General features: G+C 46.8%; 10 protein-coding genes across 10 annotated transcripts; 6 read left to right on the forward strand and 4 right to left on the reverse strand.

The window, feature by feature from the left end:
* Nucleotides 1–7,672: 7,672 nt before the first annotated feature.
* On the reverse strand, nt 7,673–8,462 carry PtA15_1A176 (uncharacterized protein; the record flags this gene model as incomplete). The annotated part of the gene is made up of 3 exons (XM_053165175.1): nt 7,673–7,817; nt 7,877–8,102; nt 8,168–8,462. 3 exons carry the CDS (start codon nt 8,460–8,462, stop codon nt 7,673–7,675), a joined length of 666 nt encoding a protein of 221 aa, XP_053016393.1.
* A 118-nt stretch (nt 8,463–8,580) lies between these two features.
* Nucleotides 8,581–10,093, forward strand: PtA15_1A177 (uncharacterized protein; the record flags this gene model as incomplete). The annotated part of the gene is made up of 5 exons (XM_053165176.1): nt 8,581–8,943; nt 9,011–9,392; nt 9,462–9,778; nt 9,849–9,922; nt 10,009–10,093. 5 exons carry the CDS (start codon nt 8,581–8,583, stop codon nt 10,091–10,093), a joined length of 1,221 nt encoding a protein of 406 aa, XP_053016394.1.
* Nucleotides 10,094–10,600: 507 nt separating this feature from the next.
* Nucleotides 10,601–11,104, reverse strand: PtA15_1A178 (uncharacterized protein; the record flags this gene model as incomplete). The annotated part of the gene is made up of 2 exons (XM_053165177.1): nt 10,601–10,835; nt 10,920–11,104. 2 exons carry the CDS (start codon nt 11,102–11,104, stop codon nt 10,601–10,603), a joined length of 420 nt encoding a protein of 139 aa, XP_053016395.1.
* Nucleotides 11,105–11,220: 116 nt separating this feature from the next.
* Nucleotides 11,221–11,623, reverse strand: PtA15_1A179 (uncharacterized protein; the record flags this gene model as incomplete). Its single annotated transcript, XM_053165178.1, has 3 exons — nt 11,221–11,271; nt 11,376–11,470; nt 11,569–11,623. The coding sequence occupies 3 exons, from the start codon at nt 11,621–11,623 to the stop codon at nt 11,221–11,223; spliced, it is 201 nt and encodes a 66-aa protein (XP_053016396.1).
* A 335-nt stretch (nt 11,624–11,958) lies between these two features.
* PtA15_1A180 (uncharacterized protein) lies at nt 11,959–14,230 on the forward strand (the record flags this gene model as incomplete). Its single annotated transcript, XM_053165180.1, has 4 exons — nt 11,959–12,425; nt 12,515–13,702; nt 13,784–13,921; nt 13,996–14,230. The coding sequence occupies 4 exons, from the start codon at nt 11,959–11,961 to the stop codon at nt 14,228–14,230; spliced, it is 2,028 nt and encodes a 675-aa protein (XP_053016397.1).
* A 160-nt stretch (nt 14,231–14,390) lies between these two features.
* PtA15_1A181 (uncharacterized protein) lies at nt 14,391–15,724 on the forward strand (the record flags this gene model as incomplete). The annotated part of the gene is made up of 2 exons (XM_053165181.1): nt 14,391–14,614; nt 14,689–15,724. 2 exons carry the CDS (start codon nt 14,391–14,393, stop codon nt 15,722–15,724), a joined length of 1,260 nt encoding a protein of 419 aa, XP_053016398.1.
* Nucleotides 15,725–17,838: 2,114 nt separating this feature from the next.
* PtA15_1A182 (uncharacterized protein) lies at nt 17,839–43,504 on the forward strand (the record flags this gene model as incomplete). The annotated part of the gene is made up of 4 exons (XM_053165182.1): nt 17,839–17,853; nt 17,917–18,206; nt 43,137–43,386; nt 43,469–43,504. The coding sequence occupies 4 exons, from the start codon at nt 17,839–17,841 to the stop codon at nt 43,502–43,504; spliced, it is 591 nt and encodes a 196-aa protein (XP_053016399.1).
* Nucleotides 43,505–43,674: 170 nt separating this feature from the next.
* Nucleotides 43,675–44,884, forward strand: PtA15_1A183 (uncharacterized protein; the record flags this gene model as incomplete). The annotated part of the gene is made up of 3 exons (XM_053165183.1): nt 43,675–44,344; nt 44,412–44,650; nt 44,759–44,884. 3 exons carry the CDS (start codon nt 43,675–43,677, stop codon nt 44,882–44,884), a joined length of 1,035 nt encoding a protein of 344 aa, XP_053016400.1.
* A 946-nt stretch (nt 44,885–45,830) lies between these two features.
* PtA15_1A184 (uncharacterized protein) lies at nt 45,831–49,456 on the reverse strand (the record flags this gene model as incomplete). Its single annotated transcript, XM_053165184.1, has 4 exons — nt 45,831–46,382; nt 46,447–48,402; nt 48,471–48,968; nt 49,136–49,456. The coding sequence occupies 4 exons, from the start codon at nt 49,454–49,456 to the stop codon at nt 45,831–45,833; spliced, it is 3,327 nt and encodes a 1,108-aa protein (XP_053016401.1).
* Nucleotides 49,457–50,129: 673 nt separating this feature from the next.
* On the forward strand, nt 50,130–51,703 carry PtA15_1A185 (uncharacterized protein; the record flags this gene model as incomplete). Its single annotated transcript, XM_053165185.1, has 7 exons — nt 50,130–50,209; nt 50,280–50,356; nt 50,448–50,570; nt 50,692–51,024; nt 51,122–51,336; nt 51,438–51,506; nt 51,593–51,703. 7 exons carry the CDS (start codon nt 50,130–50,132, stop codon nt 51,701–51,703), a joined length of 1,008 nt encoding a protein of 335 aa, XP_053016402.1.
* Between the last annotated feature and the right edge of the window lie 19,226 nt (nt 51,704–70,929).

Genomic DNA, 70,929 nt, shown 5'->3' on the forward strand with positions numbered 1-70,929 from the left:
AAATCAACATGTCATCGAACAACGTTACGACGGGTGCTGCAAGTATTGAGGATGAGTGCAGTCAGTCTTTCGCGTTTCTTCCTCTCTGTTACTTTGCTTTCAAGGCTCAGAGTCTTCCCTGCTGATTTCTCCCTCTTGGATTCTCCATTCCGATACTGTGATCGCTCAAACAGGCAACATTGCACCTGTAAGTAAAATTATCATTGAATATCTCATTAACAGCATCCGATTTTTCTGACAAATCTTTCAACCCTGTCTTGATTTTCAAACTGTAGCTCAATGACCGACTCGCATTACGCATTGCAGCCATTTTTATTATCCTTGTCACTTCAATGCTAGGAACATTGTTTCCAGTCCTCACCCGACAATCCAACCGTTTTTCTGTTTCCCCCTGGATATACGAAGCGGTCAAATATTTCGGAAGCGGGGTCATACTGGCAACCGCACTCATTCATGTAAGATCATCTTTCTTTGGCTTTTAATATATCTTACCTTGACACAAAGAAACTTATAATTTTCCAATTCATGAAGCTCCTAGCCCCTGCGAATGAAGCGCTATCATCTCCATGTCTGCCTGTCGGATGGTCACTATATCCTTTTTCACAGGGTATAACACTAGCATCCATCTTTGTAATTTTTATAATCGAGATCATTGTAAGTGAAGCGTATCCTGAGTAAGGGGCCGACTCAAGCTTACACCCTCTTCCAGGCTATTCGAGTAGGAACTTCACGCCTTGCAGCTTTAGGACTCAAGTACTGCGCTCATGGCATTGGTGCCGATCAATCACCAGCACACGGATCCAATATGCCTTCAGCTTCTGGCGCACCACATGATACAAATCATCGACTGGAATCAAATTTAGATAAACTGAGTGACGAAACTGCCGCCACTCCCACTTGCTTGCCCACCGCCGAAGTTGGCTCCCAACTCATAGGGGCCGCTATTTTGGAGTTGGGTGTTATTTTTCATAGGTATATTCGAATTCAATTGGTGTCAAAAAGGCCTTCACAATTGCTGACAAGTCTATTATTTATACAGCATTGTGATTGGCCTAACCCTTGCAGTGAATGCGCAATTCACCACTTTTTTTTTAGTTATCATTTTTCATCGTAAGTCTTTTTGAGACAGTGCATCATTTATATAGTTACAACTTAATGACAAGCCATCAATACCTTTCTCAGAAATGTTTGAGGGTCTGGGCTTAGGCGCAAGGCTGTCTCAACTCACACTCCCGTCACGATTCAGACGACTACCCCTCTGGGGTAGCTTGCTCTACTCCTTTGTCACTCCACTTGGCTTGTCAATAGGCTTAGGACTACGGAATACGTGGGTAGATACCAAAATCAGATTTCTGACGAGATGCTCACCAAAGATCTCTATTTCTTACCTTTCTTCCAGCTACAACCCAAATTCCGCGACCGCTTTGATTGTATCAGGATGTCTAGATTCTTTCTCCGCTGGAATACTACTTTACACGGGACTCGTAGAGCTTTTGGCTCATGATTTCATTTTCAATCAAACTTTGCTATTAGAGCACAGTAATAGCAGGTTAACTTTTGACATCACATGCGTGATTTCTGGCGCAGGGTGAGCACGACTTCTGACAATACAGGCGCTGCTTGCAAACTATTCGGCTTGGTCTCATGAGTTGGATTTCTTCTGTCACTTTTTTTAGATTAATGGCCCTGCTAGGTCGATGGGCTTGAAAACTAATCAGGCAATCTTTCCAAATTTCGCGTCCGGAGCACTACCCAAAATCATCTATCCCGTTTGGAACCTTCTCCATTGGGCTACCCATACTCCGTTAATACCCCTACCCCTTGTTTTTTATATCACGTTTGGAGTAACCACTCAACTCGTCGGATTGACTGACTTGATACAGCCTTCGCATCTCAATTTTTTATTTCATCAACTGGCTCGATGTACAAGATTTTATCCATGAATTTCCCTCCTCCAAAAAAGACCAGCCTAATCGCAAAATTCAGTGCTTTTGTTTTTCGTCAATGTTCTGATCATTGCACGCTATCTGTTGGGAAGATGCAGATCGGAACAATTATATTATTCATTCTTATAAAAATATAAAAATGTAGATTACTATTACTCCCTTCATCAGATAAAGAGCAAATGTAAATGACCATCACGTCCACAAGATTATTTTCACTTCATATCAGTACAATCAAACAATGATTTGATTGATCTATGCCACCTCTCCTACTCTGCAGTTGCCACATAGCTTACATATGATCAAATCTCATGCCTTGAATCCCTTCCCATCATTCTGCAACACAAGTTTCAGCATCAACCAGTATGCCTAACCACAAATGTTGCCCATTGGCGCGCAAGGCTTGCTAGGAGAGCTAGATGATGCCCCTCCTCACCTGGGGCCCTCCTCCACATTTGCATTTGGTGCACTGTAAAAAAACTCAAGAAACTGCTGCCAGTTGACATGCAATATCATCAAGGCGCCTTGGTAATATTGCATGTCAACTGGCAGCAGTTTCTTGATTTTATTTTTTGGTGTTGGCTAAAATTGTGGGTCAAGTGAGCCTGAGGTTCTGGCTGGGCGAGTTTAGCTAGGCTAGCTCAACTGGGCAAACACTAACTTCACACAAGTCCTGTTGTTTCAGAGGGAAAGCAGCTAGGCCTAAAGCACCCGGGCAGTCTCCTACAGAGAGCGTCCCACAGGGAAGCAGGGTCCCTTTGGGACCCTCTGTTCAAGAGGCTTAGTTAAGCTAGGGGCAAACACATCCGTTGGGTCACTTTCAGGTTAACAAATCTGAAAATTACCCAGTAACTGCAACCACATTGCAAGGCATTAACAATTAGAAAAACAAACCCAAATTCCAGCTTGCCATGTAAATCTGCCCACCCTGGAACAATGTGGTGAGCTCAATCAAAAACCTCATCAAGTACACAGATGGCTATCATGGAGGAATCTGCACAAGCCAAGTGAATATCACCTTCCAGTCTATCAGTTTTACCTCCAACCACCCACAGACATTGGATCAGACTCTATCATCATCTCTACAAGGTGCCTCAAACTCTTCAGTATTCACTGTCATGGATGTCCCTCCACAATGAGTAATAAAATATGTACAAAATCTGGTTCAAAGTGGGAGAAAGTCCACCATCAAACAGAGCCAGACTATTAGGAAGGACCCTGAGTATCCACTACATTTTATTCCCCTACAGTTGCGCAAGGCATCCTACTGTACAAGAAACACCCCCGGGGGACCCCCGTCCGGAATTTTAGGGCCGGGTTTTTTGTTTTTTCCCAATTTCTTATGGCCAAAATCAGTTGGAAAGGGGGTTGGGACGGGTTGGGATCACGGTGAACATGTGTATTACACTCCATGTTTGCCATGAGGGCCCCCAATTGCCCAGGTGGGTCACCTCAGGGCCATTGGAGGTGCTCTGATGTTGCTTGGGGGGCCTCCAATGTTGATTGGAGGTGCAATATCTATGGACTTACAGGTGCAATATTCATGGACTTATAGGTGCAATACACCCATACATATGGGTTTAGCATATGTAAGTTGATATGTATGGATTTACAGTATGTAGTTAGGCCAATGTTCGTAATTTCAGACCCAAAAAAAATGAAACTTTTTTTTGGCTGGTCAGAAACCTTAGCCCACTTGGAACTGGAATCTATGTGATCCAAACAGCTCAAAAATGTCATCTTCATGACATACTACTCAAATGACGGGCCGTACATTTGGCCTGCGTCTCAAATATCTTTTTGCGGGTGAGGCTGTACAGTAGGATGCCTTGCGCAACTGTATATTCCATCAAGGCATAACTCCTGCCCAGATGCATGGCGGCTGATCTGCTATGGTTATTGTTTCCTATTATGTCATCCCAAGCCATGTAGTAGATGCCCTGTTGGGTTGTTGGCTTGTCCCCTTGTTGGAGGCTTTTTTGACCCTGTTTCTCATTTTTGTCTTTGTCTCAGAACCACCTGTTGTCCCCTTATAAATGTAGAACCTTTTGGCCCATTTTGTTTGTCCTCCATCAGATCCTGATTGTCTCTGGTCACAGCTTAACATTAGATATCCTTAGAAATATACTTACCTTGAAAGAATTACCCGTATAATAGAATACCAGTAACCAGTCTTGCTCTACTCCTTTTCCCACCATTTTGTCTAGAAATCACTATTCTCAATACTTCATCAGCCACACTTTTCTTCAAGAGTCCATACCCTTGTTCTTGTTCCATATTACTCTCCCAACCTGCGAGGTAGCTCTTCACGCACTCATCCCTCTCTAAGCTCTATTACCCCAAAGAGTGGTTCCACACTGATACAACATGTTGTTGAATTTGTCCTATGGGAATGATACAAAATAAATGCCAGTGTAGTTTTTCACACTAGGTATTGCATGTTCAAAATGCCCTACCTAGCCTGATGCTAGGTCTTCAGGACCTGACCCTACTCACATTGATATTAGGGGGTCTCAAAGTTGGCCAAGTGCGACTTGCATGACATTTTGCAAGTGGTGGTAGCTGTGCAGGGCAGATCCATATTTTGTAAAAAGCTATCACTTGGATCTGATCAACTGATACAGGTATATAAGAGCAAATTCACCGCGGGAGCTTTCCACGGTGCTAAACGTTTGTCATGTTTAGCTCCCAAGCTTCTGCGGCCTACTGCAGCATCCACTGCGTGAGAGATATCCTGAGAGCTAAACTTGGCTTTCACCAAGCCTCAAGTCCGGTAGTGGGTGGGGGTTTGGGGGTGTGTGCGTGTGGGGTGGTGAGATGTCAACAAAAGTTGAGGTGTCACGGCAGCTATTTGGGAGCTCAGGTGTTCCTATGTTTGACACCACCTGAGCTCCCAAAGCTCCTAACACCCCGGGTGGCCCTCAAATTTGTCATTCTTGGAGCTAAATGTCAGATAGCACTGCGGGATAGCACCCGCAGTGGAGTTTCTCTAAGTCTTAGCCTGTATGAATACATCAATATTTCTTAGTTGCCACATACAGCCACTTTGATTGAACAATCTGTTAGGGTTCAGAATTTGTGACAGGCAATAGTAGCAGACCTTCCCTCTCTTTTTTTATGTCTACTTTCTCTACTCCCTTGTCTACCACATGGTGATGCTCTTCTCAAGCTGTCAGGCCACTACTGCCCTATAAAAACCAGCAGATGAGATATCAATGTGGCAGCTAGGTGGTGGCCCCACAAAAGGCCTCCTGCCACTTAATACTGATGTTTCGGACAACTGAAACATGGATTCATCAGAAGGTGGTTTCAAAAGGCACCATGAACAGTTTGAATTGGTAAAAGATCCTCATAATCTACTGGAAAGTCATGAGTGAAGATAGAGGTAAGTCAATGGATGTTGAGATACACATATGCTTATATATCACAGGTTGTATGATTCAATTAAAACACCAGTAATCTTGTATTTAGTCCACACTAGATTCCTGAAGTAGTTTTCCTCTCAGTGAATTCAAACCATCTTTTTCTCACTCACAAAGTGTCACTGGCCTGTCAGCCGTGAACTTTGGCTTTTCATCTTGTGTCCCCCGCAACAGGTTATGAGGCCCATCTGCTCACCCTGCTCAAGACAAATTTTTTTGCTTACACTTGGAATAATTCTTCCTTGCAAACTATCATCAACCACTCAATCTCATCTTGTTTTTGCTAACCCAATGCCAGCCCGCACAACTCAAAACCCTTTAGCACTTATTGGGAACATCCCGGTCCTGGAAGGCAACTTGGTTGGTTTCCTGGCCTGGCAAACAAGACTCAAAGAGCTCTTTGCTATTCAGGGTGTGCACAACATTGTGACTGGCAGGCTTCTTGATCCCAAAACTGACTACAAGGATAAGAATTAAAAACCAGTAACCCAAGGATCCCATTGTCTTTACTTCGCTGAAGAATCCGGCTCCGACTGGGATGCTCTTATAGCCAGGGCAACTCTAAAAATGACACTGTTGGTTGATCTAGCAATTTGGTACACAAAGACAAAGCTTGTCAGTGTTTTTGTGAAAACAATCTGCAATGCCTACAAGAAGAATACTCAAGCACTTTGCATGATGCTCCAGGATGCTTTCTGGACGGCTCTTCATGACCCAAACAAGCCAATTGCCACTTGGATTGCTTGAATCCAAAACTTGGCATCCAATCTCAAGTCTGTTAAGCTATCTCCTGAGGACCAGCAAATATGCAACTGTTTGCTTTGTGGTTTAGACAAATCTTGGAAGCCCATTTGCAATCGTCCCATGTAATCCTCAAAAGAGATATCACTCAATGATGCAATTGGAGTGCTGTGGCGATTTATATGGGGCTAGCGGTGTAGAATGTCCATTCACCGCAGCACATGCGGGAATGCAGTGGGGTGGCTGAGCAAATTCTCAGTCTCCACATGCATCTCCGTTCCCACCCAATCTCACAGATTCAACACTTTCCCACACTAGTTTGTCAGCTCCGCCCAACTCCCCGCACGTCATTGTCCCAGACTCCGCTCCTCTCTGAAACCCTCTGTCTAGCCCCTGTCAGCAGTCTCTCACCAACGCCTCCACCTGCTGGTGGAACCCGCTTTGGCTGCCTTGGCTCACCTGCTGATGTGCCGCTGCTATCAGTCCACAAGTGTAGTCCACCACAGTCCAGCCCTGTCTTTCCGCTCCGGTCCAAATATCTGATCTGAGATCCGCAATACACAATCCACCTGATCCGTGCATTCTGTCCACATGCGACTTTCTGTAAGCTTTCTGACATCATCCTTGATCCTTATGTCACCGGAATGCACTCTGCGCTCAGCTGCTCTGTGCATTCCTGCCCGCGTTACCTCCGAGTGGACATTCTACCACGCCTGCCCATATAAATCACCGCGCCATGCACATGCATGTGAGCTGTTTTTTGCTTTGCCAATGTCACCTTTGTGTATGCACATACATTTGGGTGCAAGATCACTGGGGAGGCCTTTCACAGCTCCATGACAAGTACAAACTGGTTAGAAAGCCATTAAATCCCCCTCAAGTCACATTCACATTGTGTGAAACCCCTTGCACATAGAGAAATTGATCAACAGAAATTCACCATTAATGATTGATCACTGGGAATTGAGTGTCTATCATTTCATTATGGGTTGTAATTAAGTTATCCTTAGAAAATTAAATGGTTCTATTCAACATTGCACAAGGCCGTCCTGTGTCAATTCTGCATCACTTCTGACACACTTCCCATTGACTTCTGAAGAATTTATCCATCATTTCCTAATCCACATCTGACTCACATTGGACCCAGAACAACATAAAATTAGACTCTGGCACTCTCTGGAGAGTGCATCAAAGTCTCCCCTGGTGATAGGTATTAGGAGGGCTTACTCAAGGGCCACATGCAGTTTCTGGTTGCATCAATCAGGTTTTGTGAATGTGAACCAGGCAACACAAGCACTGGGGGACCAGACCATTTGCTCAGCTGATCAGAGGCCTGTTCAAAAAATGAGCCAATTTACTTGGCTGGATGAAGCCAGGCTGCCTGACTGGCATCCCTTCCTCCACATGCTTATATGATACCCTTACTGCGCATTGAAGCTTGGTTGAAATAACCTTTGAGAAATCACCCCAAGCTGTGGACAATGTTTGTTAAGGGTAGCAGAGGTGAGACAATAACAAAGTGGGAGAGATGTGCAAGGCCACCTGGAGATTATATTATAACAGTTTTCATTCATTGTTGAATCCCATCTGCTGGTCCAGCAGGTTTTTGAATTTGGTTGGCCCAGGAACAGGGTCGAGATCTAGTTCTGAGGAGTTGCTGCTGGATTGATGATGTGGGTTGAGTGCTTCCTTGATGGTCGCCAAGAGTTGGCTGTTTGATGATGGATGTATAAGTATGTTGTGGTTATGGTAAGAAGGAGAGAAACTGACTCGGTTGAGCATGTGTAGGCTAGTCCTAAGCTGGAGATCTGGTGGGCCAGGTCGAGCTGATGGTTGTCCATTAGGCCTGGGTTGGGTACGATGATGACGATTGGTTTGTCGTTCTTGATGCTGGTGGGGCTGATGTCCAGAGAGAGGTCTGGGGTGACTTGGAGCTTGGCCTGCAGTTCCGGCGCAGGTGTGATGGGTCTGATGGCTGAGAGGATCGATCCTGCGCCTGTTTGCGAACATGTTTTACTGGTCAGCGAGGATGCTTCAAGAGAGAGGTTGGGTGAGTCTGACCGGCATGGGTGATGATGAGCCTGGCGCGTGAGAGCAGGCTGTCGATGGCGTCGGAGTATCGGAAGATGGTCAGCTGGATGTGCTGGCTGGGCGGCAGGCTGAGATGGCTGGCGATGGGGATGGCCTGGCCCTCGAGGGTGAGTTCCTGCTGGCTGCCGATCTGGACGAGCACCCTGGTGAGCGTCGGCGTGCGCCCGAGCAGGCCCGCCAGCTCCGCGTGGCTGGGCGCGAGGAGGGTGTTGATGAGCTGGTCGAAGCGGGTCGAGCCAACGGTGACCACCACGATGTCCTCCATCTTCCTCGGCGTCCGGGGCTGTCGGCTGCTGCTCACTGCCGCCGCCAGACGACCGCGGCCCTGCTCGACGAAGGCGGGCGAGACCCGGATCGGCACGCGAGGCTTCCCCCGGGACCGGATGAGCAACACGCCCGGCTCGCTGCTCGCCCGGATCGGCCAGGACCTGTACCAGCAGCCATGCCACCCCCTCGCGGTCCTCAAGCACTCCATCGCCGCCCAGCTGCCCGGCTTCGAGCTGCTCAGCTGCCCCGACCCCGTCGTCACTCCGTTCCAGAACTTCGACCAGCTCGGCTTCCCCGCCGACCATCCCGGCCGCAGGAAGGGCGACTCCTACTACCTCAACGCAGACTTCATGCTCAGAACTCACACCTCCGCTCATGAGGTCGAGATATTCGCTCGCGGAAAGGAACACTGGCTGTTGGCCGCCGATGTCTATCGTCGGGACGAGATCGACTCCTCCCACTTCCCGGTCTTCCACCAGGTCGATATTTTGAAATCCTCAAAAGATATAAATACGTGGGCATTGAACTCCTGTTTCTGTTCTTTAGATGGAAGGCGCAAGCGTGCTCCCCCGGACTCAGATCGATCAGTTCTCGCGCAAGACGAGCGAACTCGCCTATCGACTGTCGCACCAAAACATCCAGATCGAGGACTTGACCAGTGTAGATGCGGGGAACCCATACCAAGCCGACCATCGAGCCGAGGAAGCCAAGATAGTAACGGAAAACCTCAAGACGACGATCAACTCGTTGATCTACGGCCTCTTCAGAAACATCCTACAGATCCACTCCTCTCCCATCAAAGTCCGGTGGATCCCCGCTTACTTCCCCTTCACCTCCCCCAGCTATGAGGTCGAGGTCCTCTTTCAGGACAAGTGGCTCGAAATCCTGGGCTGTGGAGTCGTCCAACAGCGGACGTTGATCGAAGCTAGTCCGTCACAAGCTTCCTGAGCCTATCTACGTGCAATCTCACTGACATTGATGCGACTGTTATTCGAAGAGGTGCCTGAGAAGATCGGATGGGCCTTCGGACTAGGGCTGGAAAGAATTGCGATGGTCCTCTTCTCGATCCCGGATATCCGACTCTTCTGGTCGACCGACCGACGCTTCCGGGACCAATTCACCAACCAAGCCGTCCTATCATCTCCACAGCAAACCGGGGTTGTCAAGTTCCAGCCGTTCAGTAAGAACCCGGCCTGTTACAAGGATCTCAGTTTCTGGATCCCTGCCACTTCTTCGGAGGACAGCTTTGAAGCTAATGACCTCTTCGAAATCATCCGTGACGTCGGCGGCTCTTGGGTCGAAGAAGTCAAACTCGTACGCAAGAAGCTCATACTACCACTCTTCCCTTTATCTCTAGCTCTGACCTTTAACCCGTCCAAAACAGATCGACGAATTCACTCACCCAAAAACAGGCCGTCAGAGTCGCTGTTACCGGATCGTTTACCGGTCCATAGAAAGGTCTGCTCTCCACCTCCAAATTATCTTCTCCTCCCGGTTAACCCCTATTGACGCGGAGTTCCTTTTGGTGGTTGACAATTGGTCAGGAACCTTTCTAATGAGGAAGTTAACCTTACCCAGGAGCGAGTACGGACCGCTTTACAAGATAAACTTGGCATCGAGTTCCGATAGACCTAATTAATAATCATACATACATACGTATATACATATACCCTTCTTTACTCCTCGATCTTGGGCTTTTTTCTTTCCTTGTTTTCATTTCTTCTTTTTCGTTTGTTCTCATTAAACATCAAAAGTATAAACACGTGATTGCTCTTGTATTCAAAAGAATTCATCAATCAGTTAAGAAGTGATAGAACTGCTTGTTGAAGACTTTTGTAGAATTTCAGAGCGGGCAACCATTCCATTCATCCATCTAGGCAGGGTCCCATGTTTTACTTATGCCTCCTGAACTAAGTCAATTTGGGCTTTTATTTTTGTTCTTGATGAGAAGATGAGGACCACAATACAAACAAGACAGCCTGTTGAAATACGATATAACCCCAAAAAAAGGAGTAAAAAAGGAAGGCTGGTCATGACAAAGAGGCGCAACAACACACACCGACACATACTGATCTCAAAAAAGAAGAAGACGAAGTTCCACGGTATCTAGATACCCAGAGCAGGAGAGCAACCAGTTTAATCAGAAGCGATATCGTCGTCATCAAGACCAAGCATCATGGTGAAGCCGCCGTCTTCGCTTGCAATGTCATCATCGCCGATCTGTCTGTCGGCTTCTGCGAGCTCGATCATCCTACACAGCTGGGCTTCCTCATCTCCCGAGCCAGGCGCGCCCTCGCTCACCATACGTCTGGTCCGTATCCTCTTCCGCAAGAGCTCGCTGACCGATTCTTTCGTCTTGATGTCTCGGAGCCTTGTCGGTGTGGTGGTTTCGGGTTAACTTTAGTGTTAAGTCGTGAATAGAGGGCAAGGAGAAGGGCGGTACGTATTAGCTTACCTCGTGTCTGCCCCGGCCTCCAATAAGGACTTGGTGATCTCGAACATCGCCACCGGGTGCTCGATCTCGATGGCACAGAGCAGCGGTGTCTTGCCCTCCTTATTGCGCAGATCGACATCCGCGCCTTCGTGTTCTAGGATCAACTCCATCACGTGCGGCGATGGCTTGATCACCCTATTATTCATCACCGTGTTGGGTGCATGTAGGAATCACAAGCCTCGTTAGCTTCTCTCTGTATTCTTTCTCGACTGCTTTTCCCGCTTTCTTTCTTGTTTCTTCTGTCTACATTGGCCACTCCTCATTAATTGTGGAGATAATGGACGCACGCATGATGTAGGGCCGTGTTTCCTGACTTTATAACGGTTGAGAGATATACAATATATTAGCTCATCGGTACATTTTTTTTGCTTTTCTTTCTTTCGTTGTTCTTGCTGCGTGCGGTTTTTTGTAACTCACACTATCTTTGAAGTTGATGTCGTACCCCCCCTTTTCTTCGACTTCTTTGAATAACATCTCCGAGTTTTGTTTGGCTGCCCACAGAAGTCTTTCATCTTTTTTGTCGAAGATGTCAGTCAGTCAATTTACTCCGGTCTGAGTAGACATACCATTCGTTTGGTGGAGTTTTCTGAAAAAGAGGATTAAAACTTACTAGGACTGGCGCCCTTGTCTATGTCCGAGTCGCCATTTCCCGGAAGGTCTGGCATCGGTGAATCGGTTGCGTAGGAGGGGCAGATGCAATTGGGCGAGCGAGCCTTGTGTTACTGCTATTCTCCGAATCCGCTATATTTTGTATCGAGGTGGTGGGGGTGTGATGCTGGTGAGACATGCAAGGTGAGCACATTTCGGGGTACCCGGTGCCGCTTCGGCTTGGCATTTGGCAGCAGGCGCCGCTAATTTCCAATGTGCAGTCCGATTTGACAAAAGCTCGGCTATGATGTCCGGGGCACGCTGAACATCCACTTCCCACTCCTCTGGACGCATACAGAATCCACTCGACATCAACACCGGCTGGGTTTCCTCACCCTCGATTCTTCTTCGTATGTCTCATCGACGGCTAGGTACCGCCATGACAGGACGTAGGACTCCCTACAGGGTAAAGCTGAAAACTGATCTAAACGCGGCTTTCGAAGCGATCAGCCTTACCGGAAAATTCGCCGGATGGGAGGCGCTTCCGAGAGCCCCACCGGCGTGGCTCTATGTTGATGGGGTTGGAGACATCAGCATGCCTCTGGGCGAGGAACAGATCATGCAGATCATCGGCAAAGCGCAACAGACTCCCTATGGCTCCACAACACCAGAGGAACCGGACGTTGGCGGGCCTGTCGGTAACAACATATGGGAACTCAATCCAGACCAGTTGGAGTTCCTCGACCCGGAATGGCCAAACTATCTGCTCATGTTAAGGGACCTCGTCGAATCCAAGCTCGACGTCGATGGGCCCATTCGATTAAATTTCCACAGGATGATGATCTTTGGAAAGGGTGCGATGTCGACGCCCCAGACCGAGTAAGAGCTATCCTTCAAGCGTCCATCCCTTAGTTTTCAGATTGCATACAAACTGACATCAATCGATTTCTCGACTGACGAGGATATAGCATTCAGAGGACTCGCGGGATGTTTGGAACCCTGATGATATGTTTGCCATCGGCTCATGAGGGCGGTGAAGTACGCGTGGAGCACAACGGAGAATCGATGGTTTTGGGTGGATCGGACGCAAGCCAGTCATTTTCTTGCTGGTATTCGGACGTCACTCATGAAATTCTACCGGTCAAATCCGGCTACCGATGCGTCTTGACTTACAATCTAGCCACCAGGCCTGATTTGACCCCACCCACTGCAAGTGCACTCGACTTGAAAAAGCTTCCACTCCGCAACACCCTCGAATCCTGGATCAAAGACTTGGCTAGTAAGAAGACGTCCAAAGTGCCAAGCCATCTTTATCAAGTCCTTGATCATGAATACTTCGAACCTCCCACGTGTATGAAAGAATTTAACGATAAAGACTTGGCCCGGGTCCATCTGCTAGAAGGTTTTCAGCCCGAACTCCCCTTTGAAATCCTCTTGGCCTCACTGGAGAAAAACGAGCAGGGGCCTATCACTCGCGAATATCAGAGGAAACGCTTGGAATCTGATAACTCCGGCTCCGATCGCTCCGACTCTGAGCAGTACGACTCTGATTGGGACTCCATGGCTGAATATCACGAGCTCGACGAAGTAGAAGACGTCGAATATTGTGTCAAGTCGCTTCGTACACTCGATGGCACAATCATCGCTAGCAGCTGCGATCTTAACTTGAACTTTTGCCTGGCGGCCGATCCCTTTGAGAATCTGAACGAGCCCTCCGAAGAATGTTTTGACGACTTTGCTTGCCATGTGTTTCGTACTTCAGCTCTTGTGATTGTTCCGCACCAAAAAATCGGAGAGTATCTGGCTCATTGCGCACACGAATCTGAAATCCCTCGCTCAACATCCCAAGATGAGACACTATTTGGCGAGTGTCAATCGGCTCTGCGCTTTCTTGGACACATCTGTTCGGACCTGCCACTTCAAATTTCTATGCTGGACGCAATGTGCATACTTTTTGTATCTGCCTCGAAAACAACATTCAGGAAATTGGACGCCGCTGTTATCCTCCAGATTGCCCTGCAATACTCCCATTACACACTTTTCCAGACGGTTGGACTCGACCACAAAGGGCGTCTAACAATCAGTTTTTTCGAATGGGCAAAAGAGCTGTTAAGCTCATGTCCAGACGCAGACCGCGCTGAAAAGTACCAGACATGGTAGGTCTGTGAATCCCCGCTCATTCTTGATTCTAAGTTCCGATCGGAAGCTGAAGGATATCTTATTTGGACGTCCTGTAGGATACCATTCCTCATTCTGAGTTTTCCATCTATGGATGATAGGATCCGGATCATCGAGGCGATCTCAAATCCCAGTGATGATGCGGCCGGACATGAAGTAACGCACCCCCCGCTAAAGGCTGAGTCTGACCTCTGGAGGCAAGCTTCTGGACCCGGTCATTATATACTGGTACCAAAATCCAACCAAATACTAAAGATGATCGTATTTGCAGGTCCAGTGGGCTAAAATTAGAATCTGCGACACCTTCATCTGAAAAGATAAGGAACATCACGAAAATGTCAGATCACTCATTACCCACCTCTATCGGATACTTCCGGGGTCCTGGTCCTACTGGCCCAGATGTAGTACTGCCAAAGTCTAGCACCTGGACGCAAGACATGATCCGTCGATCCGTCGTGAGATTCCCCGAAACCAGCAACAGACCCACTGTGACAGATCCCCGCTAAAGGCTGAGTCTGACCTCTGGAGGCAAGCTTCTGGACCCGGTCATTATATACTGGTACCAAAATCCAACCAAATACTAAAGATGATCGTATTTGCAGGTCCAGTGGGCTAAAATTAGAATCTGCGACACCTTCATCTGAAAAGATAAGGAACATCACGAAAATGTCAGATCACTCATTACCCACCTCTATCGGATACTTCCGGGGTCCTGGTCCTACTGGCCCAGATGTAGTACTGCCAAAGTCTAGCACCTGGACGCAAGACATGATCCGTCGATCCATCGTGAGATTCCCCGAAACCAGCAACAGACCCACTGTGACAGATGGAGAATACATTGTTTCTGCCTTGTTTGGTTTGGATGAGGATTGGGCAGACGTATCTGCGCTGTAGGTCTTTTTAATTCACTACAGGCTGGACTCCTGGAGGATACCTGATGTCTGTTTGCCTCCAATCTGAATAGTCTCATCTCGATATTCGAGCGCTCCCCACAAGTCCATGCCACAGCTTTCTTGCTTGCTATCCTTTCACAGCTTAGCGTGGAAGCAGCAGCGGCAAACATTCCGACTTCGGCCATCGCGGAACTTCGCAGAAGTCTTAGCGTGCGTGTTTTCAACGACGAGAGCAAGCTCTCTAGGATCATTACCCCAACAAAGATAAAGTGGGTACAATATGGGCGGCCGGTCTCTCCACCATCTTGGGACAAGTACCTCTACAGTCGCGATAACAAGTCAACATCTGAAACCGGGCTGGTAGTCACATCGGAAGCGCTGGTTAATTTCGCTTGCGGTCTCATCAACCTGAGCGTCGATACAGAGAATTTACTAGAACGTTTTATCCAGAAAATCAGTGAACAGTGTGGCACTTTCTCAGTTGACGACATGCACTTACTCTGGATGCCGTTCCTCTATGGGCTCATTCCGGCTCTGGTCCTTCGATCAGTGTCTCTCGATACGCCGACTTATCAGGAGCTCGCTCGTAGACTTATCACGCACTGCTATGATACAACAGTTGGGCCACAGCCTGAAGTGTTTGACGTCCCTTCCCCCGAAGTGAATTGTACATGCACCAACTGCGTGAAGCTCAATGAATTCCTCCGAAACCCCTCCCAAGGAACTAGGCGATTCAATTCACTATCCAAAGTCACCCGTCGGCACCTCGATGAGCGGCTCGGTGCTGCTCGTATTCGCTGCAATACAGCTCTCGACTCTGGGGCATTTGTGGTCACCAAACTCTGCACCTTAGAACTCGATCTCGACGCTTGGAAAAAACGACAGCAAGAACTCTATCTTCAGGTCACTAGTAACATCGAGCAAGAGCACCTTCAATGCTTGCTTGGTGTCGACGAAGCTGCCCGCATCCAATCGACAGCCGGGCCAGTGGAGGGCCCTCGTCCGCAGCCTCGCTATGCTTCTCCACCCCGTCGTCCAGCTCATCTTACTTACTTGCCTCCCTCCAATGATGGTTCCGAATCCCACAGTGAACATCATGAACACTAGGGTTGTCCAATGCCAAGATACTCCTTCTTTCACACCAATATTTGTACTGGAATCGTTCTGTGTTCTTTTCTTTCCTGTTGCTCATCATAACGATTTATCCGCCCCTTTGTCTAAATACATTTTATAGTATGTATACCTATGATATATCTGTACAATGTTTTGAAAGTGTCAAGTTGTTGCATTACCTTCAATCAAAGGCTGGTCAGGATTGACAATCTAGTATCTGCAATCAAGTCATGTGCTTCACCTGCAGTCTCAACAGCAACCCCTTACAAGGTCACAGCTCTCTTCACTCAATGACACCCTCTGCTGGAATTTTGGCCTCTGGCCTCCTTTCTCTTGCCTTCTGCCTCACTTCCCTATGTTCCCCATCTTTGCTGAAAGCCTCCCTTGACCTTTTTCATCTCACACTTATGCTTGATCACTAAGCATCCATGTCAACCCTTGAGACATTAAGATGTCCAAAAGGGTTGCAAAACCTTAGTATGTGTATGTAATGATAAAATCTTCTGTAGGTAATAGTCACGCGGGCGCAGCGCGTAAGAGCACTATCTAAAAAAGCGCAAGTGTCTTTTGGATAGCGCGGGCGCTAGAATTGAAAACATGTATGCATATGAATATGCATAGTAATTTTAATAACAAAGTCGGGAAACTTTATAAACAGATAATCAAAATAATAACACTAAAAAAATTACCCAAAGCTGCAAGATGAAGGCTTCATCACCAAAGGCCACAATGAGAGAACACTCACTCAGAGGTACCCATAGCTAGAGGACAATCTCCTCCAGAAAACTTGGATCATAATTTTTCCTGTTATTGCAATCAATATACAGAACCCGGTAAGATAACTACTCAGATAGTACTCTAGACTAGACTACTTCAATACTCTGGACGACTTCCCGTTGAGTCTGAGAGCCTCCCAGATCTCAATTTACACACCCAAATTCTTAATTTTTGACAAAAAGAGAAGTGTTTTCCCAACCCCACAATTTATTGAATTCATGTGCACTGGTTGATTTTTTGATAGGTGTTTTAATTTAGTATTTAGAGGGGCATCTAGAGCTCTCTAAATGACAACGGGAAGTCATCCAGTATTAGACTCTTCCAACTAGCTTCTTCTATGTTAAAAAAATCATTAAAACCAAGAAGAAATGTAGGATTTGGGCGCCTAAAAAACAAGGTTCTCATAGCCCCAAAATTACAAATCATTTATTGATTAATGGAACATGTAAGAACACCTACTTCTGAAGTTTTTAGCCACTTTTTGCAAGGATACAGGTCTGAAAAATGAGGATAATTTAGATGCAATGTGCTAATATGCGGTGAAGTTTCTTATTTTTCAGACCCGTATGCTTGCACAAAGTGGCTGAAAATTTTTGAAGTAGCTGTTCTTACGTGTTTCATTACTCAATAAGTTATTTGAAATTTTTGGGCTATGGAAACCTTGTTTTTTAGGCGCCCAAATCCTACATTTCTTCTGGTTTTCAATGATTTTTTTAAACATAGAAGAATGCTTTGAAAAACTCTCAAAAATTCAGAGAGGCCAATGGGAAGCCTGTCTATTGATTGGTCAAGAAAAATCTTCAAAAATTTGCGTATTTTACCCGCAGGGCGCAAAGTGTTTGGGTATCTGCGCACTGTGCAGTGCGCGAAGTGTTTTTTGCAGTGCGCAAAGTAAGTCTGAACTACAATTTTGGCTGAGAGATGTTACTTTAAGGCTGTGTTTGGCAGCATCATATTAGGGGGGTTCACAATAGCTTAAAACGTTTCTGGTCAGGCCTAAAAAAATTTCTTGCTGGTCTGCATTTGGGCTTAAATTTAACCTAAAATCATCGCCAGAAATGACCGCCAGAACCTGCAAACCATTTCTGGTCATCGAACACAGATCATAAAAATTTATCTAAAGCTCCACCCACACTTAGCCCCCGGTTGCTCCATCTGTACAACTTGACACATCCACACCAGCAGCAGCCCACCACACCCCATCACTCCACAATCATTGTTCCGGTGTTTTCTGTCTTACCACCGAGTGGCCTGCTTTCAGACATCCAGATTTCAATCGGCCCGCTTTCGGACATCAATATTTCAATCATACCTAGATCAAATATTCATCCATGTCCATCAGTCAAGTATGTCCGTTGTTCTCAAACCCCGACTCCAATCATCTGATTTTTCATTTTTTATCTGCACAGTTGGACCCCAGTTTACTCAGCTCACAGCCGTTGAACCAATCCCCCGGGACACCAAACCTTGCAGACCTCTCTCTTGGATCAGAATTTTCCGGCATCTCGATGGGGCGCACACGCAGCGAAGCCGACCCCAATAGAGCCAATGAGAAACCCAAACGCACTCGAAGGACCAAGGCACAGATGGCTGCCTATTGGGCTGATCTGGAGCGCAGCAAGAAGCTCACTGACGTCGAAAAGATCACGGAGGGTGCAAAGCGAGGCCATAAGGGTCGGTGTGGTCGATCGTCTCAACGGTCTGCTCCCGGTACCTCCACCCCAGCCAACTCAACCAGTTCCACCCCCGCGGCGTCCCAGGTATCTGTCTTGGACAGCAACCCTGCCTTTGTGCTCTCTGACTACGAGAACGTGTGTGGGTACCTCGAGGTGGAAGCTAACTATACTCGGCTTTATGGTGATGGGGCAAAAACCACGGTTGGGACCCCTAAGTTCACAAAGGCGGCTGCATACGATATGTTTGCGATTTTCATCAATGACAATTTGAACCACCGACTCCACCTATCTGGAAGCCAACTTTGCCAACGAATCGATGGCTACAAGAAGCGCTTTGCCAAGGCCAAACACTTTGCTGATAACACCGGGGCGGGGATTGAGGAGGGTGATGATATGCCAACTCTTGCCGAGCTCCTCGAGAAGAAATGCCCGTGCTATGAACGTATGTACTCCATATTTGGCACAAAGGCCAATATTACCCCCTTGCGCGATCACGACTCGGTTCGTGGGGCAAATCTTTACGACGATCAAAGCGAGATAGGCGAGACGCAAGACCTCCCTTCCTCTCACAAGGTGTTCTACTCCGGCTGGGAAGAGACCCAAGATGAGCCAATGCCCTCTCAGACCCAATCAAGCACATTGGTTGGGTTGAACAGCTCAGTTATACCCGACTTACCTGACTTGGACGGGGAAGACGGCTCGAACGATGAATATGATCTGCCCCCGCCGCTCAATCTTGGTGGGACCGCCATGGACCCCTCACCGAGCTTGATGACTCAGCGATCTCTAGGTCAAGCTACTTGTGGCGCTAGTAGTGCCATCCCAACATCTCCAGCCCCGTCTCAAGCAGCTCCGATCACCCGCCGGGCGTTTCATAATCAACAATCAACGGAGGCCAGCCCTGCGGGGCCACATAGGGAACCAAAGGTTAAGGCCTCGACATCCCTTGCTTCTGCTTTCGAGAAATCAAACACCAAGAAGTTTGGGTACCTCAGGGAACATATGAAATGGGAGAAGGAAATGGAAGCCACCCGTAACACGGCCAAGTTGGAACTGGCCGATGTCAAGATGAAAGCGGCACAAGAGTGGTTGAAAGAGGGCAAGTCGGCGGCCGAGGTGGAATCCCTTATGAGAGCTATTTATGGCTAATGGACATCAGTAAGTCAGCTTTCTTCTGGATAGCACTGGATTTAGTCAGCCAACCGGCTGAGCGTGTTTTTTTTTAATCTTCTTCGTATAGATCTGCCTATCCCCGCGTGCAGGAGCTTGTCAGCACTAAAGTCTCGCCGACTTGATACTACTGTCTCGCCGACTTGATACTACTGTCTCGCCAAATTGCTACTTACACCGCTTATGGTCATGAGTTTGATTCATTTTTCCATTTTCTCGAATCTTGTCATGTTTTTGTGATAGTGCCATCGCCTGTGAACTATCAGGCTTCATAACTACGTAGATGAACCCCTCGGGTATATAAATCAGATCAACTGCCCAGTTTCCTCCGGATTTCTCACATACTTATGATACAGCCATCCTGTAACCTTCCCTCGAGTAATGATACATGGGCAGATTGCAATCCTAGATCAAATGATGTCCGACTGCATCCTTTTGTTAGGCTGAAACATTGGATTTATCCGATTCCCACTCAGGTCCACAGGTCAGACTAAGACTGAGAGGTGGTACGTGTTTGGAGTACATGAGGGACTGCTTTTTTTGCCCTTCTGTATAGGAGAAAATGGTCCGACTCCCGGGCATCTGTTTGGGCATAAATACCCGGGTGTTGCCACACTTGCTACCCAGTTGACTGTCTGGCTAAAGATGGCCGAAAATAGGACCAATCACCAGGATTTCAATCACCCCGAGCCCAGAAGGTATCCGCCCGCGTGGAATCAGGATGGTGTCAACGGGGGCCCTTCAAGCATGTCACTCTTGGTAAACTGGCTTGTTAACAATGGCAACTTCAACCAATGGCTATCCTGTGGGTTGAATGGGCCCCTCCAAGAGGAACGACTGGCGCTCTGCTCGGAGGTAGAGCAGATCTTGCAAGCGCATGGGATCATGACGCGACCATCCAGATGTATGTCTCGATGTTGCACGCTTTGGTTCTTGCGCCATTCTCACTCTGCTGGTTCATTTTTGTGTCTAATCCACCAGCTATACAGATTAACATTCAACGGTTGATGGCAACTTACAGACACGCAAGGGAATGGATCAGACATGCCACATCCAACAGGTATTTAGGCATGTCATCCCGTAGTGATCAAATGATTTTAGGCAAGTCATTGAGATTCATCGCGAATGCGCGCACCCGTTCCCGTTAGCAGTGTCATTAATGATTTGTGTTGATCATCAGATTATGCTCGACTCCGATGCCCTTATTGGGACCAAATTGACCCTGTGATGAGGCAAGAATCCTTTGATCTTCGCCAGCGCGAAGTTAATGACACAGTTGAAGATCACCTTGATGATGAAAATGGTTCCAACAATGGATCTACCAATACTAGCTAAGCAATGCAAGCAATGCATAAATTTTCATATTCATAGAATATGTATTTCATTGTTTATCACACACGTACAACAAAGGGGCTTCAAAGAAATCATTCAGATCTGAGAACAACTTCAAGTCTGAATGATTTCCCGGAGGGCAAGAGAGTGCGCTGGGAGTGTAAATCCCAGGATGAGAAGCAAGATTTGTGTTTGAATAAGATGGGAACAAGTGCCAAGATAAAGCCTAACCCAGAGGCCAAGAGAGCGCGGAAACATAGATAGAAGAAACCCCAGCGGGGGTAGAAATCAAATGGGCAAAACACCTAAGGAGTAGTTCAATTCAAGGCACTTCGCCTGGATGGAATCCTGATGGTCTCTGGGGCGGTCTTCGAGATTGGCTACCACCGGAGGCGAATCGTTGTCAGTGGTTCCAATATGTCCCAGGCATCTCCGAGGTGTGCTAGCATGTTGTGTAGGACAACACAACAGTTAATCCATCTTATAATCTCCATCATGTCGGATGGCTTCTGAATTGCTAGCCGGAGGTGTTGAAGCGAGGCCCAGCGGCCTTTGAGGATGCTAATCGTATGTTCGTTCCAAACGCGCGACCTCGCAAGGCAGTAATTGAATTCCGCGTTCTCCTTGATGTAGGCCGCAGGGGCTTTGTAAGCAGGGATACAATTGAGGCCCAATTCATAAGCTGAGTCGGCGATCAGATATTGTCCTGATCAATAGGTGAAATAAGCACACATTAATGATACAGTTAGCCAACAAGACCAAGGAAACATACAGACTGTACTAACCACCATCAAAAAACGAATCCGGATCGTTATAGAGCGCCATTTTTTTGAAGACCAAACTGTTGCCACACGAACCAGGCCAACCGGTCATGTAAGCAGTTATGAACCAATCACAGTCACAAATAACCTGGCAGTTGATCGAGTATCTCTTCTTGCGGTCAAAGAAGACCTCGCCGTCAATACTTGGCCGCTGGTAAAGTGGGATAGTTGTCCCATCGACAAAACCGACACATCCCTCGAATCCTTCGGCCTTCATAACGTCCGAGATTTCCGTTCGTCTATCTTTGTCAGGCCAGACAAGATACATCGGCAACAAGTCATTGATTGCCCGAATCACCCTACGAGTAACCTTGACAACAGTTCCTCGGCCAACCATCAGATTTCTTGAAAATCTTCCCACCGACGCACCATTCCCATTCAAGCCAAGCCTTTTGAGGGTGATCACCAACTGATGTGGTATGGGCAGTTGCGGGCGAAAACTGTTGCTATGGAAAATCTGATTGAATACAATTTTCTCTAGCAGCCACATGAAACCGGGCTTGGTGGTGCAAACCGCCTGCTTGAAGTCTTCGTCCCGCATGTCGAACAGCTGGGCAAGATTGTACTCTTCGCGCATTCGTCCCGGCGATCGGTCATGCAAGTATCGATTTGATAATACCAAGCTCAAGAGGTCGGACACGGTCGCTTCGTCATCGAACAAGAGATTGAATAGTAAAGCCCAGCTGGGGTTGTGAGGGGCTGAAATGCTACCAAAAGAAGGTATGGTAGGAACTCCCAAGACCGAGTCAAGCAGGTCATCAGTCTCTTGCTGGTTTAGGAGGATTAAAATCATAAAAAGATCCCGGATGATGTTTTGCCGCTCGCTGTAACGGTGCATTGTACTGGTAGTGATTGATGTTGAGCGTCCAAGATTTGACAAGCAGCTGGGCAATTTCGCAACGGTTCACAAGCGGCTGGGTAGTTGTGCAAGGTTTGACGAGTAGCTGAATGATTTGGCAAGTTGAAAGAAAAAAGTGAGCAAGGCAAACTTGTCTAAAAAATATTTCTGATGCAAACACACCTACCTGGACCAGTATGGGTGTGATGTACACTAGATCAGGAAGTGGTTGAGCGGCTTCGAAGGCGTTGAGGTGAGATTGAGGAGTGTAATCTTCAAAGGTGTTGACACGAGGACGCAGTGTGAGTTGTAACAGATGGGAGGTGGGGATGATGGGGGCTTAGCGGGATGGATTCGGTGGAGGTGAGTAGCTGCTGGGATAGGCACCAGTGTGTTTCCAATGGTGATCGGACCGTAAGTTCTTCTGGTGTGTCACTTCTGATGGCCTAAAAATAATCTTAATTTTAATCTGCGCAGCGTGCGCGGCATTTCTGGTGGGACGATAAAAAAATTCTGGTGAAAAGCTATCGTGAACCCCCCTATTAGGGGGGCTCACAATAGGATAAAAATAAAACTTTAGAGCTAATTTTAAGGGCTTTATGAACAATTTTTTAAAAAACAAAGAAGTTGCTTTGATTCTCAGGGGACACCCAGTCATGTACACCTTGTCAGATTTTTAGAAATTTGTTGATAGAGGCCTTAAAATTGACCCTAAAATTTTACTTTTATCCTATTGTGAACCCCCCTATATTTACGCAGCGTAATGTTTAAAATATGCTAGCCTTACATATTTTAACGGATGTACTTCGCGCACTGCGAAAAACTTGTTGCGCACTGCAGGGGGCGTCCACTCGACGTCCCGGCCACAGTGCGCGGAAGCTCAAAACGCTTCGCGCACTGCAGAAAATAAACCATGAAATTCTCATTTTTTTTTCTGCCAGCCGGCAGAGGGGATCTTTCTTGCCCCTCCTCCATTTTCTTGGGGTATTCGGACCCCCCAGCATGACATAAAAAAAGGATGATAAAAAAATACAAAAAATAAGCGGAGCGCCTCCCCGGGTTGCACCCCCCGGGGATTTTTAACCTGCTAAAAAGCCATGGATCGGGTACCCAGCCCCTTGAAAACAGAGTTCGAGGGGCAGAAGTACATACCCCATGACTTTGCCGTGCGGATGGCCGGCACAGGCTGGTCCCGGAGCGGAGTACATGCACACTCCCCCGATGACCGGCCAGCACGCACGTGGAGTGCAAATCACCGGTCATCGAGGGGATTACGCACTCCTCTCGATGACCGGAACGGTCCCGCTTATCGAGAGGAGTAAACACATCTCTTGATGACCGGAACGGTCCCGGTTATCGAGAGGATTAAATACACCACTCGATGACCGGAACAAACCCGGGCATCGAGAAAATAATCATCTTGATGACCGAGTCTGCTGCGGTCACCGAGTAGAGAAACACTCCCTCAATGACCGGAGAGGATTGATGAACGGTTCGCTCCGGTCATCGAGAGGAGCACTTAATCCCCTCAATGAATGGAACGGACCCAGCCATCGAGAGGAGGAACACTCTCGATGACCGGGTCTGTTTCAGTCGTTGAGAGGAGCAGTGTTTACTCCTCTCGATGACCGTGACCGGGTCTGTTCCAGTCGTCGAGAGGAGTAAACACTCCCCTTGACGACTGGAACAGACCCGGTCATCGAGAGTGTTCCTCCTCTCGATGTCCGGGTCCGTTCCGTTCATCGAGGGGATCAATTGCTCTCGATGACCGGGACTGTTCCGGTCATCGAGCGGAATGCTTAGTCTCTCGATGACCGGGACTGTTCCGGTCATCGAGAGGTGTGTTTACTCCTCTCGATAAGCGGGACCGTTCCGGTCATCGAGAGGAGTACGTAATCCCCTCGATGACCGGTGATTTGCACTCCACGTGCGTGCTGGCCGGTCATCGGGGGAGTGTGCATGTACTCCGCTCCGGGACCAGCCTGTGCCGGCCATCCGCACGGCGAAGTCATGGGGTATGTACTTCTGCCCCTCGAACTCTGTTTACGAGGGGCTGGGTACCCGATCCATGGCTTTTTAGCAGGTTAAGAATCCCCGGGGGGTGCGCCCCGGGGAGGCGCTCCGCTTATTTTTTGTATTTTTTTATCATCCTTTTTTTATGTCATGCTGGGGGGTCCGAATACCCCAAGAAAATGGAGGAGGGGCAAGAAAGATCCCCTCTGCCGGCTGGCAGAAAAAAAAATGAGAATTTCATGGTTTATTTTCTGCAGTGCGCGAAGCGTTTTGAGCTTCCGCGCACTGTGGCCGGGACGTCGAGTGGACGCCCCCTGCAGTGCGCGACGAGTTTTTCGCAGTGCGCGAAGTACATCCGTATTTTAAAACATAATTTTTAGGACACTCTTTTCAAGTAAGCTGTAATAAAGCTTGACAGTTTAATTCCAAATGGTTAGGCCAAAAATTGATGTTTTAGATAATGTAAAGGGACATGCGGGCATTATTTATTGTGTAATAATCACACTGCCAAACATGGCCTAAGTTTTCTGCTAACTCAACACAAGTCCCCCCTGGTGGGCGCTGTGGCTGGCGGCAAAGCCGCCCCTCCCGCAGGGAGGGGCTTGTGTATTACCATGAATTTTATGCAGGATCAGAAATTCCATTTGGCTGGGAGGTTTTAAATTTTTTATAGCTCCTCCCCCAGCATCTCCATAGGTCTGCCCCGCACACTGACATTGCCCAGCCAAAATTGGCTATGTAAACAGTGACATATATATATGCAATTTTGAACACCATAATTATGTAAGGCCATGTGTGGCAGTGTAATTTCTAAAACATGCTACCCTTTCATATTGTAAAACACAATTTTTTAGGATAATTGTTTTTAAGAAAGCTGTCATAAAGTTTTACAGTTTACTTCCAAATGATCACACCATAATGTTTTACATAATTATGGTGTTCAAAGTTGGTTTGCATAATTTTATGCATGCATAAATCATAAAATCATAAAAATATTTTTATGGTGTTCAAAGTTGGTTTGCATAATTTTATGCATGCATAAATCATAAAATCATAAAAACATTTTGGTGAGGAAATTTTGTATCACATAATCAGACAGTCATATCCCCTGCAGAAAAGATTTTATGATTTTATGATTTATGCATGCACAAAATTATGCAAACCAACTTTGAACACCATATTTGGTGAGGAAATTTTGCATTACATAATCAGACAGTCATATCCCCTGCAAAAAAAAATTTATGATTTTATGATTTATGCATGCATAAAATTATGCAAACCAACTTTGAACACCATAAATGTAAAGGGACATGCAGGGATTATATACAGAATAATCACACTGCCAAACACAGCCTAAGTTTTATGCACACTTACATCTCCCAGCCAAAATTGGCTTTATGATTTTATGTAAACAGTGACATATATATATGCAATTTTGAACACCAATAATTATTTAAGGCCGTCATAAAATCATAAAGCCAATTTTGGCTGGGAGATGTAAGTGTGCATAAAACTTAGGCCGTGTTTGACAGTGTGATCATTCTGTATATAATCCCTGCATGTCCCTTTACATTATGTAAAACATTATGGTGTGATCATTTAGAAGTAAACTGTAAAGCTTTATGACAGCTTTCTTAAAAACAATTATCCTAAAAAATTGTGTTTTACAATATGAAAGGGTAGCATGTTTTAAAAATTACACTGCCACACATGGCCTTACATAATTATGGTGTTCAAAATTGCATATATATATGTCACTGTTTACATAGCCAATTTTGGCTGGGCAATGTCAGTGTGCAGGGCAAACCTATGGAGATGCTGGGGGAGTTATGTAAGGCCGTGTTTGGCAGCGCAATGTTTGAAACATGCTATCCTTACATATAAATCACAAGTTTTTAGGATAATCTGTTTTAAGTAAGCTGTCATAAAGCTTGACAGTTTACTTCCAAATGATCAGGCCAAAAAATTACTGTTTTAATAGGGTTCTCAAAGTTGAAAACATACAAATGTGACATACTGCCATACACACCATTTTGGCAGGGAAGCATTTGACAGTCCCTGCAAATAAGGTTGTATGTTTTCATGACATATGCCGCTATGTCGCAACTTTGAGAACCCCAAATGTAAAGGGGCATGACATGATTATTTATTGCGTAATATGTAATCACACTGACAAACACGGCCTAAAGGTTTGTATGATCCGTTTCACTTTTCTGCCGCGAACCACAAAAAACCCCCCCACACGCGTCGACACCTCAAAAACCTACCAACCCCCCTACTAACATCAGAAAAGTTCTTTCCCCCCCCCCCATCCCCGCGGGCAGCTTATGCTTCCCACTCATCGCCCCCCCGACCCCATTCGACTGTCCGGCGCGCCTCCCGCGGATCACTCGGACATGATGGAAGATTTGGAGGTCCACCTTCCTCCCCGCCCAATCAACAAGCCCCCCGCGTCTAGTCTTCACATCTTGCTCACCAAGACGTTTGGCGCACGTGACGAAAACGGCTCGGTCACGCTCGATGCCAGACTCGTGGACTTGGTTCTTGCACTCTCGGAGAATAACGAGAGATTGGTCCAACGATTGGAGGCTACCGTCGACCAGCTCAACGCCAAGGTCGATGCCAAGGTCAATGCCAAGATCGACCCTATCATGAAGAAGATGGCCGAATTCGAAAAGCTTTTCAAGACGGGCCCCAAGCCAGCGGTTCCTGCGGTCAAATCCTTCGCGTCTGCGGCCACTGCAGGCCTTACTGGTTCGATCCACGCGCCGAACACGCGTCCTCCACCTGCCCAGACCATTGCCTCACTCAAGCCAAAACGGGTGATCATACACTCGAATCCGGCAAACACCACCCTCAAGGACGTGCCCAAGTGCGCCCTAGTCCAGAGAGCCAACGAGGCGCTAGTCAAACTCGATGCCAAAGTCGATGGAGAATTCGTGGCCATTCGCGGCGCCAGCATGCTGCCGTCGGGAGATGTGTCGTTTTACACCAACAATCGAGCCCACCAAAAGTGGCTGATGACCAACAAACACAAGTGGTCAAAGGAAGTACATTCGGACTTAGAGGCCACCCCGAGTACATACTCTGTGATGGCGCACGGTGTCCCTAAATCTTTCGACATCAGTAACCCGGCCAATTTGAGCTTGCTCGCCTCCGAGAACAGCTTCCAAGCTTCGGACCTGTCGCGTGTTCGATGGATGGGTTCCAATGAACCGTCGGCCAAGAAGGCAGGGTCCATCGTCCTGTCGTTCGTCAACAAGGATCTGGCCCGCCGCGTTGAGCAGTCGGGTATCTTTTTTGAATTTCGATTTCCACCGAACTGAACGTTTCAAGCCCCGACCTCCTCAGTGCTTCAAATGCTTGCAAATGGGACACTTCGGCAAGTGGTGCCGAGAAGATGCCCGCTGCGCGAAATGCGCGGGCAAACACCCAACAAATGAGTGCCCCGATGGCATCGGAGGAGTCAAGACCTGTGTGCTTTGCACTGCCGGCCTCAAGAACAAGATCGTTGGTGTCACCGGCGTAGACCACACTTCCTTCAGCTTAACTTGTCCCTACAAGAAGGGATGGTTCGACAAAAAACCCCTACCTTCTCAATGATTTATACAACCAACGTAACTCGCGACTACATCCAACACCAACCGCAGCACCCCTCTCAGGTCTCCCCATCAGATCCTCCTTCTCACACAGCCTCCGTCGATGCCCTCCTCCATGACCTCAATGCTTCTTCACACCCTCAAAACACCAATCACGACGCTTTCTCTATGCTCAATTTGAATTGCCACGTTTCTCAATCCGTCACGCTAAGTCTTTTGAACTCGTCTCTTTCTTTTGATATTTTATTGCTTCAGGAACCTTGGATCAACTCATTTGATCTCTGTCCGCCTCAACATTCAGCCTGGCGCTCATATGTTGCTTATGAACATATGCCCAGGTGCTGGAACGATAGACATAAGACTGTTATATATGTACAGCGGTCGATTCCCTCGGAGTCAATAAGACTGCTCGAGGGGGGTTCCCAGACTTTTGTCGGGGTGGAAGTTAGACATCCCTCCGGGAAGGTCTTTCGGATTCTGAACATATATAATCCTCCGTCCTCCTTTTCCGCAATCCCCGAGTTGAAGAACTGGCTGACAAGATTTTATTCGCGACAACAGGCGATGATTATCGCGATGGATGCCAACCTGCATCATCGACATTGGAATCCTCCAGGAGTTCGAAAAGTCGAGCCAGAGGCCCGCGATCTGCTAAGTTCACTCTCTCATCTTGGTTTCCGTCTTGCGTCGCCAAGACACACCCCCACTTTCTTCTCTTCCAAAGGGAAGGGATTCACAATTGACTTAATTTGGGCTAATTTTTTAGGTTCCAAGCTGGTTGCCTCGACGACTATCTCAAGTGAGAACTTCGGATCCGATCACCAGGCGATACAGATTCAGCTCACAATGAAGCGGCCACCTCCCTCCTACCACTGGCGGCTCCCGAAGTGGTCGGATTTGGATAACGGGAAGATCGATCGCATTTCTGCTAAGTTATCGTCCTTTGCCTCTGAGGCCCCAGAGGACCCAGACACACACGCCGAGAAACTGACTCTGTGTTTGAAACAGGCCCAGGAGCAGCTCGGGCGCAAGGTGCAATCCAACAAGGCCAAGGCCAAGGTTTGGTGGTGTCGCGAAATCTTGGATCCTGTCCTCCGGACTCGCAACAAGGCGCGGAAATGGATGATTTTGGCTAAGTCACCTGAAGCCATTGATTGTTACAAACAGTGGAATGACTATTTTCTTGCACTCGTCAGATCCCTGAAGCAGCAGATGTGGAGGCGTCTCCTGGAGAACCCAGAAGAGGGTGACCTCTTTAGGGTTCTTCGCTTTTCCTCAAAATCGTCGGGAGGGGAAGTCCTGCCCTTGAAGGGGGAAGGAGGCGCGATCGTGCATGACAAGCACCTACAAGCTGAGTTACTTTTCAAAGGTACTTCAGTGACAGACACACCGATTGATCTATCGGATGTGAACTTGGATCTATCGTGTAGATTCGGCAGCTACCCCCCGATATCGAGAGAGGAAGTCGCCTCGGCAATCCAGAGGGTCCGTCCAAGGAAAGCCCCAGGGATAGATGGGATTGCCAACAAATTCCTTAAGTCCTTTTCCAATCCGCTCTCGGAAATCCTAGCAAAACTGTACAATAATATACTAATCAGGAGCAAATTTCCGGCTTCCTGGAAAATCGCGGTCACGGCGATTATCCGAAAACACGGTAAACCGGACTACACCAACCCAGGGGCATACCGCCCTATTGCGCTGCTCAGTACCACGAGCAAGCTTTTTGAACTCATTCTTGCCAGGCGTCTCACGGCGTGGGCAGAAGAGGCCGGGGTGCTTGCGGATGGTCACTTTGGAGGCCGCAAGGGGTCAGGTACGGAGGACGCACTCTTTGCCTTCGAACACTGGGTCAAGTCGAAATGGAGGGAGGGGAAGGTCGTGGCTGCATTATTCCTTGATGTGAAGTCGGCGTACCCCTCAGTACACCCGGACAGACTCATTGATTACCTCTTCCGCTTAAAATGCCCGACGTACTTGATACTAACCATTGCCAACTTTTTAAAGGACAGATTGACAACAGTCAGGCTGGATGACTTTACTTCGTCGGCGTTCCCCATCAAAATCGGACTTCCCCAAGGCTCCCCTTTATCGGTGATATTGTATATACTGTACAACAATTCGTTGCTGATCAAGAAATTTTGTACGAATCTAGATGCAGTCTCAATAGGCTACGTGGACGACGTGGTCCATTTGGTTGCAGCAAGCTCAACGGAGGCGGCCAGGAATTTGCTGATTGAGCAAGGTAAACGCTCGCTCCATTGGGGTGATTCCCACGGAGCGATCTTTGACCAAGCCAAGGCTCAATTTCTCTGGCTGGCCAAAGGCAAGGTTCCGGAGCAAGACTTCCCTTTTGGGACTCAAAGTCTCAAGCCGATGACGGAAGTTAAATGGTTGGATAGGAAGCTCTTATTTAACAAGAACTTCAAAGCCTTGGAAGAGAAGGCTCACAAAACTTTCAATCAGCTAAGGATTTTCGGAAACTCACGCTGGGGCACCAGGGAGCCGGATGGATTGAAACTGATCAAGAGTGTTTTGGTTCCCAGAATTACATATGGCGCCGCGCTCTGGGCGACCAAGTCTAACAAGGGGAAGGTCGAGTCGTTGGCCAACAAGGTCGACCGTTTGACAGGAATTTTTACCCTTGGGGTTTTCAAGTCTACGTCTTCTGAATTCATCCAGACAAGATCGGCGGCTCAATCCTTTTTCGGTGAAGTTATCAAGACAAGCCTTTCCTTTTTCTACAGAAAGATAGTCATGGTGAAGGCTAGTAATGTTGTACGGTCTTTTATTCTGTCCAGCAGAGCCGACTCAGGCGCTCGTTTCCCCGATGCGGCCAGGGCTGGCCTATCGGTGCAACTGGTGGATGATGCCATTGCGATGGATCCGGAGAGGATTCACCTCTCCTTCGATTTTGATCCTCGACCTTCAAGGAAGTTGGAGTATAGCAATCTAGGGCGGACGAAGGAAGAAGCGTTATCCTCGGTTAAGTCCCTCATTTCCTCTTTCTCTTTGGATTCAGGGGTGCTGTTGGTTTTCAGCGATGGGTCTTATCACCCGGAGAAGGGAGGAGCGGGCGCGGCCATTTGCCCGACTCAAAATGTTTTCAGCGCTTATTCTCTCGGGAAGAAGGCGGTCCTGTTGAATCATGAAAGTGAAGCAGCAGGGGTCCTGGCGGCTGTCAGACTGGTCAAGGAGTTGTACAAAGAAGCACAACATCGGCAGGTGTTGTTTTTTGTTGATAACCAGGGGGTCATCCTGAGAACCAAGAACCCAGCCGCCCCGAAACCAGGGCAATGGATTTTCACTCAAATTGATGAAGCCATCGCAGACCTCCCAGTTGGCTTAAAGATCTCATTCGTATGGTGCCCAGGCCATAAGGACATCCTTGGCAATGAATTGGCTGATCAACTTGCAAAAGACGCGCTGGAGCCCCCCTCAACGCAGGTCTTGGATGTCAAAAGCAATTGTTCGAAGGTCCTTCGCAGGATGGTGGAGAGCCTATCCATCGCCAAGCCGGCGCCCTCGGAATTACCCATTGGCTACAGCGCGCTGGTCAACCAACTAGACTCAGGTCATTGTGCGCTGAAAAAACATCTTTTTCGTATTTGCAGGGCATTCGATCCTCTTTGCCCTAATTGTGGGGCCAAGGAGTCGGTATTTCACTTGATGAATTTCTGTCCGAAATTCAAGGATCAGCGGGCGGATCGTCGAAAACAACTCCGACGCATGAAAGTGCGGTTCAGGGCGGAGAGACTGGACAAAACCCTCAATATCCGGAAAGCTGAAGTGGCTTTGGCGAACTTCCTGAGCGCCACAAACCGATTTCAAGACCAACTTCCTCCTCGATGACACTCGTTTTCCGATTTTACATTACCCGATTTTTGTTTCTCCTTTCTTTTCTTTTCTTTCCAAATTTTCGTTATCAATTACCATGTTATGATCTCAAACCTTGACTCCATTACAATTTAACTTTACATTTTGTGTAGTAGATTTTATAGTTGTTATTTTCTTTCATCAAGATGTCTCTAAGATTCATAGTGAGCAATGCCAAAGGCCAAATTTTCACTTAAAAAAAAAAAAAAAAAAAAAAATGATCCGTTTCATGAAAACCCCGCAACGGTAGAGGTGCATCTTGAACCTCACTCAAATGCTCTCGATGTCCAATATATAAATATATTGGAGTTCTTTCTTGCTCAAGTCGCCGAGGTTCCATCATCCATTTTTCAACAACGCAGGCGAAAGCCCAACCGTATTATTACTTCCCGATTCTCTCTATCTTTCGGCTTAAAAATATGCGCACTGATTGGATGCTGAAGATCTGCACCTTGGTCCTGTCAATGATGGTTCAAAGCCTCCTAGGTTTCAAGAAGGATACTTATAATCCTTTAAGCGCGAACTTGGCGACCGATCAAGCATTTATAGGACCAAGGGAAGGTCGGCTGGACAGGATTTTGATGGCCTAGTTGCTTGTAAACACAACTGATCTCCCTGATGCTGCTCGACGTATCTAGGTAGCACTAGCCATACGGATGCGGGTATTGATCATTTGAGAAAGATCGATTCAAACGGAATTGACCCCACTGGTCAATTTAAACAGTTGGGACAAGGGGGAAAAACTCATGAACTTGAAGATGCAGGGCTTGACCTAAGTAAGACAATACATCCTTTACGTTTATCAAGTTGTCAATAGTAAACACGATTTGTGACATGAGCTAATTTCTCCTTGACTACAAGGCCTATCTCTTTTGTCCCACAAAGCAAAAAATGAATCACATGGTAAGAGTGTCAACCTCAAGCAACTCAAGTGGTTGATTTCATTCTCTTCGGATTAGAAGGCTAATTTCAGGTCACATTCTCTCTATCAGCTCATCAGAGAAAGAACTCGAGAATGGGCAGCGGTGAGTTCAGACTTTCATTTTTGTCCTTGGTTAGATCTCCCTCAACGAATTATTTGTCTTGATTTCGGGTGCAGGGGCATCAAGGAGGATGATTGCGCGTAGCTTGCAAGCAAAACCACGGGATTGCCTTACTTTGACCTCGCATACTAACTTGGAAGGAAAGTATTGTGGTACATGTACCAGATTAGTTCAAAACTGTAACTGCAACAAAACATTCTAGCTTGATCAATACCGTCAGCTGCATGTATGCTTGACCAGACTCTGCCAATAGCATGGGAATCTGGTGAACAAATGTGGTATTGTTCAGCTTAATTGCTGGATGCGCAATAGTGTTGACTTTTGTTGAGGTTGGCTCATCTGGTTGTCTGCTTCGATCTCCATTTTTCATCTGCTCATCTCATGTCACATGTCTGTCACGTTGTTTCTTTGTTTTCGCTCGACTACACAGCGGGGCAGATCGGGCAAAGCCGATGCGTCCAGCTGGCGTCCCAGCACTCCATGCGCCACGGTGGCGTGACAGGGACCCAGGGCCGTACAGGCGCCACTCTGTCATGCTAGGGGGCGCCACCGGGACTGTGGGCATAGGTGGCGCCCCTCGGGCGCCACTGAGATGCCACCAACCTGGGCGCCAGATGGCCGCCCCGGTGAGATGCCAGCGTGACGCACCGGTAGGGGAGGCGTCACCGCCGGCTGTCACGGGGGCGTCCATGCCGGTCGCCTGGCTGACGCAGGGGCCCAGATGGCGCCACTGGTTATGGGGGCCGCCACTGCGTCCTAGGGTCGCCGGAGCGGCTAGGACGCCCGATGGGCGCCCCCCGTCCAGGTGTGGGTGATCAAAGGGCCCATGAGCCGCGATCCAGTCGGCTTGGCTTCGGCCGGCTCGCGTCATGGAGTGTTGGTGGTCCTTGACCCGGCTCCCCCTCACATGCCTCACCAAGCCAATGATGAAGCTCGGAGACATGCACCAATCCCCCTCATCCTCCTCATCCTCAATGAACATAAGTTCTTATCCATCTCGGGCGCTGCCGCTTCGACACCGTTCGCTAACTTCAGTAAGATTGGCGATCCCTCCGGACGGCTCAACTTTGGCGGAAAGGCCGTCGTCCATTCCCATGGTGTTGACTTCTCTGTCATGGCTGTAAAAGTCAGTGTGAACAATCTTTCTTTCTTCCTTTTTGGTGCGAGGGGTGCGGCCAGGTGCGGCCTGCATCCCCAAAACCCCAATGGCCACTCCCGATCACAATATCACAAGGTTGTATTTGCTAGCGATGGACTAGGGACCCCATCCCTGACTCCCTGAAGACCGACGGACCTCGGATTATTGGGGGATAATCCGAGGATCCCCTCCTTTTTTCAGTAGTGGCGACAGGTTGTGGGGGCCTCGACGTGCTCTGAACACTCAATCTTCTGGTGGCATGGGACGATGAGCTGGGCTTTCCGAAATCCAAAGCATCATAATCCTCTTCCCAATCTCTTACTATGTTTTTCTGCCCTTTTCTTTCTTAGTTTCCTTTATTCTTTCTGCAGAGTCCTTTATTTCAATCCCTCCTCTTTTGTTCCTTTATTTTTTCCTCTATTTTATAGGGGGTTGAGAAATCGACTCCCAAAAATTAAAAAATCGACTCCCAAATTGAGTTTACGTCGCGCGGACCGCCGTGCGACGTCTGTCCCGGGTCCCCATGACCCAATTTTGACCCGGGGGCATTTTGGGAGTCGATTTTGTAATTCCGCGATCCCAAACGGGAGTCGGAATTTTAATTTCGCAAAAAATGCCGGAAAATAAAGAAAAATTTATACCTCCGCACTGGGGCACCCAAAGCCCCCCAAAATTTTACAGCACTCTAAATACACTCTTTAGAGAATATTGTGAGCTTCACAGCATTAGTACTCCTCAGGAAAACCCTGTGTAGTTAGGGGGCGGATTTGGCGGATTTCCCACTAAGGCAAACCCCCAAAACCTTATGTACGGTGCTCCAAGCAGCCCCAAATTTTTTCTGCTATAAGGATAAGCTCTTTAAAACATATGTTAAGCTTCACGGTATTAGCACACCTCAGGGAGACCCTGTGTAGCCGGGGGCAAATTTGGCGGATTTCCTACTACCGCAATGCGCCATATCCTGAGATACGGTGATCCAAATGCCCCCAAAATTTTTCTGACACATAAATACACTCTCTAGAGCATATTTTAAGCTTCACGGCATTAGCACAACTCAGGGAGACCCTGTGTAGCCGGGGGCGGATTTGGCGGATTTCCTACTAACACAATGCGCCATGTCCTGAGATACGGTGATCCAAATGCCCCCAAAGTTTTTCTGCCACATAAATACACTCTCTAGAGCATATGTTAAGCTTCACGGCATTATCACACCTCAGGGAGACCCTGTGTAGCCGGGGGGGCGGATTTGGCGGATTTCCTACTAGTTATCCTCACTTGAACCCTCTATATCTTCTGATAAAGAAGCAATAAAAAGAAACGGAGGGCGCTCAAAAGATTCCCTGCCCTCTTATCTACAATTACCGATACAGCCCGCAAAAATATTCCTAACGGCGTAGGACGGCGCAGAGGAAGAAAACTACGACAATTGCCGTAGTAGGAAATCCGCCTAATCCGCCCCCGGCTACACAGGATTTCCCTGATGTGTAATACACCTGTAAATCTCAAAATATGTTCTAGAGAACGTATTCATGTGTCAGAAATATTCTGGGGGCATTTGGATCACCATATCTCAGGATATGGCGCATTGCGGTAGTAGGAAATCCGCCAAATCCGCCCCCGGCTACACAGGGTCTCCCTGAGGTGTGCTAATACCGTGAAGCTTAAAATATGCTCTAGAGAGTGTATTTATGTGGTAGAAAAACTTTGGGGGCATTTGGATCACCGTATCTCAGGATACGGTGCATTGCGGTAGTAGGAAATCCGCCAAATTTGCCCCCGGCTACACAGGGTCTCCCTGAGGTGTGCTAATGCCGTGAAGCTTAACATATGTTTTAAAGAGCTTATCCTTATAGCAGAAAAAATTTGGGGCTGTTTGGAGCACCGTAGATAAGGTCTTGGGGGTTTGCCTTAGTGGGAAATCCGCCAAATCCGCCCCCTGACTACACAGGGTTTCCCTGAGGAGTACTAATGCTGTGAAGCTCACAATATTCTCTAAAGTGTGTATTTAGAGTGCTGTAAAATTTTGGGGGTCTTTGGGTGCCACAGTGCGGAGGTATAAATTTTTCTTTATTTTTCAGCATCTTTTGCAAAATTAAAATTCCGACTCCCGTTTGGGATCGCGGAATTACAAAATCAACTCCCAAAATGCCCCCGGGTCAAAATTGGGTCATGGGGACCCGGGACAGACGTCGCGCAGCGGTCCGCTCGACGTAAACTCAATTTGGGAGTCAATTTCTCAACCCCCATTTTATATCCTCTTCCTCTACTATACACCATAGCTTCACACATTATTGGCCGCTTCATCATTTAGTTCCCTGGCGTGCATTTGAATACTTTAGAAGATTATTTGTATATACATAAAAAATAACAGATAAACAGTGCGGTATGTGAAATCAATAGCACTTAAAAAAACCCAATGCAGCGGGGGCCATTGCTAGGCCCCACTGATGCGGCAAAGCGGGTGCTTGTACTGCTGTGCCCCAGACCTAACCCTGACCTGGTGATATATGTATGTATCACCGTGCTCCAATTCAGCACATCTCTTGTGTGCCCAAAAAGTTTCCCCCGACTTTTCCCCCATACCAGCAACTTCTCCGATATCATGAATCCACCCCTCCCCCTACTTCTAAGGTAAGTCCCCACACCCCCCAGGTAAGTCTGACCTAGTAAAAATCCCCTCCTCATCCTGCTCCTGCCTTGCCGAGTATTAACTATGAGTTAAACCTGCTTCTGCCCCAGTTTATTGTCAATCCCAGCTCCTGTCACCCTGACCGGCCCGCCTTCCAATGGAACCAATTGAGCACTGGTAGGGGCTAAATCTCTTCCCTCGGACAAGGTTAGTAACCCTCCATACCAATCCCCTTTTACTGCAGTCAGCAAACATGACCTTGACCCCCCTCCTCCCTCAGGAGATCATTTGTGTAGCCGCCCGCAAGGCACCTCCTTGATGTCACAGGTGGATACGCCAGAAGGATGCGGAAATCTTTGGCAAGACCCCCATGTTGGAGGACTCCGATACATCCGCTTGTGTGTGCTTGACCAAGGACAACATCAGGGCCCTAGCTGCCAAGATCACCAATATGTACTTGTGATCCCCTCCCCACCATTCAGCAGTCCTTGTGAAGCAATCTTGGCTATGTTTGCTCCCTCTTCCCACCCCCTCAATATCTTGCACATCTCTTGCCTATTCCCCTTTACTTTGAGTGTCCCTCCTGTTTTATCTAAATAGATTTCCCCGATCTTCTTGCTCTTGAGAATTATAAGATTTTCCAAACATTTATGTACCCTGTCCGCTATTGCCCGGAAAGCTCACCCATGGGCCATACAGTGTCCGCATTGACACAACGGCAGCCTCCACGACGCCCCACAGATGCCACCCCAGTCAGCTCCTATGAGCGCTGGCGGGATCATTTAGCGTCTGCCAGGGGCGGTCCCGCCCCCTGGATGACCTTTGTGGCCTCAATAGCCACATCACGTGCGCGCCTGCCCGCTAGCCCACAGCGGCCCCCGAGGCATCTCGATGCATGTCTTCCTGGTGACCGCAGAGGCGGGAGCATGCCGTCGAAGAGACCGTCTGCCTTGCTTCCCCGTAGGCGCCGTGAGGTCATCCCCAGACATATGTCCCGAGGATCTCAGCATGGACGCCCGCGGGAAATCCAGCCATGGCGCACTGAGTTCGCCCCCCCTGCGCCTTGGTCGGGGTGGCGCCCATCTGGGCTGCCCTAGGTGCACCACCAGAGATGGCGGCAGGGCGTGGCTGGATGACGCCCTGGCGGCGTGTGGCAGAACGGCGTCATCAGGGCGTCCGACGACTGCGGGGCCCTGCTGGCGTCCGGTCGGCCGCCCTCCTGACATCCCACTTGTCCCGCTGTGTACATAACCTGGAGTAGCAGATGTTGGAAAGGCTTTCCTCATCCTTTCCAACACCCTCACCATACTCGTGTCTGCTGCTTCAGGTAAGTTTCATCTCTCTCTCTCTCTTTCTCTGTCTAGTTGTCTCATATGAAATAAATCTTATCCTTTCCAACACACTCACCATACTCGTGTCTGGTGCTTCAGTCCCATTTATTTCATCAACTTTTTGGCCTCTGGCCTCTCCTTTTTCCTTCTGCCTCCTGATCCCTTCCTGTTCTCATCTCAATGGAGCCTTCATAGGATCTACATAGCCATACACTTATCAGCCTCCTCACTGTGTTTTGTCTTTTATTCTTGGTCATGTCCTTTTCTTACTAATCTTGTAGACTTTGATCCCTGATTAGATTAGACTGTTACTTTCCAAGTTGACTGCTTATACTCCTGTGTGTGTGCTATATGTAATTGGTGACACTTTTAGTACCCTGTGAAATTCTCTCTCTGAGTTATAGAATATCATATTCCTTTCCATTTTATTTATTTTCATTCTCACACACAACTTGATGCATTGTACCTATTCTATATATACATAGCCTAGCCCATAGCAGTCAACTCATTGGTTCTCCTCATCTTTCTCTGCGCCCCATCTTGAGTTGCATCTGGTGAACACCTCATCCTCACTACCCCTTATTGAGAATTTGTCTCATCTCTTGTCCTTGTTTGTGTGGTCTGTTGAGTTGTCTGTTAGTCTGCTACCATGATGTATCAACACAGTATGGAGGGCTGTCGGATCAACCCATGAGCACTACCAACCAACCACCTAGCTGCCAGCCACAAGCATCTGTAGCCTAGTTGGTAAAGGCAGCACTCTAGTATGTGTCTCAGCATAGCTGATGTCATGAGTTCAACTCTCACCAGAAAAATCATCATTTCACAGTCTCTACATGGTCTGCAGTTGATAACCCAACAAATAGCTACACTTGAAATTACAGTTGGGTTTGTGGAAGCTATCACTACAAACATTTATTATTTTGCCCAAAAAAGAAATAAAAGTCAACATGAAAAAAATGAAACCAGAATTTCACTCAGGGGAACAAACTGAGCATGCTGAGCCAAAAAAATAAAATGTCCCAAACTGAGCAAAAATCATTGGACAATGTTTTGGGACGGTTTTTTTCACGGGCCTGGCGGGCCTGGAGCGGGCTTGAGCGGGCCTTGAGCGGGCCTGACACGGGCCAACCCCAAAAGCACATTGGGTCAGCATTAAAGGAGTTTTGCCTTGCCCTGGGAGCTGCTGGGTCTTTTTATGGGCCCAAAATCTCAACATGGGCTTTTGGTGGTCTAGAAGTATCAACTCGGGCCACTGAATAGCCCATGGGCCTTTGAATTCCCAGAAAGCCCACCATGAGCCCCCACATAGCTAATGGGCTCTTGGTTGCCCATGAAGATTCCTATGTAGTATGGGCCAACAGATACTTCCATCATGGGATCCCATGGGCTTTTTGCCTCCTTGCTGGGCCACAAAAAGCCCATGGGGAGCGTTTTGGACCATCAAAAGCCCATGAGGATATCTGTTGGCCCATGGAGATCTTCATGGGCCACCAAAAGCCCATGAGGGTATCTGTTGGCCCATGGAGATCTTCATGGGCCACCAAAAGCCCATGAGGGTATCTGTTGGCCCATGGAGATCTTCATGGGCTACCAAGAGCCCATTAGCTATGTGGGGGCTCATGGTGGGCTTTCTGGGAATTCAAAGGCCCATGGGCTATTCAGTGGCCCGAGTTGATACTTCTAGACCACCAAAAGCCCATGTTGAGATTTTGGGCCCATCAAAAGACCCAGCAGCTCCCAGGGTAAGGCAAAACACCTTTAATACTGACCCAATGTGCTTTTGGGGCAGGCCCGTCTCAGGCCCGCTCAAGCCCGCTCCAGGCCCGCCAGGCCCGTGAAAAAAAACCATCCCAAAACATTGTCCAATGATTTTTGCTCAGTTTTTGACATCTTATTTTTTTGGCTCAGCATGCTCAGTTTGTTCCCCTGAGTGAAATTTTGGTTTTATTTTTTTCATGTTGACTTTTATTTTTTTTTTGGGCAAAATAATAAATGTTTGTAGTGTATTTCACTCTTTCCTCAACTTGTTGATGATTAATTTTGTTGAAAAGTAGAGTAGTGCCAAGTGAAGCACTTTGTGCTGATATTTGGTCAAAGGAAAATGTAAAGGATTTCCTGAATTTATTTTACATGTCACCACCTTTTCTCCATTCATCCAAAATAACAATCCTAAAATCTACCAAACTTAAACTTTCCCAGACTTGCTAAATCCATCTTGCCAATCATCAAGCTATCAAGGCTGTTTTTTTGCAAATTATCAAAAGAGGGAATGGTCCAAGAACAGGCACCATTGTTTACAGATATGTCTTCTTGTCAGCTTGATTCTTTATATAAACACAATGCAGAACTCAGGAGATTGGTTCTCAGTTTGGTGTGTCAATTAGAAGAAGCTGATGAAAATCAGCCAGCCAATACTAGTTCCCAATTTGGTGAAATCCAATCAATATCAACTTGTTTTCAATCTTATTTACTTCTTGCTCAGCTTTACATAGTTCCTTTATTCCCAGTCATGGACAATGTATCTTCACAAATTCCTTTGAAAACTGGCCTTGTGACTTGGAATACCATGTTCTTGACAGCTACCCATAATGCTGTCCAAGCTGTCCCCTCCTTTGATCAAAAAATCTTTTATTAGTCTCAGGCCCCAATTATAAACAGCTTTTGAAACTTTATTCAAATCTATCTCTGATTGTTTTGAAGCCCGGTTGTAACTTGTTTATAGTTACATACAGGGTTTCCAAAGTGATTCAAAACCCAGCCAATTATGAAATCATGTGCACACACAGCCAATTTTGGAATTGGTGTACAGGAATACTGGGCAGCTGAGCTGTTCTTCTCTACTAGGGGTCACCAGTGAGTCCTGGGGTTTGCAACCCGGTCGGCGGGCTTGCGTTGGACGCATGCCTATCTGTTGACCTTGCGCAGCAGCCTTGGCCCAGGAACCTTCAGAAACCTGGCACCGTACAGCTTTGGCGAGACCAAAGAGCTTGGAAAAGTCTGAAAAATTACATGTTGTGACACCCAGACAAGTTTGTTGGGGCTGCATCCTGTCAGCCTACATGATTCCAAGGATAATAATCCTTCTAGCTACACAAGCTGCAAAGTGAAATAAATCAGCCAAAAGTGAATTCTTTGTTCCCCTAAGTACATATGTACACATTGATGGAGCTGCAGGGTGGAATATTGCGGGACACAGAATTGGAGTTGCCTTCATGTCACCTGATGTGTAGTGACCCCAGACTTTTCATGGTGTAGTCTCTTTGATATTCCTAATATTGTCTGATTGAAGGATTAAAAGTGAATCATGGCGCTTTACTATAAAAATTTCAGATCATATTCTCGTAATACTGTTGTACTTGTTAGAGATAGCGTCACCAGGCACTTACAACAAAAGTTAGACTCATAACTCTTCCGTTGAGTTATATCTATCATTATCTTATAGTTACCATCTTTCCAAACTCCTTCTTCTATCTTTCATCTTCAATTAATAAAATAATAAATATATGGTGTGGTGATTTATATAGGCGAGCGCGGTAGAATGTCCACGCGGGGATAGCGCGGGCGGGAATGCACAAAGCCGCTCAGGCCGAGTGTATTCCGGTGACATAAGCACTGAGGATGAGGTCAGGAAAGCACACTAAGAAAGCTTACGGAAAGTCACGCGCGGACTGGAATGCACAGATTGCGGATTTCGGATTGGGTATTTGGATTGGAGCGGAAAAGACAGGGCTGGACTGCGGTGGGGCTACACACGTAGACTGGGAGCAGCGGCGCGTCAGCGGGTGAGCCACAACAGCCAAAGCGGGTTCCACCAGCGGGTGGAACCGGGGTGGAGGCGGTGGCAAGAGACCGGCTGACGGGGGCTAGACAGAGGACGGTGGGAGGTCAAGCGTTGGAGAGGAGCGGAGTCTGGGAAAGTTGTTGAAATGTTGTAATCCTCAGTGGTCAAAATCAACAAATCAGGCATGGACTTGGTAGCCTAGTTGGTAAAGGCAGCACTTCTAGTATAGTGTCTTAGCTTCAAGCTAAGGTCGCTGGTTCAAATCCTGCCCAAGTCAATCATTTTCTGCTAAGCGTCTGCAAAATGCATTGTTAGTTTTAACACGATTAACAGTTGAAATGTGCTATGCGCATGACATGCATTTACATGAGATTATGCAATATTGTACTTATGCAATATGCAGCTTTGGGGTATAACCCTACTTTGGAATATGCAAAATCCACTTATGCAATATGCATTCTCACTGTATAGACTAGCTCAGGAATGATTGAATTCAGGGTCTCCTTTCTCCCACTGTGGATTAAGGAGGTGTGTTGAAATTTTGTAATCCTCAGTGGTCAAAATCAACACATCAGGCATGGACTTGGTAGCCTACACCACCTGCAAATGGGTGTGGTTTTCTCCGCAGCCACACCCAGTGGTTTTCCAACTGAACTCGCGCGGCCCCCGGGAACCATCATTCGGGGTAAACATAACTCGCCCGGGCCGGTCATCTGGCTGGTCACATGACGACCAGCCAAGTTGTACAGCTTGATGAACGGCGAGCCGCGGGTCATCAGGACGCACCGATGACCGGACAGCTGGGCGGTCATCAAGGTATACATGCCTCGATGACTGGTCAGACGGCTGGTCGTCAAGGCAGACAGCTCGATGACTGGAGCCGGCCGGTCATCAAGACGGCCCTCTGTTCGAGGTGCTTTGCCTCTTTGCGGTTGGGGTTTGGCTTACATACTCCCCGGTGTGGCCCAACGGATCCTCATCCTATTCTGCGACCTCGTATTCTGCTCACCGGCCGCCTTCTTCCACCTATGTAAAACGTTTGGAGGGGAGCGTGTTGCGTAGAACAGCTAGCCCTATGCGAGTCGTGTCAAGCTTGCGGTGACGTGCTTTTCCTCTTGGAATCGGCATCGGCCCACAAATAAATAACTGCATGAAAGCTCGGAGCTTTGTGCCACGGCACCATCGCGAAGTTCATCATGCCATGTCAAAGCTGTGGCGACCGAATGAGTGTCACAGCTTCAAGCTGAGGCTGTTCACATGTCACAAGGTCGAAAGAAGTTCTCTCCCTTCGGCGGGCTATTCTTGAGCATGTATCTGGCACCAACGCATACCATTACAAATAAATACTCGAGAACTGAAGACTTCCTCACTATGGTTCGCAGAGGCCGAGGCACCAAGGGATCCCTACCACCGTCAACTGATTACTCCTGCCCAGAAGGTACAACGATCATTCGAGGCACGTCGACCCGGCCACTGATTTCTTACCAGGCCAACGAACCCGCCGTCGTTCTAGCCGACGTTCCCGAACTGGTATCCGACCCTGGCCCAACCGAGCAAGCTTCGAATTTAAATGAAGATGAAAAATCTGAAAGTGATCGCCAGTCAGAAATGGAGGACGATCGACTCTATTGCGTATGTAGAACACTATACGATGGCCGGACTATGATTGCTTGTGACCGGTACGCTTTGGTTCATGACCACCTCATTCTATCAGATCGAGGATAACCGCCCTCGGAAATACCCGTCGTAGCTGATCTGTTCATCTCAGGTGATTTAGATGTGACAATTGGTACCATAATGATTGCGTTGGGATCGAAGAGGATTCAGTTGAACTGGTTGACATTTTCATTTGCCCCAGCTGCCAAACTGGTCCGCCCCTTGAAGTTCACCTCGATGTGACAGTTTGCAAATCGATCCCTGATGAACATCCTTTTACAAACTTATTCATCTTTCCCAACTGCGTCAGATGCCGATAAGCAGACAACGTGGAAGAAAAGGTGTGCGCGTCCTGGTTGTCACCTTGCTGCACGCGTCCTGTCCAAATATTGCAGCGATTGGTGCGGTACTGAACGCGCTGCTACTCGCTTAAATACTGCTACAACGGATTACCATCGGTTCTGGGATTCTGTACGAGCGGCCACCAAACCAGAGGGAGTGGTCATTATCGAATCCGGAAACCCGAACCACTCATCAAGCTGTCAAGCTAATCAAAATATGCTCGATGACATTTTGCTGAACCAGCGAACGAAGCGGCTGGAAGAGCTGCTGGCCAAAAAGCTAGCAGTTGAAAGTCAAGTACAATTAGCCACGAGTCGATCGAAATACCTGGGATACGCGATATCCAGATGGGAAAACATGTGCCTCGCCACCGCTAGGGCTCTTCAGATAGAAGACAACCCAAGCCCAGACCAATCAACAACCGCGACTACCACAACAAGCAAGCCAAAGAAAGGTGGCGGTAGTGGCCGGGGAAGAGGGAAAGCAAGAGGTGATCCGAAAAAATCTGAAACCAGCTTCCTTAACTCGGCCATAAGCAGTATCGAAGCGCCTTGTGGTTTTGATGTCCGGCTGATTTGGGACGACAAGGACTGTGAGGAGAGATTTCTTTTAGGCGGACGGCTTATTCAGTTATCTTACTTTCAATGTATATGTTGCAGGGGCGCAATGGACATCATCTGAGAGCTTTTCAGCACTGTTTCGTTCCCAAGAGTCGGAAAACAATGAACCTGTGCAAGGAGACGTAAACACCGAAATAGGTGATTCCAACCCACAACCGGCGATGGACTATGGAATTGAGGAAGGCGTGATTTGTTTGATAATGAGAAAGAAGTGCGATCGACACCTCGGATGGCAAAAGACGCGTGAGAATGACTTTCAAACCGAAGTCAACACATTGGTACATTGGTGATTACTCACTAGATGGACTGCCCTTCCGATCTCCTCCCCTGGTCGCTGACTCTAAAGTGCTCCATTTTTTTAAAACAAATATTTCCGATAAAAAAAGAATATGATTTTAGATAAAGTATCAACTCAGATACAAAGGTTAAAAGAGGAAATCGAAGAGCGCCAAGAGCTTTGGAAGTTCCGAAGCGCCAAACAGGCGTCGAACCCGTCCCAGCTCCTCTCCTAGAACAGTAAGTCACGAGTCTCCGTTCTACTCATTTCACACCAAATTTAACATGATTTATCTTTCTGTTTCAGATTAAATATATGCTTGTTACTAGTTTGGCACATGATAGCAAGTTCAATCAAAGATATTCTTAAGATCATGATGGTTTCTTTCCGTGAAGAGCACGGTAGGGTTACTACCAACAAACCCAATAAGACATATTATTCAGATTTATACATACATACATATGGTGTTTAGAATAGTTGGATGAGAAAGATCATTCAAAGGAGGAAAGGAGAGTGAATGAGAATCAGAAGATAGAACTGGAAGTTGTTTATTTTGGGTCAACCTTTACATGCACTCCAATTACAGTGCACAAAGAGTCTTTTGCAGTACATGAAGTAAGTCTGAAAGTATCATTAGTAAAAATTAGGAGGACAACTTCCAAATGTCCACCAAATTTGGCTGACAATTTCCGTGACCTAAAAAAGGGACCCGGTGGACGTCAGGGAGCTGGTCAGAATAGGATCCTCCTGACGTAAATCAACTTTGGGAGTTGTCTCCCCAAAAATTGCAAATTGTATTTCGAAGCCCCTATTTTAAGGTTAGTAATCTGTCTCAGTACATGTTCACGGCAGGCCAAAATTGCTTAAACCATCAGGCATTGACACACAAATGAATTGATCTTTATTTCTTGCCCGTCGTACATCAAAATGCATGCTCATTCAACTGCAATGTAGTTTGCACCTCCAGATTCATGAGCACTATGAGTTTTTGCGGGAAACCAATTAACAGCTTCTGAGGCAGGGCCATCTGTCCAATATTAGCTCCTTGGGACCAAGTTACATGAAGGCTGAACTGTGAAAAAGTAAGATGACTTATTTTCTCATGATCGGAATGGGAAGAAACAACAAATGACATAATTCAAAATTTAGAGGGAAGAGTTAAATTAGATAACCTAAATGAGTTAATGCATGTGACTATTTTTGTCAATCTTTTTCTTCTTCTTGGACGATGCCTTTTTCTTGACAACTTTGATGCTCTCAGGAGCATGAGCAACAATAGTATGATTCTGTTCGTTTTGGGGTAGTGAGATTGTTGGATTCGGATGGAGATGATCTGGTTGATTGGTGGATGATCTGGGATCTGTCGCTGGTGGATGTTGCTCGTCTTGTTTCTTCTTCGTTTTATACTTTTGGAGGTAGCTTAAGTCGGGGACTTCTCCCTCTGCGTCAATCACTGGAATTCGAGATGGGGAAGGAAAAGAAGTGGAGGACGAAGGTGTTTGTCTGAGAAACTGATTTGGATGAATGCTGTTTGAAACAGATGAAGGGCTAGCGGTGGGTAGATCGTCAAGAGATACTGAAAGATCGAGTTTAACGATGGGGATACTGTCGATGTCTAGTAAGTCTGTGGACGATTCATTGTTACTGTGCGCCTTTTCTTTTTGCTTTTTATGAGTTGTTGTGTTGATATAAAATGGATCATCTCGCTGTCTTTCGATGCGTTCTTGCTTTGCCTGCATAAGACGGCGAGAAATTAGCAGCTACATTGTGGGGTGAATGGAATGGAGAATAACGCACCTTTGCCATAGCCTCTTTGTCGATTGGATCTTTCTTTTTTTTGGCTCGCCTCTTCCTTGAGGAATCTTGAGAGAACTTTTGATCCGTGGATGGGTCATCGAAGAAGGCTCCATTCGAGGAGGTAGTCTGATAAGGATTGGTGAAATCCTCGCCAATCTTGCGACCAAATTCGTCCAATCCCGTGCGGTCATGTAGTTCTGAGGTGTCTTTCAGGTAAGGAATCCACGAATCTAGGTCAAGTTCATCAGGAGCTTGAATCATTGCTTGCGCAGAGTTTGCGACTGGCTTTAACTCATAAACGAAGAAAAGATCCGATAGAACTTTGTACCAGTACGGTGACTGAGACTGCTTTGTCTTCGAAGTGGTCATTGGGGAGTCCGTACTTGTCTTCATATCCGCCATGGGCCTATGAAATCCTTCATCAGGACTGCTAGAGCTTGTCGCAAACGGATTTGCTTCTCCGAATGAAGTCATTCCATACAATGCAGGATGAGGGGCTTCATTCGTGTGCTCCCGAGCTTTTATGTTGGGGCGAGTAGGAGGCCGATATCCAATTAATTCTCGACTGATCACACTCATCAGCCGATCTACTTCGTTGGCCCGATCCAGCAGCTGGACATGGTCAATAGTCGGAAAGAAGTTGGACGATGCCCAGAGGTCTTTCTGCTTCGCGAGGTCCCGCGCTCGATCTGTTATCGCCAATATCAACCTGTTTAGCTGTCCTAGTTCAACATCCACAGACGATAGCTTAGGGGTCTGGTTTTGCGTCATTTGAAAAGATTCTTCAGGATAGCGGTCATCGGACTCAGAGTGTAATTCAGAATACCAGGAGTCTACCGTTTCTCTTAGCCACTTCACAAACACTTTGAGGCCGTTGTGTAAAGAAAATGTAGAGATTTGAGGCAGTCTTGAGCTGTTGCCGAGGATCAATCGATGCTTGAACAAAGTGGAGATCACATCTTTCAGATCGACGTATTCAGAGTCACTATATTCTCCACATATCCAAATGGCTGCCGTGACGAGGTTGGACGCAGAAGATGCTCCTTCGTTATCAGCCCCATAAGAAATAACGCTCGAGCCTCCAATATCAATTGCAGAGCAGTAGTCATTCGAAATGTTCTCTAAGAATGTATCATCATGAAGCAAAGAAAGCATCTTGGTTACAGCATACGGTCTGATGTCTTTCACCCGACTAGAAACATCGATCAGGACATTGGCCAGGCGAGTCACCGAGTGTGAACCATCGGTATTAGACGAATTTGACTCGTTATACATTTCTTGAATCTGAGAAGCCACCAACAGACGGATCAAACGGACGAGGACTTCTAGAAACCAGTTGAAATCTGAAATGTGGGAATATGCAGATTTAGAGCATATGGTAATGACAACATTGATTATTCGAAGCTTGTGATTAGGAGCAAGTGTGGGCGAATGATGTGAGGGTTTCGAGGACATTTGAATTGACATTAAGGCCTTGACTGCATCTGAATGTCCGGTTCCTTCAGAAGTGGTGCGTGGTTTTCGACCTTCGAGATCGTTGACCAAGTAGTCGACGGTATTTCTCAATGATTGGGAATGGTATTGGATCCCTTCGAGAAGATCCAACGCTCGGATCGCCAACATAGGATCAACTTCATGAATGAGTTCCAAGATGGTTTCCAAATAATCTTCAAGTAGCTCTGGGTGACTAGGAACAAGCTTATTCAAGCCTACTAGAGCCATGTAGCGTAGGTTCTGGTCGACGTGATCTAGGAACTGAGCCAGTTTGTCGATGCAGATTTTGGCTAATTTGTAGCTCTCTTCAACGGAGGTCGCATGAGTGAGCATTCCACTGGCCAAAATCGTATGAATACACTCATAGAGTAGCGACATAGCATTTGTGGTTGAGATAACATCACTGAGCGCAGGTAGTAGCTTTTTCGTCAGTCTGGGCTCGATCGGCGTAAGTACCGTAAACTGCTTGACCATAATATTAGACCTCATCACGTAGGTCAGCGTAGAACGGACATAGAAGCAAGGCTTACAATTTTGACGATTTTGATCATCATCCAATTGTTCTTTTTGAGCTTCAACAAGTCGTAAAGTTCTGCCGCCAACTCGAGCCAGGGCCAGGGTTCCTTGGATGCTAATTCACAAATCACGTTGACTGTTGAGCTGACAACGCCAATGTCGTCATCCAACAGTTTTTCACGAAATCTTTCCACCCATATGTCCATGCTTTTGCTTAGCGTTGGATCGGCAGAGGCAGTGTACTGCTCATGACTCAAGTCGCCCCGCTCTTCTATCATTCGCGCCATATCTACGCTGGCCAATGTATGTATAGCGGTAACAGCACGTTTCCTAATCGTGGGCTTGGAGTGATTCAACATTGAGATTAGGTCAGAGGATAGGTCGGCTGAGTTTTGCGAGTTGAGCAAGTGAGGTAGGGATGATAAGGCGAGGCACAGGACGGGGGCGGTCGAATTGAAGTTGCTCGTCAAATTGAGGAAAGACATTGGCTGGTTTGAATGCGAGACCAAGTCCTAGAAAGCTCCAGTCAAGGAAAGAACAAGAGCTTAGACTTTTTGTGGTTCAGGATTTAATGAGGGAGTCTTGGAAACAAAAGTAAAAATTACCGCAGCGATTTATTTGTTTGGTTACGCCAGATAAAGAAGGAAAAGAAAGGAAAAGAATCTAAGAAAGCACATACCTTCTTGACTAGATTCGTAGTAAGCATTGAAACCTCGGTATTAGGACCGAAAGATTGACTAGCAGCAAGGTATCCGATTTGCTTGATGTAAAATTTGTTGCTTGACATGCACTCCACCACGTTAAAACTGTAAGAGGTCAGCTGGGGATAACCGAGCATGTCGAGATAGCATAGTTTCAAGATGGCAGCAGCCTTGAGGTCTAGGTCGGTCGATTTGACTTCCTGTGCGATCTCTGACAAAGCTTGCTGGATTACGCGTTTCTCGTCGTCCTTGCTCGAGCGAAGAGCCTTGATGAGACCACTAAGCGTCTGTTCCCACATGGCGAAGAGAGACGGAGTTCTGGACGGTGGTCAAGCTGACTGGCACTGGCAGCGTGACGATCCGGCTAGAATCAGAAAATGTTTATGCAATAAGTATTGATCGCCTCCATGTGACTCAAATTGAATAGAACAATACATACGTTTATCCCAAAATCAAACGAGTACACTCAATGGAGCACTACGACATAATCGATCTGGATGGATCTCAGCCAAAGGAAGCAGCTTTTGTTTCGGTAAAATGACCAGAGAAATTCTTATACTGACATTATCCGTTGACAAGCCTTCCTTTTCTTGCGCAATGAAACTAATGGGGCTGAAGAGAGAACCAAGATGAGATGAGCAGACGTTAAAATGGAAGTAGTAAGCTCACCTTTATCCAATGGGATTAGGGTAAAATGATGACTAGTAATATGTAGCAAACTCCTTCAATCGACTGACCAGCGGGGTGTCACACGGAGGTTTCACACCTTCTGTAAGCCATCCCGGCCCATATCACCACTCGGCTGCTGACATAATCTCCCTACAGTCATTGTAGCTAACTTAAGCGTGCTACTCAACCCCAAGGAGGTTATATTTAAACACGGTGTTAAGTTAATACAGCATATCTTTTTCAAGTTCGCTGAAGCTCGCCGCTGGACTCATAGACCAGCTATTTCAGTTCGACTTCAACCCGATGGCAAACCAATCTCAAGCAACCCAGTCCAGCCGAATCATCTGCCAGTCTGCGAATGTTTCAGATTTGGACATCAGCTTGTAGGTAACCCTCTTCTTGCTAATCTCACCCAGTCGTCATCATCAACTCATCTTGTCTTACGCGTCCTAGGCATCCGTTACCGATCCTCAATATATCCGATCATTTCACCAGGACGCGACTCCAAGCTGAAAGGCCAGACATAGACAGTCAGTATTACTCCACTCCGTATACTCTGAAACATCAAAAAATTGAATGAATGATCCTGAACATCTTTGTGTTCCTCACATTGCCTTCAAGTTTTTGGAGCATTAATTGGTACGCAGATCGGTAAAAAAATTGAAATCGTCAACTGCTTCGAAATTTTGACCGATCCCGACGGGAAAGTGAACGATGGATTCCTGAAGACCAGGAGAGAACAGTGTCAGCTTTTATATGGAAAATAAGGCAACGCATGACTTACGGCGTCATAAAACTTACATTTACAATGGTTTCTACGTCAACAACACTCACGATATGACCCAATGCGCGACCCGAAAAAAAGTTCAACAGGTTTTTCCAACTTTGGATCTACTGGGATGGTACACCAACGGCTTCCAGCCAAGGGAAAGAGATTTGACGATCCTCAATCAAGTTGCTGAGTGCGCGGATCTTTCGAGTCCGATCTTGCTGTTCTACGATCCTCTACCAACACTATCCACTGGCTCCACTACCGCGAAGGAGCTGCCGATTCAGATTTACGAATTTACTCAATCAACAGCCGGGACCGATGGAGAAGCTTTCGTCAAGGGCACCTTCGACGTCCAAACTAGTGAGGCTGAACGAATAGCGGTGGATTCTGTGGCCAAGCCTGACGTTGGAAGCAAAGACAGCGGTCGTTCGTATTTCAGCTTGATGGTTCCCACAAAATCAGACCGCTACCCCTGCTTATCTTTTCTGTTGTATTTTCGCCCTACCCTATTATTTCTTCGCAGTGGTAGCCAGTTTGATCACCCAAAGGAACGCCATCCAAATGCTGCACAACAAACTCGGGACAATTGTAGATTATATAGCTCAATTGATGGGCGACCTTGAAGCGGGCAACTCAGCCACCAAGATAGATCACGGCCTACTACGAGAGATATCTTCATTGGTAGCTTCTCTGCCCAAACCCGAAGAGAACGCTTCTTTCAAGAAAGAATTTATGATCGTTAGCACCCTTTGGACAATATTCATCATTCGCAACATCAGAGCATGGACTGAACTGACATTTCCATTCCTCTGCTCTTTTTATTCCCCCGATCGGTATAGGAATCTAACGATGCTTTATTGACTTCATATTTATCCAGTCAAAGTAAAGTGTTGACTGAGACAAATCAAGTTCAGCAGTTTTCCTTAGTTTTCACCTGTTCTTTCGCGATCCTTACTGACCTACTCTGGATTTTACGGTGGTTCATGTGACTCAGTTGATTGATCGGTACCTCTATCTCAACACTCGAGAGATCAATCATCCCAAGTCGGGACCTCACTCCATATTAACCCATACCCTTTCCAAATCAATGAAGGTGCAAAAATGATAACAACCGCAACATACATTTCGTTCAGTTTCTCAATAAACTGACACAAACAGTAAAACTGCCGTAGTATGTCTTATCAACTTTTATGATAGTCCTTTTTTTCTTTTTCTCCTCTTGTTGGTTGTGTATTTATAAGAAGGGGGTAAATTGACCAGTGGAAACGAGAAACCCACCCGTGCGAAACGCTATGTTAGCGAGCTTTACTAAGCCTTTCCTTCGGAGGGGGTGCGAGCACCGCGAGCACCGGAGGGGCTGTTATTAAGTTCGCTAGGGTAGCGGTTTTCCCATTGAGCAACCCAAATTGACTCGCGAGTCTCAAGATGAGTGCCTGGAACACACTGAACCACAATAGACGGGAAGAGGAAAAGCGAATATTACAAGTTTGACCCAAAAGCATATCCGATTGATATATGTATGAATGATAAGAACCCTCGCCTCCAAGGCGTTCACTGAGAACTAGGATAAGATAATCAGAAACCTCGCGGATAAAGTGTTGATCAACAGCGAACTTAAGTAAGTCCGTCTCTTGCCGGAGGGACTTCTGACTTATCAGGAATGTTCGCGCTAGGGAACCGGATAATTCACCCCTTATTTCGTCACATCACTCATAACTCATGTAAATTTCAAGTCTCATCCATGAGACCAACTTTTTCTTCATTGCACGCTTCTAAGTTCTTCGTCTAGTTTACATATTTTCTAGATTGCATGTTTCTTGAAAGGATCTTTCAAACATTAGGGGGTTTCAAACTTGAAATCAGGTTTTGCAGGACCTTGTGCAGGTCCAATTTCCAGGAAAAAATTTCACTGCCAAAAACAGCAACCTGGGGGCTCTAGTTTGAACGCCCCCAAACTGCAAAAAACTCCTGATCTTGCATCAGGAGTTTCCAACCTGGAGAATCTTTGGCAGAAATGTTTTGTCCGTAACGGGTTAACTCCAGGAGTCCGGACCGGTCCTTCCAGTGTGCGCACACAACCCAATGATTGGTATTTACCGGTCCTTCAGTGCGCGCACACAACCCAATGGCCGGTATGTACCGGTCATTGAGTGGGTACACAACTTAAGAATAATTTGATGACAGGTCTGTACTGGTCATCGAGTGTTGTGAGTCTCAATGACCAGTACAAACCTGACCAGCCCGCCATTGAGTGACACAACGTACAGTGCCCAGAAGAAACACCAGGAAAATAAAATAGTCAGTTGATGACAAGTGACATTACACCAGCTCTAGCCAGCTACCCACCATCTATCCAATATCTATCCACTATCTACCCCAATCTCCCAACCATCTCCTCAACTTCCAAAATTTACCAAGGAGGTCCTGTTCAGTTTTTGATGAGCCCAACTGGTCCTCAGTTCTGTCCAGCTAAAGATGGCCTTGCGGTACCCGTTTGGCGGTACCCGGCACCAGCTGGCGGGTACCGCTTGGCTTGCCATGGTACCCGCCAGCTGGGCTGGGTGTGGTACTTGGTGCCTGTTTTTGGCCAAATTTCCACCCGGTACCCTGGTACCTCTACAGGTACCGCTCAGAAAACCCCCGAACCCCTGAACCCCCCCCTATAGGGGGGTTGGCTCTCACCAATATGATTGGATATCAGCCAAGCATATCTGATCATATCCCCTCCAACTCAACCACAATGCCAGCGACCCGCCCAACAAAAAAGAGAAACAGACCAGCAAATCGTGAATCCCCAACGCCTTCCTCTCAGTCTCAACATCAAAAGGATAAAGACAACAGTAACAGCGATAGAGAAGAAGATCCTCCGTTAATCAGCAAGCCGCCTGCATCAACACCTGTATCGACACCCCTCCAACCATTGACTGATCAGGAGGAGTTACGTGAGTTGTCCAGTTTTGTTTATTCGCTTCCATAACATAAATTTATTGACTCTCTCCTCACTTTTAGGACGAGCTCGGAAGGTTGCTGCACATGGTGCAAGTATTAGCTACAAAACATACAAAGAACCAGAGCTCTTGGATCAAAAGGACAAGTTCGGGCAGGCTATGATCGCGTACTGTTGCAAAATGTAAGCTTCTTTAGATTATTCCATAAAAGGAATCATCGTCATTGCTGACACATATGTTCAGGTGTGACACCAAGATTAATCGCCTGATGGCAGACTCCTCCTGCAGTAACCTCAACAAGCATGCAGCAATCTGCCTGCGCAAGCACCAAGAAGCTACAAGCAACCAAACTCTGGCCGCTGTTGGGATTACTGGTACCGGTGACATCAATCCGAAAGAGGTGAGCCCCCCATGAAATGAAAAAGAGATAAACGTCCAATCACTCAATTAGCTTCGGCATGACTGTAGGTGCCGCAACTATGTGCCATTTGGTGTGCCAAAGCAGCCCAACCATTCTCCGCCTTGATAGATCCAAGCCATCAGGCCATTCTGCATCCAACCGTTTGCAAGCACTTACCAACCCGTAAAGCTGTCTCAAAGGATATTCACAAGCTTTATTCGGCAATACAAGAAGACTACTGATCTACTTTGCAGGTGAGTGCCCTTTCTTTCTCTGTGAAGGTGATCGTGCATTTCAGCTTTACCTGATTCTCTCTATTCTCAGGCACACCAAGGTGCTCTTTACTTAGGTGTCGACACGTGGCAGTCACCCAATGGCTTTGATATTTTGGGAACAGTGATCTACAGACTAGCGGAAGACAAATCCGGCAACATGGAGCTAGAGGCGATGCCATTGGACTTCATTTGGCTTAATTGGTCACACACAGGTGAGTACCTTGCGGAGAATGTCCAGTTGGTCGTTGAGAAATTTGGTATTCAGGACAAAGTAAGTGCATTACCAGCTTTCTGGATTGATTCCCAACCTCACTAATCTCACCACTCGTTCTCTTGCCTAGATCTGTGGAATCGTAAGCGACAATGCGACCAACAACGAGGTGATGGTCAGGGAGCTCAAGAAGGCTAAGTGGCCTTGCTTCAAAGGCGAGACACACTGGATCAGATGTTTTGCCCACGTCATCAACTTGATAGTCCAGTCTATACTCCGCCCATTTGGAACTCAGAAGAATCAACAATCCAGGAATTCCAGTGCAATTGAATCCGACGATGACGAGGATTCTGAGGAGGACAACCCTCTGGGGCAAATCAGATTGTATGTTAAGTTCATCGTCATTGTTTTCACTTGTTGGATGTTTAGCTGATTATTTTTTTGGAATGATAGGCTTGCCCGTGGGGACAAAGGTGAAGCCACATCAGATGAAGAAGATATCGGATCCAGTGACGAAGAAGAAAACTCTATTCGAGCTTTTGAAGATGACGAAACCCTCAGTGAGGCAGATATTGACAACTTGAGCGATGAAGACGAAAACGATCAATACACCAGCGGATCTTGCAGAGAAACTTTGGCCAAAGTAAGCGAACCCTTTTAATCAAATCGGAGATTCAGTCTACTGATGTTGTAATTTCCCAAAGTTTTGTGCAATCACCAAGAAACTGAGGTTCTCCCCCAATTCAAAAGCGGAGTTCATTGAGATCTGTCAAGAGAAAGGATGTGCGACCCCGCACAACATTGAACAAGATGTACGTACTTGATGGAATTCAACCGGTGCTCAACTCAAAAGCATCATCAGATGTGAATCTGCTATGTTAGTGTGATTTTCCTTGTAATCAATCATCAAATGATCATCTGCTAACCAATCAATCTCTTTGAAAGTCCGGAGTGGCAGCGTCATAAAAAACACGGTGTTTGACGCAAGTACCATGTGGACCAATCCGATTTCGATTTGGCCCGCAATTTGGTCCATGTACTCGATTTGTTCTACGAAATAACATTGCAAATGTCGGTAGCTGGCTTGGCTTGATTGGCCAATGTAGTTTTATTCATCAATCAGATCACTGAACATCTATCTACTGCCATCAAGAACACCAAATATCCTCCTGCATTGAGAAATGCCTGTCAAATTGGCTTAAAGAAGGTGAAAAAGTACTACAGCTTGACTGATTCCTCTCCTCTTTATAGAATTGCAATATGTAAGTTTGTTTCCCCTTGGTTTTTGATTTTCTTTCTGTTCCTCTTTTCTTTTTTACTAAAATTACTTCTTCCCCAGTGCTGCACCCTTCTTTTCGGGACGAGTACGTCAAGCTTACTCACTGGGAGCCTGAATGGATAGCCAAAGCTATTTGACTTGCACGTGACATGTGGGTCTTGCATTACAAGCCACGAGTGATCCCTACCACCACTGCACCAACTCCAAGTGCCAAGGTAAGTTATTCGTTACAAATGTTATGTGGTTTAAACGATCAAATTAATGAACTTTGATTTTTAGCCAAAGACTTCCATGCTTGCCCGCCTGGGAAATGCTGCTGCAGACCAAGGTAGCCTCAGCTCATGTGACCCGTTTGATATGTGGCTCAATGGCGCACTTATTCTTGAGGATGGCGATCCGGTGAATCCTTTGGATTGGTGGGTGAAACAGAAGACTTTAGGAAACATGCATGGGGGACTGGTGCATATGGCACTAGATATTTTAAGCTGTCCAGGTGAGCAATAGCTATCCCAATTGCACGAATTGTTGGCCCGGATCATTGATTGTCTTAAATTCCTAGCAACATCGGTTGATGTCAAGCGGGCCTTCAGCTTTGGGCGCGATTACGTGACGTCAAAGAGGCACAGACTTGCACCCCAATCGCTGAGCAGGGGCATGGCTGTCGCTTTCTATTCAAAGAACAATAAAATCCAAGAGGGTGTCTTGGCGCAGTGGAAAAAAGGAGCTAAAGAAAATCAGAAGATGCAGAAGAAAGGCAAGAGAAACGCGATAGTACTTGACGAGTGATAGCACTCAACAATCTGTATATAGTATGTATGTGTGGTAGTCAAATATATATGTTTAAATTTTTTTTACTACATTTTTGGCTGTAAGTACCGCTGGTACCCGTCAGAGGTACCGCCGGTACCCGCTCAGAGGTGCCGGGTGTGGTACTTGGTACGTGATTTCAGCCAAATTTCAACCTGGTACCCGGGTGCCAACCGGTACCCGGGTCCCACAGGGCCATCTTTATGTCCAGCTGATACTCAGCTTTGGCACCCAGCTCATACTCAGCTTTTCTGCCCAGCTCATACTCAGCTTTTTCACGCAGCTCACTCTCAGAATTGGAATAAAGCCGTTTGACCATTCCTTGCTCAGGTGATTCTCAGCTTTGTGCTAGTCCTGGCGCATCTGATGCTCAGCTTTGTACCAGTCCTTGCTCAGCCATCTCCTAGTCCTGTCCCAGCTGATGCTCAGCTTTGGCCCAGTCCTGGGCTAGCTGGCCAGCTGATGCTCAGCTTGCTGAGTATCAGCTGAGCCAGGCCAGGGAAAAAGATGGGAATCAGCTTGGACAGGACCAGAGCTGAAAATCAGCTAGGCTAGGGCCAAAGCTGAGCATCAGCTGAGCCATGGACAAGGCTGAGCATCAGCTGTGCCAGGGCCAAAGATTATCATCAAGTGGCCAGTTCCAAATCTGAGCATCAGCTGGGCCAGGGGAAAAACTTAGCATCAGCTGAGCCAGGGTAAAAGCTGCGCATCAGCTGGGCCAGGGCCAAAGCTGAGCATCATCTGTTTTTTTCACATTGCGTGCTTTGATCCTGACACCTATCATGTGAGCCCCAGATGTGCTGGTGGAGAGGAGCAGCATTGGAGCAGTGTTGGATCTGAAAACAAAGCTGTGTCATGTCACTTGCCATCAAGTGACTACTTTTTTTTCCTGGTGAAAGTTTTCATGAATTTTCTTTTGACTAGAACACATACAAACCATGCCTGTTAAGTTCTGATTTATTGGGAGGATGGACAGAAAGGTTTCAAAAGAATGAATATAAGTAATGTTTTTGGAAAAAATAAGTGCATACTAGCTGAAAATATTTTTTCATTAAATGATAATTTTGGAAAATCTTTAATACTATTCAAAAAAAACCATGAATAATCAGAATCAATAGACTGACATGTGACGTGAATGATAATAAATGAAAAAAATGAATCCCAAAATCCATCCTAAATTTTAGTTGGCAGTGAAAACACCCCAGACACTGTTTTTTTGTTACCTGCAGTGCAAATTTGAAATTTTGGATGTCCTTTCCCTGCCCGCAAAAATTTAGGATGGATTTTGGGATTCATTTTTTTCATTGGACTTACTTCGCGCACTGCGAAAAGCTCTTCGCGCACTGTGCAGTGCGCGAAGTTTGCAAACACTTCGCGCACTGCGCGTGAAGGGCGCAACTTTTTCAAATTATTTTTTGACCAATCAATAGAAAAGCTTATTATTGTCCTCTGTGAATTTATTTGGAGTTTTTTGAAGCTTCCTTGTATGCTTAAAAATCCCACCAATAAAAAAAACAAGTACAGCCATTTGGGGACCTGGAATTCATATTCCCACCAGTCAAAAAATCCAAATAATTTAGTGAATAATGATACATATGAATTCAAACTTTTTAGAATTTTTTGGCCACTTTGTGCAAGAATAAGGCTTTCAAAAATTAGGAAAGTTCACCACTTACTGGCGCATTTTGGCATATCTTGAGAAACAGTTACTGGTTTTTGAAAGCCTTGTCCTTGTACAAAGTGGCCAAAAAGTTCTAAAACTTTTAAATACATGTTTAATATGATTCAATAAATTAATTGGATTTTTTGGCCTGTGGGAATATGAATTCCAGGTCCCCAAATGGCTGTACTTGTTTTTTTTATTGGTGGGATTTTTAAGCATACAAGGAAGCTTCAAAAAACTCCAAATAAATTCACAGAGGACAATTACAAGCTTGTCTATTGATTGGTCAAAAAATAATTTGAAAAAGTTGCGCCCTTCACGCGCAGTGCGCGAAGTGTTTGCAAACTTCGCGCACTGCACAGTGCGCGAAGAGCTTTTCGCAGTGCGCAAAGTAAGTCCGTTTTTCATTTATTATCATTCATGTCACATGTCAGTCTATTGATTCTGATTATTCATGGTTTTTTTGGAATAGTATTAAATATTTTCCAAAATTATCATTTAATGAAAAAATATTTTCAGCTAGTATGCACTTATTTTTTCCAAAAACATTACTTATATTCATTCTTTTGGAACCTTTCTGTCCATCCTCCCAATAAATCAGAACTCAACAGGCATGGTTTGTATGTTTTCTAGTCAAAAGAAATTTCATGAAAACTTTCTTCTGGGCACTGTACATACCCAACTGGCCATTGAGTTTTGTGTCACTCAATGGCCGGTACAGACCCGACTGGCCATCAAGTGTTGTGTCAATCAATGGCCGGTACAGACCAACCCGACTGGCCATCGAGTGTTGTGTCACTCAATGGCTGGTACAGACCCGACCGGCCATCAAGTGTTGTGTCACTCCAGACCCAACTGGCCATTGAGTTGTGTCGCTCGATGGTTGGTACAAACCCAACCGGCCGTCAAGTGTTTTGTCACTTGATGGCCGGTATAGACCCAACTGGCCATCAAGTTGTTGTGTCACTCAATGGCCGGTATAGACCCAACTGGCCATTGAGTGTTGCACTGTTGTGTTGCTCGATGGCCGGTGCAAACCCAACCGGTCGTCGAGTGTTGTGTCACTCGATGGCCGGTATAGACCCAACTGGCCATTGAGTTGCGTGCGTAATCACGGGCCGGTTGAGTGGCCGGCTCACACTCAATGGCCGGTATGCGGGTGTGATTGGGGATAGGTGAAAACACCCTTGAGGGGGTGTTTCTGACCTTTTTCCTGCTCCTGGACCTGATCTCCTGGAGCCTTTTTCGAAGAAGGAAATCAGGTCCGCATGAGAGGTTCCAGGTCCATTTTCTTCCTGATTCCTGGGACCTGCGCGACCTGATTTTTAACTGTGAAACCCCCTATTGTATCTAGTCAGTAATATAATAAGGGGGTTCACAATCGAAATTTACAAAACTTTGGGACACATTTTAAGGTGTTTATGAACATTTTTTAAAAAAATTGATAAGTTGTACTGATTGATCTGTATCACCTGCTACTGTGCATTTTCCCAAAATTTTAAAATTTTGTTCATAAAGGCCTTAAATTTGCCTCCAAAGTTTAGTAAAATTCAATTGTGAACCCCCCTTAGAAACACAGCGCTTTGGCTGAGCGCGCTCCGACCTGTACTGGGTTTATATCCGGTTGATTTCTTCAGAAATCAGATTTTAGAAAAGAAAAATGAGTGTGAAGACAGAGGGGAGATGGTCTCAAATTATATCAGGAGGAGAGGATAAAAGCCTGCTGTACACCCAAAATTTAAAAGGTTGGGTGTTGTCAAGGTTGAGTTCTGGTGGTTCAAAGAAAAGCACTACCAAAACCCAAATTTCTCTCACGCAAACATTCCAGATAAGCTCCCTCTGGCAAAGCCTCAGACAATAGAAGAACTTAGGCCCCGTTTGGCTGCCACGTTATACGTCATAAATGGTTGAATTTATGACGCGCGACCCCCGGGGGTTTCAAAGTTTTGGTAGTAACGGGGGGCGAACTTTGGGTCGCGGCGTCATAAATTTAACAATTTATGACGTATAACGCGGCAGCCAAACGGGGCCTTAGTTAAGTTTGGATCAACAACAAGGATGAGACAAGCAAGAAGGGGACACATTTTGATGTGGTTTAGTAAATTACAGGTTCAATATATAGCTGAAGTTGGACATGCAGCTCACCCAAACAACCTCAACTAACCTCTAATCAGAAAAGTCCAAAACCACTATGACAAAGATTGTACCACTTGGCAATGCAATCACGTCCCATGGGTGTAAAATAAAGATGGCAATCGGGACCCGGGTACCCGCCACGGGTACCCGTACCGCCGACCTTTTTTGGCCAAAATAGATACCCGTACCCGTAATCGTACCTGTGGACGGGTGTCGGCGGTACTTTGGCGGTGTACCCGCGGGTATACCGCCTAGACTTGCCACAAAAATAACTCAAATATATGTTTATTGCTCTCGTCTGATCACTTCTAATCCACAACTAATACTTTTTTTTCCCTTGTCCTTCGAACTTCCCTTCTCCTTAGCATTTGACCTTTTCTCCTGCTGAATTTGAGCCTTCCATTTAGCCAGGAGGCCATCCTCAATCAATCCATTCCTCGAGTAGAAGGCCACCGTCATGCCCCTGCTCAATGATCGCGCTGAGAGCCGGTGCCTCTTTGCTGACACATAATCGCGGCCAAAACTGAAAGCCCTTTCAACATCAACCGATGTAGCTGACATATCAGACCGTCAGTGCATGTATCAATGAAGGACACAAAGAAACCAACTCACCTGGACAACTCAAGATATTGAGTGCCATCTGCATGAGACCCCCATGAGTGTTTCCAGATCGCTTTTGGTTCATCCACCACTTGAGTGGATTTACGGGTTCGTCGCCTTCCAATACTAGCCCGCCTGCGAGCCACACGTCCAATGCATCTGTTGAGCAGCGTCCACCTCGGGCAGCAGCAGCACTTCCAAGGCCAGCCAACATACCAGTCTTGGGCTGAGGGACACGAACTCAAGTGGATTAGCATGTAGAAAAAATTGTTCTATGAATAAATAGAAATCAAGTCTTACCTTGTTGTTAGATGATGATGAGGGGGTCATTGGGATGACTGCAGGCTTGTAAAAAGATACCCACATCTCCCGGGTTAGCCGTATCGCTTCGACGATCCACTCGGGTTCCCAATTTGCTAACTTGAAGTATTCATCCCTAAAAGATGGGTGGAGGACTGAATCATGTGTGTTAGTGACAAGGAAGTGATATTTATCAATATGAAAGCAAGAAATTAAACTTACCAATAGCTATCCTATAAAGAGGGGAAGTGTCAGTAAGGCTGTAGTATTTGTTGGTCACCTTTAACCCAAGCCGACAGGCATTCCTTAACGCCGGTGGATAAGCTGAACTGCTGATCACTGACGAAAAATGCTCAGTGATTTGATCAATGAAGACAACGATATTTGATAATCAAGGTGAGGCAGAGACCGATATTTGAAGTGTGATCTCATTGAAGAGCTTCAGTACATCAACGAGATCGCGCGCCAAGTCGAAATCGGACTCGTCCAAGTAGTGCTTACGGTCGATTCCGTGCCACTTATGACGTTGCCACTCAACGCTTGAGTGAAGCAAAGAAAATACATATCAGCATAGGGATACAAGTAATAAAATCAGCTGAAATAAGAATGACTTACATGCCATCCTTGCATCTGATGATGCTGGAGAGTTGCGTATAGGTGGAATTCCATCGCGTACAAACGTCTCTTCCAACCGTATGAGGGGTGGAACACTCCTTTTCGCTACATATTTCTTTGAACAAGTTCCTTGAGTTGGGGGAGTACCTAAGTTTTTTAGCAATTGCACGGAACTGGTAGGGAGAAAGGCATCAGTCAGACTTGCTTGAAAGGAAATAAGCAGGAAGCTATCTTACTTTAGCCAAGCTTTGTTTACAGCCACTTGTGGTGTATCGATCCTCTTCGTCCTCGTCGCTAGCGTTATCAATATCATCCAGCTCGAGCATTGTAGAGTCCTCAACAAGTTGAGTATCATCCTCGCTTGCGGTAGATTCTCCATCTTCGGAAACAATATCTTTCTCAATGTCAAGACTTGAATGTGAAAAACAGGCCGGTCAGTCTCTTGACATGAAACAAATAAGATTCCCGTTTGGACTCACGGTATTATTTGGTCAGCTGCAATGTCGTTGTCGCTCTCTGAATCTGAATTGTCTGAATGATCCCGATCCGATGTAGTTTGGGTATTTGAAGTCCTTGCTCTCTTGTGATTTCCAAATGGTCGGAGGATACCTTGGACAATTAGATTGAGAACGTGCGCGAAACATCGTATCCACTCGGACTCCCCTTTAAAACGAGCCCACTTCTGCTTCTTGAGCTCCCTTACCATAACTCCATTGTTGGCCGCGCTGTCGCTGACAATGCCACAGATCTGGGTAAAAATGTAGTTGATGAGCTGGTTGAACAATAAGAAAAAGTTGAAGAAAGAGAACCAAGATCGAAGATACAATACCTTATGCTGAATACCAAACTTCTGCACTACCAAGCTGACAGTCTCGGCTAAGTACTCACCGGTGTGCCGATGGGAGAGTCGAATGAAATCAAGAGGCATTGCCTCCAGCTTCAAGTCATCGGATTTGAGCTCATGCAATCGGTAGATTACAATCCCGAGAATTTCAAAGCCGTTAGGTGACTGCCACATGTCGACTCCTAAGTACAACGCCCCTGTGTGTGACTAAATAACAAAAAGAAATTGTTATTTGGGTGATATGATCTGAGGAAATGAAATCACTTACTTTGAGAACAGCCTTGTACTCTTGCTGGATAGCCGAGTACAGCATATGGATATCCCTCGAAACCGTCCTTCTGGTTGGTAAATGAGCAACAACGACTGGATGGAGGATGGCCCGATGGCTATCATCAGCAAGCGCCAAAAAGGGCCTTGCGGCCTCGGCGCACCAGGTTGCACACAATTGTGAAACCTAAATAAGAACAGAAAAGTAGATAAATATTAGCTGTGCAGCTTGTTGTTGAAAATTAGAAGGCTCACTTCTTTGGGATTGATATCCCCCGTCCCCTTGATTCCAACACTCGCAAGCGACCGGGTGGTTGATTTTTCGTTTTGTTTCCGAAGACAGTTTGCAGCGTGCTTGATCAAGTTGCTGCAAGAAGAGTCGCCGGTGGGGCGGTTGATCTTGGTTCCACATCTGGAGTTGGATTTAAGGGGATATCAGGGAGGAGTTGGGATCAGTCATCAAAAAAAGAAAACGACTTACATTTTGCATGGATATGCAATCATTCGGCGGCCATGCTTGTCTACTTGATTAGATAGCTCGGGTGTCGAGTAAGATTTATAACTTGCGCTGATGGCGTTTGCAGCGATCTTCTGGGCCTTTTCTGAAATTCAAGTAAAAGGTAGGGTCAGAACGCAATTTCTTGATTGATACAATAATATTTTATGATTACTCACCTAGCTCCTCCCGATCGGTCAGTGTAGTTCCTGGTGCAGGCTCTGCGGTACCCGATTCGCTTTCGTTGGGCTTGGTGTCTTTTTGAGTAGATCGAGGATTTGGAGAGGAAGCAACCGACGATTCAATTGAGGTGTTTGGTTTTTTTTGCTTGCGGCCTGACATGGTGGTTGATTCTGGGTGGTTGGTTCCGGGTGAGATGCTGGATATGCAGATATCATGGCGGGCTTGGATATGAAGTACACGCCCCCCCCCCCCTCCCCCTACGGGGGCGGGGAACGGCCGCCGGCGCGCGCCATGCGCAACAAAACTTTGGAGGGTACCCGGGTACGTACCCGCCAACCCAAGAAAATCAGGGACACGTACCCGTACCCGGACACGCCAGGCGGTCCCAAACGGGTGTGGGCGGGTACCCTCCAACGGGTGGGGGGTACCCGCCCGCGGGTACCCGTTTGCCATCTTTAGTGTAAAATCCATATTTCTGAATTACAGTCACTCCCTAGCTTTCAGCCTTAATTAATTCCCTCCTGAGTTTGGCCTCCCTCTGCCACTGGGTATGCCTGAGAGATATCACATTTTTTTGAAGCGAAGACTGGAGTGGGGCAGTCCGAGATCAGGGATGCGGAAAAATGAGAAAATTGTCACAGATGACAGGGATATGGATGGCACGTGAGAGTGAGTCTCCGCGGATGTGGTTCTGGAAAGGGCACAGCAGAAAAAATAGAGGAGAACCAATGATTTGATTTGCATGACAATGCTATGATATAAATAGAATGTACATGCAACAGACTTGTGGTTCTGAGATTAAATGAATAAGAAACTATTTTGAATAAAGTACAATCTTTGAGACTACACATGAAGATGTAAATGACTATCATAAATCTACTACTCAGGGTTCATGGACTACAAGGTGTAAGCTAGAAGTTAACTTACTAGTGATGCTTAAAGAAAGACAAAATCAATAAAGAATAAATTCAGAGACAACATGAAGAGGTATGAGTAAGAAGAAGGAGTCAGAATTTCAACAACTTTCTGTTGCCTTTTTGTGTTAAGTTTCCTGTAGGACACTGGCTTCTTATAATCCAAATTTACATCTAAACTTAGAATTTCCAGAAGGCTGGCTATCTCCTGACACCTTTTACTCCTTCAAAAACCCAAGATATGAGGAATGTAGTCAAAAACCTACATGATGGCTAGAGCAGCCACTGCATGAGTTTTGTCCCTTTTTTCCTTTGGCTAATAGCCAGAGAAAATAATGCCATTTTCTTCGGCTAAAAGCCAAAGAACAGCGGAGCTGGCTGGGCCAGCTCCACCAAACTTAGTCAGTCCCTCTTCTGAGGGGCGGGCAGGGGTCCCTCGCGCGAAGCGCGAGCCTCCAAAGGAGGGACTTGGGACTAAGCGGCAAAATTTGGCGTGAATCCTGAGTACAGCTTTCACCCATTTGGCTGGTGTGAAAGTTTGGCACCGCTTTTCTATAGGATCTTGGTGGCCAAATGGGCCGCCCAGGTGCCCAATTGAAGGTCTGCATCTGACCTTCAAGACTACATAGGCCACATGTTGATGCCTTGAATGGCCTTAAAGCTACAAGGATGTCAAGTCATGGAATCATGATTCCAGGATTGATCTTACACCATACTATTGGATAAGTACACAAAAGTTTCAATTACTTCTAATAAGTACATGAAGTATGTTTATTGTTTGAATTGAACAACGAACTATATTTGGTATGCAGGCCACACATAAAATAGGGGGTGTCAAAGTAGACCCGCGCGTGTATGCAGGTCACTTTGCATAACCCAGTTTTTTGGGGAGACTGCAAGTTGACGTTCAACATTTGAGTTGAACACCGGCTTGCCTTGCCTTGCAAGTGGCATGCGCGGGTCTACTTTGAATCCTGCTAATGTGTACAGGAGTTGAAAAAAACATGCTCTGTTCACTGGGAAAAGCTCGGCATGGTTTTTGAAAGCATCTCCAGCAGCTCTACAAGGGGCTTGATGGATGGTGGATGGCTGGCTGTCTGCGAAAGAAGCTAGGCTTCAAGGCCGTGCCACTCATGAGCCTGCCTGGGCAGTGGTTGATGTGTAATAAGGGATCCTTTGAAAATTGGGGGTTGGCCAAGCCTTAGGTGCGTCAGGATTCACACCAAAGCTTAACGCTTGGGGGCAAGCCTCTCTGTGAGACAGAGACCCTGCGGGGCCCTCCTCCAGAGAGGCTTTTTTAAGCTTGCAGCTCCACTGGAGCTGGCGCTGGATCTGGTGCACTGGCTGGCGGTGGATGATCCATACATTGAATTGGTGTATCCAATACATACCAATACAACTTACTGTTGTATTGGATACAAAGCAATACAATATATTGTTGTATCCATAAAATAGCAATACATTGTATTATGCGTATCAGATACGTACCCATACATACCAATAAGTATCCAATACATACCAATACATGCCAAATACATACCAATACATACCAATACATATCCGATACATGCCGATACGTATCTGATAAACACCAATAAGTATCCAATACATACCAATCCATATCCAATACATGCCGATACGTATCCAATAAACACCAATACAGATTTGATTCAGTGTACTATACACCTTGCCAAGTGTTTTTAAAAATAACAGCCCTAACCCCTAAAACCCAACCCCCAAAAACCCGCCCCCTAACCCCCAAATGGGGCATGAGGGAAGTGGGAATTGAACCAGCAACCTTGCTGTAATAGGGTTTGCAGCGCAGCTGCAAACCACTGGATGTGCTGCCCAGGTTTTGCTGCTAGTTTCCTATGAAATCAGCTCTGCCAGCCCGGCCAGCTCCAGCGCTCCTTTGGCTTTTATCCAAAGAATTATAGTGTCACAGGGGCACTGCATTGCTGTTCTTTGTTCTGGCTCCCACGGGATTTGGAGTGAACAAGCACAAAGGCATGCTCCCACAATCATGTTGCAGTGTTTCAACTGTCTTGGATCCGTCAGAGCAGGATGATGTAAGACTCAAAAGGTGTCGTGAGACCCTTTTGCTGAATGGCGAAAGGTATGGATGAGGTGCAAAACTCTGCCTTTCTGGATATCAGAAAACAAGACCACCAAGCTAAGCTTGGCAGTTTTATTCAGTGATAAGAATATGTTCGGAGATGAAGAGTATAGTTGGATTGTATGGTGGAAAGTTTGAAGTGTCTAAGAAACAGATGAGATGTCTGAAATGGGCAGAAAATACTGATGACTTAGTCGGGGCTTGAACCCAGGTCCGTGAGCAGAGGGTATATATGGTGTTGCAAGCGCGTCTGGGCACATACCCAACTCCCGCTTGGCCGAGTGCCTCCGGAGGTTGGGTATGTGCCCAGCGGGCTTGATCGGGCAGCTTGCACGGGGGCAGAGCTTGGCACACAGCCAAGTCCCGCTTGGCCGAGATCAAGCTCTGGGCCGATGGCAACACGCCGGTCATGAGACGCCAGCCCTCGTCTCTGCCTCAACAGGAAAGAACAACGTGCCCTCAAGGAGGGGAAACGTGCTCCCTTCTTGACATCGCACATTGGATATCAACAAGGGAGCTTTGCCTTCTCAATGGTTGGTCTAGTGTAGGCTGGTCATTGGGGAGGAAAGACTCCCTTCACGGTGGGCAATACTTGTATTGATCATCAAGAAGGGAGTCTTCCCTTCTCGATGACCGGTTTGTAGACTGACCATTGAGGAGGGAAACTTCTCTCCTTGATGGCCGGCACAGTGTTTGGCGTGCGTGGCACCCTTGCTTGAAATCGGCCCAGCGGGGCTTTTTGCCAAACCCCACCCACTTTGCGATATGCCAAGCGGGGGTTGGGAGTGTGCCAGGTGGGCTTGAGGAGTGGCCAAGCGGGCTTTAGCGTTGGCCATGCGCGCTTGGCCTTTTTTTGGCCAAACTTTGGTGAGTGCCCAGACAGGCTTGCAACACCATAAAGTGAGAAAGAGAAGGTCAAGGTTTGAAAGCTATGCTTCCACCAGGATTGGAACCCAGTACCTTCAGAGGCTTGTGAAAGGTTTGTGAAACCAACTATGAGTGTGAATTGCAAGTAACTGTGATATGTATGTGTAATAAATAACTGTGACAGGTGAATAGATAGATGAGGGGAGCCAGATGGCATGAGGGAAGGAAACAACCGGCAGGCAGAGGCCTCCTTATATAGTAAACAAAGAGGGGGTCTAAATTCTAGGGGGTTACATGAGTGTCATATATATGCAATGTGAAAACAGCGGCCAACTTGTGGTTGAGTATAATAAAAGGAAGAAAATAAAAGAAACAAAATAATTCAATATGAAATCTTCAATATCCTATGCACAGTATCCTAGAGCTGAGTTGTGTGTGAAACCAGGTGTGAACTCCTATGTGAAATGTCCTGGACTGGTGTGTGAAAGGTGGTTATTTATGTATCTTCTGATCCAGTAGAGATATGAGGGTGGTTTCAGTGGGTGACTAAGGGTTATTTTGGCCGTGGATTCCATTTCTGATGTCTATTTGTCTGTATCTTGAGGCGTTTAGAGGGTACTTGTAAAAGTTTGAATTGTTCACCTGCAAACACAGGAATAACGACTACAATGACTGTCAGTTTTTTTCCTCAGGAGTGTTGTGAATTGGGTCACAGGGTCACTTGGCTGTGGCTCTCTGCTGCGGAGAAGACTATGTCTCCTTGGCCAGAGGCTCAGTAGATATTTTCATTAACTATTGCCATCACAGTTACTGCCACTGCAAAACAAAAAAATGGTCATGTCAACTGCAAGGACATGCAGGATAATCAAGCCATGCTGCCATTGTAACTCCACCTGAATCAGCGGTGGGTAGTTACGATACACTACAATAACCACCGTTATATGTGTAGCATAACGTTTGCCATTACTGCGCTCAGGCGTTAGCGCACTAGTAACAACCAGTTTTAACCCCAGGCCCGTATCGTAAGGGGCCTGATTTTTTTGGGGTGTTACTCGTGTTACTAGTAGCGTAACACGTTAACCACCGGTTAACGGGATAAAGAGGGGCAAATGGCACCCTCTGGATCATATATGGTCCGATATCTGCCCCTCCGTTGTGGTGGCCCCTCTCGTGGCCAGCTAGTCAGGAGCAACACCGCCGCTAGCAAGATCATCAAGGTCCTTCTCTCATCAGGATTTCACCTCAAGATCCTCAAGCCCTCAAGGATTCACACCTCCCCATTTTTCCCCCCCCTTCTTCCTTCTTCCTCCTTTCCACCTCTCCATTTCCTCTTTCTTTCTCATTCCCCCTTCTCCTTCATCCTCAAAATCCCCCCTTTTTCTTCCCCCCCTTTTCTTTTCAGTTTCCATCCCTGTCTCATCTTTCTTGGTCCTAACACAGCATCTGCTGTGGGTTTATTCCTTGTTTTTGTTTTCTGGCTCCTTCTCTTCTGTTTGGTTTTTTTGTCTGTCTTGAGTGTTTCTTTCTCCTCTGTTCTCCTTCCCTTTCTTTTCTCTGTGTCTTCTCCTTCTGTCTCATCTCATTGTGATTTCCTCATTTCTTTGTGTTGTGTTTTCTTTTCTCCTTCTTCTGTTGTCTGTTGTGTGTGTGCGCGTGTAGCGCGCGGAGGATATGATGAAATACATGTGACATGTGGCTCTCCCGGAGTCCAGGTTCGCCGAACTTGGATGATGGGAGAGGCATGGCATTCTGATCCCGAGAATACGTACCATCACGGAGCTTATAGATCCTATCTTCAGAGTTTCAACTTACGGGCTCCGCCCGCCGATCATCCTTCATCAGAGTTTTCCGGATCTTTTTCCTTCCTCTTCCTTAAGATCACATCTCCCTTCCCCTCAAACAAAACAACCGCCGCCGAGGATCCAAAACCCCGGCGAACTTCTCAAAACCACCCCCCCCCCCAAACCACAAAGCTATCCCAGATCCCCCCCATTTTCAGCGCTCAACCTTCACGGACCACTCACCCAGAGGGCAGCCTAAACAGCATCCATCCCCTCACACGACTGCCTCCGCTTGTACGGACAGGAGTCCCACATTTGGTCCCCCGAGCCGGGATCAAACCAGCGACCTCAAGATTTACAGTCTCGGACTGTGGTTTTGAGGCTGTTTGGCGGTTATATTTCTTTTCTCTTTCTTTTCTTCATATTATCATCCATCTAGAAGTTCCAATAATAGCTGCTGAACTTATCTGGTTCCTCTCTCCCCTCAATTTGCAAGTTTCGACTGCTTTCATCTCTGGCCGCTCTTCAAGCCGGACTGGTCCTTGTTTCATCGGATCAAGCCGTTTAGGATCGTTCGAATCTCTCTCCTTTTTCTGTTTTCCTTCCTAGGGTTCAGCGGCGGGGCACTTGGGTTGTAGAAGTAAGTCCCCACCACATTAGTGCACCTCCGAAGTTCTACCTTCTCTCGTCGAAAAACAACATCGCCACTCTGTGAGCCGCCTCCACACCGTTTGCAATCTTTCCCTTAGTTCTTGTGCGACATGGCCGACGTGTCTGGAGGCGTGAGACCCGCAAAGATGAAGAAGATCAAGCCCCAAGACGGGCTTAAGTTCGATGGGTCCAACATTGAGCGATTTCTAGCCGACTACGAACTGGCGGCAGAGCTGGACGACGCCTCGGATTATGACAAGGCTCGTCAAGTTGTCCGTTTCGTCGAGAATGGCGAAATCCGCGACATCCTCGAGACGTTGGAGGGAAACACCCCGCCGGAGTGGCCGAAGCTGAAGGCGGCTATGCTGAGCTATTGGTCAGACGTCGACACCGCGCAGTTCACGGAGAGGGATATCGTTAGTCTGGTAGAGAAGTGGACTCAGAAAGGCGGAGTTTCTTCGGTCTCCGACTACCACCACTTCCGCAAAGCCTGGGACCCAATCCAGGCTTATCTTGTCGCTAAGGAGCATGTTGAGTCGGAGGAGGAGTTGAAAAAGCAGTTTTACCAGGCTTTCTCCTCTGGCTTCCAAGGTCGGATTCGTGATCAACTGATCAAGGACGATACCCTCGTGATGACAGCCGACAATCGAGCCCGGTTGCCAACTTTCAAGATCCTTCGTAGCGCTGTAGACACGGTTATGAAGAGCCAGGTTTCCCTATCTTTTGAAGACACTTGTTCCTCCGCGCCCGTAGCGTCGCCTTTCCAGGAAGCGAATGAGACTATGAAGAAGATGCACGCCGATCAGCGGCCTCCGGCAGCACCCGCAGCTCCTAAAGACGACCCCTCCATGGAAGAGCTCACTAGGATGTTCAAGGCGTTCGAGCACTTCATGAAGCAAGGCGGCGGGAAAGGCGGGCCGTCGACGGAGAGGGGCCCAATGATCTGCTATTATTGTCACCAAGAAAATCACGGGACGA

Source organism: Puccinia triticina, chromosome 1A, assembly GCF_026914185.1.
Source record: "Puccinia triticina chromosome 1A, complete sequence".
Lineage (NCBI taxonomy): Eukaryota > Fungi > Basidiomycota > Pucciniomycetes > Pucciniales > Pucciniaceae > Puccinia > Puccinia triticina.